Consider the following 72089-nt stretch of genomic DNA (forward strand, 5'->3'; position numbering starts at 1 on the left):
AGAGATGTATCCTTAATTTCTTCTCCATTGCCCATTTTATGTATTGTATAGTCAGTTGCATAGAGATGCTTTTTACTTATGCACAGATGGTCTAACTTCATCCAGGAGCTTAGCAAGTAACCATAGTTCATCCGGGTCTTCTCAGTGTACTTTATCCTGGACGTTGTATTTCCAGTATACCATTGCTGGCCATCCAGTATGGGTAGACGTATGTTGTTTTTAAAATGATTTAAAAAGTGTTTTAGCTTTAGCCCATGCAAAATCTTTCTGGCAGGTTTATTACTGCTTTAATTTTTTAAAGTCCCCTCTTGAAATCTCAGACTTGACATGAGCTTGAGTAACTGAAATTCCTGTAACATTTTGTGCCACAAAAAAGACTCTATGACTGGAATGCCCTATTATACTTTTTACTCATTCCACAAGGAAAGAAGCCTGTTTGCTAGTGAAAAACTGGTGAAATTATCCAGTCTTTGTTTTAATTCTAATATCCACATGTTATTGCTTTACAGCAGGTCTCCACATTTTCTTCTAATGAGGTCTTTAATGAGGTGAAATACAGTAGCTGAACGTGAAGAACTGCCACTTAAATATAAAACTGAAGGAGCAATGCTTTCTTCTTTAAGGTGCATAATATTGAGGAAAACAGTCAGTTCAAAAGCAAAGTTTGCCATCTATCTTTAAATAACACTGTGAATAAAAGATGCTATCCGAACTTGCTCTTATTGGATTTATTTTTTAGCAAATAAAAACATTTAAGGAAGGAAAGCAGAATATTCTATACAGCTTTTTGTTCCTAAGTGAAAGACTCTTAAAGAACAAACTTTGAATATTTGCATGTGAATGGTAATGAAATGTGTCAGAGGCCTTCACTCTCTTTCTTGCTTGTTGTTGCTTGTCTCCAAGTATCTTCTCTACTCAGAGACTGAACCTGCGTCTCTTGCATTGGTGAGCTTCCCTAGTAGTTCAGATGGTAAAGCATCTGCTCACAATGCAGGAGACCTGGGTTCAATCCCTGGGTCAGGAAGATCCTTTGGAGAAGGGAACGGCAACCCACTCCAGTATTCTTGCCTTGAGAAGTCCATGGACAGAGGAGCCTGGCAGGCTACAGTCCATGGGGTTGCAAAGATTCAGACTCGACTGAGTGACTAACAAACCTGACTCCTGCATTGGCAGGCAGATGGATTCTTTACCACTGAGCCACATGGGATGTTACTAGAAAAGAAAAGAGGAAGCGGGGAGGAGGAGAAGGAGAAGAATCTAATCTGTCAAACCCAAAATTCCACCCTTAGATTCAGTGATAAGTTATAGGGTATAAACTGAAGTGGCAAAGAGAGCTCATTTGGTCAGATAGACAAAATTTTCTTCACACTCTAATGAAGACATGTCTGAACTGATTCAGTTCTAAAGACAAATGGAAAACATTTAAGAGAGAGGTCTTCAAGATGGCAGAGGAATTAAGATGAGGTGATTACCTGCCTCCCCACAAATACATCAAAAGTTCATCAGAATATAGAACAAATCCTACAGAGAAAACCCTAAACCTCCAAAAAGGCCATCCAATTCTCCTTAGAACAAGGTAGGACAAAAGATAGAGACAAAAAGAATGGAAAACATTTGAGAGAGTAATATTCCTTTATGGCTTTCACCTATTCTTTGTCATGATGGTTTTTAATCTGGTTAGTGTCTTTTCCTTTGTCTTCTCCAGCTTTGATAACCTCCCGTCTTACATCTTCAGATAGGGGCAGACAGTTGGACGGTGACTAACCACAATACTGTCATCAGTTAAGTCAAAGAATCAAGTCACCCATCCAGAACTGGGATACGGTGGTCCAGTCCACCCCAGAGCTCCTTTCTGACTTGTCAGATAAAACCTGGTACTGCCTGGGTGTGAGTGCCTATACATTTTTCCCTCCTGAAACCTCTTTTTGTTTCTTATTCCCCTCTATACCATGTTCTGCAAAGCTACCTTATATTCTGCTCCTAATTTTGCACTGGTGTCTTATTTCTCCTATATCTCCTTTATCTCCTTTATCACCAGGCCAGGTCTGAAGGACCACTCTTACTTCTTCCCATAATAACAAGAACCCAGAATATCAAGAATTATAGCCACCACAGAAGACCGAAATGGACATTTCTCAAAATAAGGCATACTGATATGTAACAGACACATGAAAGGATGCTCAATATTGCTGATTAGAGACATGCAGATCAAAACTACAGTAAGGTACCACCTCACACCTGTCAGCATGGCTATCATTAAAAAGTCTAAAAATTACAAAGGATGGAGAGGGTGTGGAGAAAAGGGAACCCTCTTACATTGTTGTTGGGAATATAGATTGGTGCAACCACTATGGAAAACAGTATGGAGGTTCCTCATAAAACAGGTGCCATATAATCCTGTAATCCCTCTTCTGGGACTTAAGTCCAGATAAAACTATAATTCAAAGATACATTCACCCCTAAGTTCATAGCACACAATTCACAATAGCCAACATAGGGAAACAATATACATGTCTGTTGACCGATGAGGATTAAGAAGATGTGGTCCATGTATACAATGGAACACCACTCAACCATAAAAAAGAATGGAATACTGTCACTTGCAGCAACATGAATGGACTTAGAGATTGTCACAGTAAGTCAGAAAAAGAAAAACAAATACCAAATGATATCACTTACATGTGGAATCTAAAATATAGCACAAATGTACTTATCTAAGAAACAGGCTCACAGACGCAGAGAACAGACTTTTGGTGGCTAAGAGGGAAGGTGTGGGGGTGGAGGTATAGATTTTACGGATTTTAAATTGGATTTAAAATCCAATATGGATTTTAAGATTGGTTTAAAGTCAATATTCCTGGATACAACATAGAGAGATTTTCACTGGGAGTGAGTTAGGCATTAGAAAATGCAAACTATTACATAGAAAATGGATAAACAACAAAGTCTTATAGTATAGCACAGGAAACTATACTTAATATCCTGCAATAAATCATAATGGAAAAGAATATGAAAAAGAATATATGTGTATAGCTGAATCACTTTGCTGCACAACAGAAATCAATATTACCTTGTAAATCAACTATACTTCAATAAAATAAATTAAAATAAAAAAGAATAATAGCTACTGGAACTCTGTACAATCACATTGTACCTGAATAATTAAACACCTTGAGATCACTATGCTGTTGACTGTTGCAGAAATTCTGTTCTTTGGTGAGCTGATGCTAGTTTATCACTGTGGGCAGTGAGACCACATAAGATTTATTTTCTTCCTACTGTTCAATGGTTACTTTCGAAAACATTATAAAAATACTACTGACCCATCTTTTTTCAGTTTTTATTCATATTCTATTCTATTTCTTTTTATCTGTGTTTTTTTAAAGCCTTTTGGCTTTTCTCTGGTTCTTAACAGGGATAGAGAACAGCTAATTAAATTCAGTGATACCTTCTTTCCTTAAATACTATAAAATGAGTCTGTAGTAGGAGGTTAGAGCAAAAAGATAAATGCCTTTTGCACACGGGCTCATGCATGCTTCTGATATGAAACATTTGGAAATTTACTCTGGATTTCAGCAAATCTTTCTATCAGAAACCAGGTATGGTCTTGTTACCCACATCTGAATGATACCATGGTTCTCTACCAGGGTCTAGTATTTCACCCTACTTACAAGCTTGTTATTGCTGCTTGAATGCTGGCAGATGATCTGAAACTCAGAGATCAGAGACAATGATTTATTATTTACAGCACAGCAAGCATGCAGTCAAGCCCCACAGGGTGAGGAGGCAGGCCCAGCTGGATGTCATGCTTGCAGCAAGCTTGCAGTCCCAAAACTGTAAATTTGGAGACTCACAGCCTCCATAGTGAGCCTCTTTGTCTTGGAAGAGACACAACCCTAAGAAACATACTGAGTAGAGAATAAACAGGGACTTACATTCTTGTCATAGCCAACAGAAATGGGCATGGATACTCAATACACATGCCAGATTACCTCTTCCAATATTAACTTCAATTCCCATAAGGATTTCTTAGAAAATTGGTTTAAAATCCATATTCCTGGATACCACATAGAAAGATTTTAATTCAACTGTTCTGGAATATTGCCCAAGAAACTGCAGTTTTAGTATAATCAACAGATGATTTTGATGAGATCATTTTTCCTAGAAGGGTTTCATTGACTTAAAATTGCTTTCCTTTACTTGGTATTATTAACAATTGAGGTAGATGTACTAGATGTAAGGTGTGTTAATTGTAGAAAGAAACAAACCCCTACCCCTTCCCCAGCATCAACCTAAACATACTATGTATTCACTCCATAGTCAAGGAGTAACATGTGGATGGCTATATCTTATCCTGGCATATATAAAATAACTAACCACAACAGAGAAATTTAGAAATTTCTAGAGAAATTTAGAAATACTAGATCACCATATTCAGCAATGTGTTCACAATTTTAGTAGCTCTCTGTAAAGTATTTTAGATGAGGCAAGAGCCAGGAAGAGGTGTGAGAGGAATTAGTTGGAGTTGAGTCAGTTGGAGTTGTAATATTCCTTTTTAAAAATCAGGTAGTTATTAGAATAATTGTTTTTAGAAAGAAAAAAAGACCAAGAGCTTACATTTTTGAGATCTATCTTTGAAATGATTCTCTTACAATCAGTAAAGTGTTGGGAAAGTCACAGAATCTCTGTTAATTCATCTGTAAAATAGAAATTATATCTTTCTTGCCTGGGAGGTGGAGTGACTCAAATGAGAAAATGTGTCTAAAGCAACTTGTCAATTGGATAGTGATATGCAGATGAAAGCAAGGGAGATCATTTTATTTATGGTATTTACCACCCTTTGGGAAAATATAGCCCGCTTTTGCTTGACAAATACAGGACTTAAGAATATATCATTTTTAGTGAGTTGACCAAAGTAATAAATATTATCTGATTAACCTGAATATCTTTCAAACTCAAACAGAATTTCAATTACGCTCATACCTTGGAGAGGGCTTCCCTTTTGGCTCAGCTGGTAAAGATTCCTTGTGGCTCAGCTGGTAAAGAATCTGCCTGCAATGTGGGAGACCTGGGTTTGATCGCTGGGTTGAGAAGATCCCCTGGAGAAGGAAAAGGCTACCCACTCCAGTATTCTGGCCTAGAGTATGCCATGGACTGTATAGTCCATGGGGTCACAAAGAGTCAGACACGACTGAGCGACTTTCTCTTTCCCTTTCATCCCTTGGAGATGTTGCTGCTCAGGTCCAGACTACTCTAATAAAGCCAGTATTACAATAAAATTAACTTTCTGTTTTTTCAGTACATATAACAGTTATGTTTACACTACACTATAGTCTTAAGCACGCAATAGTGTTGCAGCCACATGTTCCGGGAAACAAACTCACTCAGAAGGACAATGCAGATAGTGGAATGCAGTTTATTACACCGGTGGGCCCAAGGGAGAGTCTCCTCTTAGCCAAGGACCTCGACCAGTTTTTGTGAAAACCTTATATACCCTAAGTGTATGTGCCCAGACCCATCTCCCCAAATTCTCTGAAACTAGTCTTGTAAAGGAAAAGAAAGATACAATCAAAGTTAACCTGTGATTCATCTGCCTTAGGTCTAGGTAGTTAACAGTGGACAATTATCAATAAGCCTGTGGTCATACCCCAATAAGCACAATAGACTGTATGATTCTATTCGGTTACACAGATAGTTAGGGTATTTTTTAGGCGATGGAGAGTCTAGGTACAAGCCCTGCGGCTCTTCCTTCTGGGGGCCTGGTTTTCCAGTTGGTATGTTGTTTCCATAGATACTGGGCATATAACTCAAAGTCCACAGTCCAGCCCAAGATAGAGTCCTCCTTTCAATATGGAGCCTGTTCTGTCTGTTTCCTCCTTCATTCCCCCCTCTTGTTGCTCTTAACTCATAGTATGAGCATCATTCATAGGGATATATTGCACGCTGGCTCTCCGAGTGCAAATCTGGGAGAACACCACCAACCTTTGGGTTACAAAGTTCATAATACATTGTAAAATGCAAGGTCCACAAAGCAGAACATCAAAGCAACTATAACTATGGTAAATATAGTTTTCTACCAATCACTCTTCATCCAAGGTAGGACCAAAATCCAGAAAGAAATGTTTTCATTTGACATTGCTTATACCTGGTTTTTCATGTCATCTAAAGCAACTGATACATTGCCAGATAAATCAGAAATATATACACAACATTCAACTTTAATTATAGTACAGGCCCCTCCTTGAGCAGCTGTGAACATGTCCAAAGCTGTTCTATTTCAAATTACCACTTTTGTTACTTCTATGAAACTGGTGTTTACATAATATGTAACCCCATGACCTGAGTCTATTGACTGTAGGTCTGGCTTACACCAAGAAAGCAGGGAGAGATTATGATTAACAAGAGAAAGGAAAGTCTCTTTTTGTCATCCCAGAAAAGAGCAGAGTGGTTTAAAATCTCCTTGGTGGAGTGGTGACACCCACCAGGGAAGTCCATCCATTACAAACAGAGGCATAGCCCCACATACCCAACAGTTGGAGGTGCTGTGGAAGTCCGCATGGGAATGTGCGTGTTGATGAGGCCAGGCAGCAGGAGTTGATTATGCAGCTTCATCCTGAAGGGGCTCATCTGGGATCTTCTTTCCTTCTTTTTCTTAAGGATGATCTTAGTTTCTTGAGGGTCAGTGGGGTCCCTCTGTGCAGTCCACTCAGCGTTTTCTGGGTCTTCATGGTATGCTCTCTTCACCTTCACATGATAGATCCAAGGGACAATACCTGCAACGTTAACTGCAGTGGGGGTAGTCAGAATAACAGTATAAGGGCCGTTTCACCAAGGGGCTAGTAAATCATTTTTCCAGTCTTTGACCCATACTTGGTCACCAGGCATAAACTCATGAATCTCTTCCCCAAGGGGGAATGGCACCTTTTCTTGTACAAACTTAGTTACCTGATTTATTACCTTACCCAGTTCCATCTGCTGTGAAATCCCACCTCCGCTTACCTGAGGCAAATTTGTTGACATCTGTTTTATTATGGGAGGGGGCTTCCCATACACAATTTCATATGGAGAATAGCCTTGGGACCATGGAGTCATTCTGAGTTTGAGCAGAGGTGTCGGAAGCAAGTCCACTGAGGAGCAGTCAGTCTCTATGATCCACTTGGAGAGTGTCTCTTTTAAGTGTCCAGTTGGTTCGTTCCACCATCCCAGAACTCTGGGGCCTGTATGCCATATGTAATTTCCACTTGATATTTAGAGCTTTACATACCTGTTGAATTAAGTCGGAAGCATCCTAGTCACTCAGTGGCAACACTGTCCAGCCATTTCAAGAGATAAGCCACGAGCCTGTCCCATGTCCCCACAGTCTGGGACAGCACTCCTATAGCCACTTTGTCCTTTTCAGTCATGTAAAGAGTCAAGGTCTGGCAGGATCAAGGCAAATGCTGATGTAATTGTCCCAGCTTTGAGTTCTATTACCACTGGGACTTGTTGGTTTGCAAGCCCAGGGGTGTTGTCCTCCACCCAGATCCCAGGGAATTGTTGACCCTCTCTCTTTCTCTCTATTTCTCTCTCTCTCTCTCTCTCTCTCAACTGTTTAGCCTTTCAGGTTTCCCTTCCGGGAGATCGTGCAACCTCCATTCATTCTGAGAGGTTATCTAGAGGGAGGGTAAATAGGTGGTTGAGCCCACTCGAAGAGTGGGTCTTCGTGGGGGGGAAAAGGTTACTTGTGCCCCCAATTTAGACAGCAAGTCTCTTCCTAACAAAGGTACTGGGCATTCATGGATGTATAAAAATTCATGAGTCAAAGTCTATAGGCCTCTCACAGTCTTTTGTAGAACTCAGAAGTTGATTCAGTTTCTCTTTGAATCACTTTGGAGAGTTTTGCCCTATTCATAGGTTTTCGGGCCCCCGTCTTGAGGCCTTGTAAAATAGCTGTCCGATATCTCTCCAAGGGGCCCCTCCCTTCCTCTGTGTTACAGTCCCAACTGGGCCTCTTATCGGGGATGGCTAGTTCTGCCCACCATTACGGGGTTTGCAGTACCCTCAGGTGCCATTTCTCTTAACCATTTTCTGGCCTCAGGATCCTGTGTCTTTCCTCAGTACTGAAAAGGGAGACTACTAGTTGGATTATGTCATCCCATGTAGGGCAGTGGGTTCGAAAATAGTCTCCATTATCGTAATCATGGCTTGTGGCTCCCTCGAGTACAGTGGAGGGTGTCTCTCCCACTTTAATATATTCCTAGAGGAAAATGGCTGGTAATAATAGGCTACAGGGGGCAGATGGTAGTGCCCACATGCATCCTGTGTTTTCTTCCCTCTTCCCATCAGTACTCACTGGGAGAGGTGGATACAATCTAGGAGACCTGGCTGAGGTGTAATCCTGGGGGCATTGACCAGAGGTCTCCATCGCTGGGATTGGAGCTTGCCGAAATGGCAGCTCTACAATCTCCAGGAGAGCTGGCAGAGGAGCAGCGACTGCTTCAGGAACTTTACCTGGCCCTGGATCAGGCATTAAGGTGGCCTCCAGTCCTGGTGGAACACTGGGCAACAGGCATGTCACTATCCAGTATGGGAGAGGGGCAGGTCATCCTCGTCCAAATCCTGCCAGATCCTAGAGGGAGAAGGGGGATCCATGTGTCTTCACCTGCCGGTCAGCATGGCAAAACCAGAACACCACGTGGTCCAAGACTGTTTCTCCCTTAAAGTCCATTCTGCATTGGTGGACTTGATCTGGTGCCGATGAAAACACAGATGGGTTAAATATTCCACATCCCAGACGGTCTCTGGAAAAGTCAATTTACACTCCCTTATGTATCCCTCTCCTTCTAGCCTGACAGTTCCTAGGGGGTCAAGAATTTCACAGCAGATGGGACAGCTCCTTGGGGAGGGCAGAATACGAGCACACAAAAACCAACTTTCTTCTCCTAAAAATCCCCTGGCAACTGCTTGGTAATAATTTTCCCCAAGACGGCATGGACACCACCTCCTAAATGACTTTCACAAATTTCCTTCCTAAGCCCTAACATGCTTGTCACCTGTGTACAAAGCGATTGCTGCCATCTGCCTATTCCAGGCTCCTGTGGGTCCATGCCCCTTCTAGTTGCTCCCAGGGGGGTGATCAGGCCCCCTCTTCCACCCTGCAGGGTGGGTTCCTCCGCATCTGGGCGCTCAGTTCCCCTGCTGCTGTCTACTACCTGCTAACATGAAAGGTCCAAGCTTTGAGAAGCAGAATCCTTCCAGGAGGACGAGGCGCCTTTCCCTCTCTAGAAGATTCAAGCTGCAAGGCCTTGGAGTAGTCCCAAATGGGACTTGTCTCCTCACAGTGAGGAGTTTCCCAGCCAATGCACCAAATGTTGTAGCCACACATTCTGGGAAACTCACTCAGAAGGACAATGCAGATAGTAGAATGCAATTTATTACACTGGTGGGCCCAAGGGAGAGTCTCCTCTTAGCCAAGGACCCCGACCAGTTTTTTGTGAAAACCTTACATACTCTAAGTGTCTGTGCCCAAACCCACCTCCCCAAATTCTCTGAAACTAGTCTGAACAAAGGAAAAGAAAGATACAATCAAAGTTAACCTGTGATTCATATGCCTTAGGCCTAGATAGTTAACATTGGACGATTATCAATAGGCCTGTGGTCATACCCCAATAAGCATAATAGACTATGTGATTCTATTCGGTTGCACAGATAATTAGGGTGATGGAGAGTCTAGGTACGAGCCCTGGGGCTCTTCCTTCAGGAGTCCTGGTTTTCCAGTTGGTATGTCATTTCCATAGGTACTGGGCATATAGTTCAAAGACCACAGTCCAGCCCAAGATGGAGTCCTGCTTTCAAGATGGAGCCTGTTCTGTCTGTTTCCTCCTTCAATAGCATTGTTCTGAAAGAACACTGTACATACCTTAATTTAAAACTGTTGCTAAAAAGTGTCAAAAGAGTTTCAGTAGTAACACGGTAAGATCACTAATCACAGATCAGCATTACAAATATAATGAAAAGGTTTGAAGTGTTGCATGAATTACCAGAGAGTGACACAGAGATGCAAAGTGAGCAAATGCTGTTGGCAAAATGATGCCCTTAGACTTGTTCAAAGTAAGATAGCCACAAGCCTTCAAATTGTAAAAAAAATATATATAGTAAATATGCTTTTAAAGGCAAATTGCAATAAATTAAAGTGTAATAAAACAAGATGTACCTGAATGCTATTCCAGTGCTACCAAGGGATCTCAGCTATTAGAAAAGTCTCCATTCATAATAATTTTGCATTGACAATTGCTATTAATCAACAATTCCTTCATCATTTTGTTTTTCCACTTAAAATTGCATGAATTTCATTTTATTCACTTGAAAATAACTTTAATATGTGTAAACAGCTACTCATCTGGGATGCCTAGATGTTTTAATGTGACTCTTTTCTCTCAACTCTTGGTTTTTGAGCCTTTGTGTGTTAATTTGCCAATTTAGAATAAAATGGTGGCACTACTGGCAAATTAATTACTCTTTGTTTAATAATTTCAGGCACACATTAGGAGCTTGGGAAGATTTTGTTGTTATGGTTTCTTTCCAAGTACACCTGGCCATAATACAACAACCTGCTGTGGTCATGTCTATTAAACAAGAGGCATCATGTTTGAGCACTATTTACTATAAGAGAATTCATTTCAACAAAATTATTCATGAAAAGCATGTGCCTTTAGTGCCAGTTCTGGATAGCTAAATAGCCTCCACCATAATATCCTCTGCAAGGGATTCCTAATTAGTCAATAGGAAAGTTTACCTACTTGGAGCTGTTTAAAATTTTGTTGTCCAAACTGAGTTTTTTCAGTGGTATAATCAAGTATAGAAAAAATACTGTAAAAATGTATGACCTCAAATCTTATTATCTTTTGTCTTTTATAATCTAATAAAAGTTTATGGCACTTATGCTCTGATTTAAAATTAGGCCACCTGGAAACTCAGTAGGCCTTTGGTGTCATGTTTATAATGATGCATGCTTTTTTTAAGAGTCCACAGTTTTAAATGAGGACTGCAATTTAGTAGCTCACCAATTTAAAAACATTTTCTGTGAAAGACCAAATAGTAAATATTTTATGCTTTATGTATTTGCCAAGAAGTGAACTCAAGAATATTTTTTTCTTTCTTTTTTTTGAATTTTATTTTATTTTTAAACTTTACATAATTGTATTAGTTTTGCCAAATATCAAAATGAATCTGCCACAGGTATACATGTGTTCCCCATCCTGAACCCTCCTCCCTCCTCCCTCCCCATTCCATCCCTCTGGGTCGTCCCAGTGCACCAGCCCCAAGCATCCAGTATCGTGCATCGAACCTGGACTGGCAACTTGTTTCGTACATGATATTTTACATGTTTCAATGCCATTCTCCCAAATCTTCCCACCCTCTCCGTCTCTCACAGAGTCCATAAGACTGTTCTATACATCAGTGTCTCTTTTGCTGTCTCGTACACAGGGTTATTGTTACCATCTTTCTAAATTCCATATATATGCGTTAGTTTTAAGTTCTTATATAATAAGTCCTCTGGTGGTTGGGCCCTGGTTCCAGGGCATATGCATTTTCGGGGTGGGGCGGGGGAGTCTTACTGCAACCAGCCACCTGATGGTTGGGCTGTATTCTTGCCTAACCAGATATTTGGCGTAAAGTATCCTAGCACTGGTGCCTATAAACTAGTGGATGAGACCAGGTCTCAGCACTGATAAGCTAGAGGGAGGATTCTAAACTGACCCTTGCCTTTAGCCCTGTCTTTATGATAGAACGGGCTTCCCCGTATGGCTCTTATCAGTGTCTTTGTCACCTAGGTGAGCTCCAGTTGCTGCCTGCCCTCAAGGAAGCTCTCCAAGATTAGCAGGTAAGTCGGACTTAGGTTTCTTTTAAATGACTGCTTCTGCCCTGCATCTCAGAGTACGTGAGATTTTGTGTGTGCCCTTTAAGAGTGGAGTCTCTGTTTCCCACAGCTCTCTAGCTCTCCCAAAGGTAAGTTCCACTTGTTTTCAAAGCTAAATGCCTGGGGGTTCATCTTCCAGGTTTAAGGTCATGAGTTGGAGAGTCTGATGTGGTACTTGGCTCTATTTTTCTTTGAGGAGAACCTCTGTAATTGTAATTATTCCATTTGTAGGTTGCCCACCTGGCGATATGGGTCTTGACTCTACCACATTTCACACTCCTAGCCATGTTGCTGCAGTTTCTTTTATATCTATTTAGCTCTAGAAGATCTTTATTGCTAATCTTCATGTCTTTCTTATTAATAGTTGCTCTATGAAAGTGAAACTGTTAGTCACTCCCCAGCTCTTTGTGACCCCATGGACTGTAGCCCACCAGGCTCCTCTGTCTTTGGGATTCTTCAGGCAAGAATACTGGAGTGGGTTGTCATTTCCTTCTCCAGAGGATCTTCCTAACCCAGGGATCAAACATGCATCTCTTACTTCTCCTGTATTGGCAGGTGGGTTCTTTACCACTAGGGCCACCTGGGAAGCCCTATATTGTAGCTCTAAAAGTAGTTGTAGTTTTGGTGTGTCCTTATAGGAAGAGGTAAGGTCAGGTTCTTTCTACACTGCCATCTTGGCCACTCCCTCTAATATTTATTTTTGTAGTATCACTTTAAGGAAAAATGAGTATAAAGTTTGTAAGAAAATTTTACACACAGTAGACAACACACACACTTTTCCCCATTTTTTTCTTTGAAATATATTCCAATATTTTACAGTAAACTACAACACTCCTGTATAGTGAGAGAAAAAATTAATACTTGCTGTAAATGTAGAAAAATATCAAGATTTAAATTTAAAATAGAGATAGAGTGAGTGGCATGCTTTTTTCTTTACATTGTTTAATCTCTATTTTTTCAACCATAAGATAGTAAAATAATATTTGCTAAGCAGAGTTGTTATGAAGTTGAGAATGTAAAATGCTTCATATATTGAAAAATATCTTATGACAATGTAATTATTATCTGGAAATTACATGGGTATATGGTAGTTACTTTTGATTTACAGTTTGACTTTCAAATTAGATTGTAATAGTTTTTTTTCCCCCTGAACACCTAGTTGATTCCTCACACACAAAAAATGAACTCCTAAATATTAAAGATAAAGGCTATTTATTTAAAGCAATGGAAATGAATCACTAAAACTCAAATTAAATTTCAGCATTTAACTTTACAAAAATGCAAGTCACAGGAAGCAGTTCGGTGCACATAGATGGAAGTGAGCAACATTATGACTCTGTGTGACTTCACTATAAATTCTGCTGCTGCTGCTGCTAAGTCGCATCAGTCGTGTCCGACTCTGTGCGACCCCATAGACAGCAGCCCAACAGGCTTCTCCGTCCATGGGATTCTCCAGGCAAGAATACTGGAGTGGGTTGCCATTGCCTTCTCCAGTATAAATTCTAGAATTCTATAATTCCTCTTTCTTTCTTTCTATTCCAGTTGCTGATGACTTTTCATATATTAGTTTATGTATGATAAATCAACCCATAGAATATATTTTGAAGTTTAACTGAAGTCAAACACAGTGATAATATCTTTATGGGTTATACTCAAAGACCACCACAAGCAAAGTGTCAGACTCTTAAATAAACACAGACTTCTGAGTGTCAAAGATGTTTGAGAGAAGGCACAACCCTTCTAGTGGCCTCCGATGCCCCATGTATTCCCTTTCTACATACCTACCACCCTCATCACCCCCTCTACACTAGCTTCATCTCCTACCACTCTCTCTGTTAGTCATCCAAGTCCAGCCACTCTGACCTCTTTCACCAAATTATGTGTCATGCCCTATCCTTTGCTCTGAGTGTGCTCTCTGCCTGGGCAGCCTTTCTTAAATATGCACGCGGCTACTTCACTCACTGTCTTTGAGACTTTGTCCAAATAACTGCCTTCTCAATGAAGCTCATGTTCGTTCTCTATTTAAAGCGGTTGCTGTTGTTGTTGATTCACTAAGTCGTGTCTGCCTCTTTGTGACCCCATGGACTGTAGCACACCAGGCTCCTCTGTCCTCCACCACCTCTTGAAGGTTGCTCAAATTCATATCCAATGAGTTGGTGGTGCTTTTCAAGTTTATCTTGTATCTCTTCAAGTATCAATGTCTGTGATCCTTCTCCTGCTCTGTTTTCTCTTCTTCCCACTACACTTGTCATCTGTTAGTAAGTGCATTTTTATTATTTATCGTTACTCTCTTCCTATGAGAATGTACTCTCTGTATGGAATCTTTTCTCTGCTGTGTTTACTGCTGTCTCCCAAGCACCAAGAAGAATGATTGGCATGACTTTATTGAACAGATTAATAAATAAAACATGGGAAATTCTTTGATTTATAAGAGGCATTTTGAGTTTCTTTGTTTCTTGTCATTGATTTCTTTTCTGTCCTTTAGTTTTCTTTGTTTTGTTTCGTCTTTAATTTGTTGGCTTTGTTTTAGGGGGTAGATTTTCATAGTACTAAATTTAGGATGAAAATACTAATACATTGTTCTCTTTTTTAGGTGTCCTACTACCTATTACTGCAGTCCTTTACAATGAAAAAAATCACTCAAATGTCTTAGAAGTTGAAATCTATAAGGGTGCAGAATACTTGTTAAGTTTATATAGACTCTTTGGGTATCTTCTTATTTAACTTATATGCAGAGTACATCATGAGAAACGCTGGACTGGAAGAAACACAAGCTGGAGTCAAGATTGCTGGGAGAAATATCAATAACCTCAGATATGCAGATGACACCACCCTTATGGCAGAAAGTGAAGAGGAACAAAAAAGCCTCTTGATGAAAATGAAAGAGGAGAATGAAAAAGTTGGCTTAAAGCTCAACATTCAGAAAACGAAGAACATGGCATCTGTTCCCATCACTTCATGGGACTTTATTTCTTGGGGCTCCAAAATCACTGCAGATGGTGATTGCAGCCATAAAATTAAAAGATGCTTACTCCTTGGAAGGAAAGTTATGACCAACCTAGATAGCATATTCAAAAGCAGAGACATTACTTTGCCAACAAAGGTCTCTCTAGTCAAGGCTTTGGTTTTTCCAGTAGTCGTGTATGGATGTGAGAGTTGGACTGTGAAGAAAGCTGAGCACCGAAGAATTGATGCCTTTGAACTGTGGTGTTGGAGAAGACTTGAGAGTCCCTTGGACTGCAAGGAGATCCAACCAGTCCATCCTAAAGGAGATCAGTCCTGAGTGTTCTTTGGAAGGAATGATGCTAAAGCTGAAACTCCAGTACTTCAGCCACCTCATGCAAAGAGTTGACTCATTGGAAAAGGCTCTGCTGCTGGGAGGAATTGGGGGCAGGAGGAAAAGTGGACAACAGAGGATGAGATGGCTGGATGGCATCACTGACTCAATGCATGTGAGTTTGAGTGAACTCTGGGAGTTGGTGATGGACAGGGAGGCCTGGCGTGCTGCGATTCATGGGGTTGCAAAGAGTTGTACCCCACTGAGCGGCTGAACTGAACTGAACTGATACAAAAAGTTCTAGGCATGCAATTATAAATTTTATGTGTCAACTTGTCCAGATAGTTGGTCAAATATTATTCCGGTTGTTTCTGTGAGGGTGGTTTTAGATGAGATTAAGATTTAAAGTGATAGACTCTTAGTGTGGATGGACCTCATCTAATCAGTTGAAGGTTTGAATGGAACAGGGTGATTCTAACCCTTCAGAAAGAATTTCCCTACTTGACTGTCTTTGAATACTGACATTGTTTTGTTTTTCCTCTCTTTCAAACTCAGACTGAAACTGTCTCTTCTTGGGTGTCAAGCTTGCTGGGCTTTCAACTTGAACTACACTATTGGTTTTCCTGGGTTTCCAGCTTACCAACTCACCATACAGCTCCTGGGCTCTGCCTGACTCAATAATCATGTGGTCCAATTTTCTATATATGAATAATATGTATTATATATATATATAATATTTGATAGAAATACATTTGTGTTAATTCTGTTTCTACAGAGAACCTTGACTAATATACCTAATTATATTCAAGAAACTAGACCTTATCATGAAAGAATAAACAATGGGAAAAAATAATTTGTGTTACATCCCATGAGATTTAGATTAGACTTAAGTAAAAACCTAATTTACCTTGGTTAGCAGTCTCTAGATGAATTAGGAGGGATGATTTTGAGACAACCTCAGATTAACAAAATAATAAATAAATCAAAGTATACTACTCTTTGTGTGTTGGTTTAGGGAATAGTTCGATGATAGGAGAATGAATCATGTTACCTTGTTTGTAGTCATGTCCAGAAGAGCCCATCTCTCAACTTCACCATATAAATGAGCGTTGGAGCTCATAGAAAAGAAACAGAAGAAATTGAAATATATCACTTTTCTGCTAGAGAGGAGAATATGGCCCTAACTGAAGCATCACTTTCACTCTATATTGTCGATATGATGTCTCAGAGATTATGCTCCAGAGTCACAGCTATCATTTGATCTAAAATAATAAATCCTATGGAGAAGAATTCTAAGTAATTTGCATAAGCATTGCCCTGAATGAGGTGGAATGTAACTTCCCACTCCTTTAGAGTGTCCTCACATACAGACTTTCTTCAGAAGGAATGGAGTACATAAAAGAAGACAGAGAATAGTGTTACAGTGAAGAAACTTGACAAACACTATCTCAGCAGAATGATCAAGGTCAACGTCAGCAGTCATAAATCATGCTGACAGTATATTTCCTTGGCAGAATGTGCTGGTATCCTTTACCTCTGTGGGTGTTTTCCCTTAAGCCACAATGTAATCAGTAGAAAATATCAGACAAATTTCAAAATACCTGACTAGCTCTACAAAATACCTGATTGATTCTCCTCCAAAGTGTTAAAGTCATCAAAATCAAAGGAGCTTCTAGATGTCACAGCCCAAGAAAACCTAAGGAGACGTGACAACTAAATATAACATGGAATTCTGGATGGGATCCTAAAACAGAAAAGGGACATTTCTCAAACTAAGTAAAGGTGAAGAAAATATGGACTTCAGTTAATAATAATGTATCAGAGGGCTTCCCAGGTGGTGCTAGTGGTAAAAACCTTGCCAGTCAATGCAGAAGACATAGAGATATGAGTTTAAACTTGGGTTGGGAAGATCTGCTAGAGAAGGGCATGGCAACCCACTCTAGTATTCTTGCCTGGAGAATCCCATGAACAGAGAAGCCTGGCAGGCTACAGTCAATAGGGTTGTAAAGAGTTGGACATGACTGAAGTAACTTAGTACATAAGCACATAATATATCAGAATTGATTCATTAATAGTGACAAATGTATCATATTATTAGGGGAAACTGGGTGTGGAGTATAGAAATCTGAATTCTCTTTGGAACTTTTCTGGAAATTGAAAAGTACTGTAAAATTAAAAGTTTGTTGGCATACAGTTTAAGATGAGGGCATAGGAACTCACACCACCTGACCTGCCTCTTCAGAAATCTGTATGCAGGTCAGGAAGCAACAGTCAGAACTGGACATGGAACAACAGACTGGTTCCAAGCAGGAAAAGGAGTATGTCAAGGCTGTATATTGTCACCCTGCTTATTTAATTTATATGCAGAGTACATCATGAGAAACGCTGGGCTGGAGGAAGCACAAGGTAGAATCAAGATTGCCGGGAGAAATATCAATAACCTCAGATATGCAGATGACACCACGCTTATGGAAGAAAATGAAGAAGAACTTACAGCCTCTTGATGAAAGTGAAAGAGGAGAGTGAAAAAGTTGGCTTAAAACTCAACATTCAGAAAACGAAGATCATGGCATCCGGTCCCATCACTTCATGGGAAATAGATGGGGAAACAGTGGAAACAGTGTCAGACTTTATTTTGGGGGGCTCCAAAATCACTGCAGATGGTGACTGCAGCCATGAAATTAAAAGACGCTTACTCCTTGGAAGAAAAGTTATGACCAACCTAGACAGCATATTCAAAAGTAGAGACATTACTTTGCCAACAAAGGTCCATCTAGTCAAGGCTATGCTTTTTCCAGTAGTTATGTATGGATGTGAGAGTTGGACTATAAAGAAAGCTGAGCCCTGAAGAATTGATGCTTTTGAACTGTGGTGTTGGAGAAGACTGTTGAGAGTCGCTTGGACTGCAAGGAGATCCAACCAGTCCATTCTAAAGGAGATCCGTCCTGAGTGTTCATTGGAAGGACTGATGTTGAAGCTGAAACTCCAATACTTTGGCCACCTGATGCATAGAGCTGACTCATTTGAAAAGACCCTGATGCTGAGAAAGATTGTAGGCAGGAGAAGAAGGGGATGACAGAGGATGAGATGGCTGGATGGCATCACTGACTCAATGGACATGAGTTTGAGTAAACTCCAGGAGTTGGTGATGGACAGGGAGGCCTGGCGTGCTGCAGTGCATGGGGTTGCAAAGAGTCAGACACGACTGAGCAACTGAACTGAATTCACCTCAACTGATAGGAGCTGACCTCCTGAGCTCACCTCCTCCCACAGACTTATCAAACAACAACATATAGAACAATTTTATCTGAAAAACCCTGAAGCTTAGCAGAACAGCTTTTACACAACAAGAGAGATAAAAGGAAATAAAAAGCTACACCAAGATGGATAAGAGGGGCAGAGTTGTGGTTTTGCCATGGCCCCTACCTCTGATGCAGAAACCAAAAGTGGAAAAAATATCACAAACACATAACCCCTCGAGGAGCAAGGGCTTTGAGCCACACATTAGGTGTTACAGCCTATGGGATGTGGGCTCGAAAGGCAAGCCCCTGAAATGATTGGCTTTGAAGACCATCTGGGAAACCAAGACTCTGCTCTGCAGGGGTCACACACATACTTATTTGCTCTGAGTCCCAGTGCAGACACACTAGCTTGAGAAGCACCTCGGCCAGGTGTGAGAGAGATTTGTTGATTAGTTTGGTTGGGAAGATCCACTGGAGAAGGGAATGGCTAACCACTCTGGTATTCTCCCCTGGAGAATTCCATGGACAGAAGACATGGGCTACAGTCCATTAGGGTTGCAAAGAGTTGGACATGACTGAACAACTAACACATTCTCTTAGAATGTATACCAAGGGGCAGTGGTTTATTGGGGATCTCTCCAGGGACAGAGACAATGATGGGCACCACTTTTTCTTATTCTCTTCCCCTTCTGCCTTACTAACCTGGTGGAGACAAGCACCTTTTTTGAACCCTCAATCTATTCCCAACCCAGTGTTCCTCTGGGGCCCCACCCCACCAGACCTGGCACACAGGCTCATTCCTCCACCATGGCTCTTGCACCACCAGATCCAGAAAGTGCAGAAGGTGAATGCAAGACCCCCTGGCTACATGCACATAGATATTCATGTACCTGGTGGCCAGAGGGGGCTTGCATTTCTGGGCCCCCAGAGCTGAAAAATTTAGAGAAGTAGGATTTGGCCAGCTACCAACCCCGGGGCAGTACTATACAGCTGATTGGGTTTGTTGGATACCTAGGGTGACTTGCTGGACTTACAAACGTGCTCTTGGAACAGAACTCATTAGTATTTAGGGGACTTACTATACGTAGACTTAATTACTTACTTACTATATGTAGGGCTTCCCTGGTGGCTCAGAGGTTAAAGCGTCTGCCTGCAATGCAGGAGACCTGGGCTCGATCCCTGGGTTGGGAAGATCCCCTGGAGAAGGAAATGGCAACCCACTCCAGTATTCTTGCCTGGAGAATCCCATGGATGGAGGAGCCTGGTGGGCTACAGTCCACAGGGTCACAAAGAGTCGAACACGACTGAGCAACTTCACTTCACTTCACTTCACTTCACTATATGTAGAAACAAATAGAGAAAGTCAGGCAAAATGAGGAGACAGAGGGATATACTCCAAATGAAAGAATAAGACAAAACTTCAGAAACAAATATTAATTAAATGGAGATAAACAGTCTACATCCCTCTTTTCTTACCCCTGCTTTCTTGTTTGTCTTTACAACTTCTTGACATCAGACTTGTCTGAGTTTTAAACAGACACATCCTTTTACCTATAGAGGCCCAAATTCCCAAATCCACTTTCAGTTTAGAGCAGGATTAAGTTTTTGTAGTTCAGCAATCTTTTGATAGGAAGAGAGATATTCATTTTCATCAATTTAGAAACTCAGGATTCTTTTAGAACCCTTTTCAGTTAGCTCAGATGTGGGACCCATTCTGTTCCATTCTGCACATCACTTCATACTAGGCTGAGAGCTCTTTATTCGATGCGGACTCTCTTCAATTCCTTCCCAATGGGCTCTTATTATATTTCTGATTTTCTAGTAAACAACCTTCATCAGAGGATAATAGGAGAAAATGTCTTGCTCCTTATCCTGTTTGAATAAGTCTGAATGAAGTCGCTCAGTTGTGTCTGACTCTTTGAGAGCCCATGGACTGTAGCCTAACCAGGTTCCTCTGTCCATGGGATTTTCCAGGTAAGAATTCTTGAGTGGGTTGCCATTTCCTTCTCCAGGAGATCTTCCTGACCCAGGGATTGAACCCAGGTCTCCTGCATTGTAGGCAGACACTTTACTGTCTGAGGCACCAGGGAAGATCCTGAATATGTCTACTAGGTCATAAATAATTAATGCTCTTTGTAAGAGTCCAGGTGAAAAAATATTTTAGAGCAATAGAGAAAAAAAGAAAAGGAAGGAAGGAAAAAATAAAGAAAATAGGTGGATTCCCTGGATAGAGATTTGCAAATATAAACTTTTGGAATAGAACTAATATTACTCATACAAGTTCAGTTCAGTTCAGTTCAGTCACACAGCTGTGTCCAACTCTTTGTGATCCTATGGACTGCAGCATGTCAGGCCTCCCTGTCCATAACCAACTCCTGGAGTTTACTCGAACTCATGTCCATTGAGTCTGTGATGCCATCCAGCCATCTCATCCTCTGTTGTCCCCTTCTCCTCCCGCCTTCAGTGTTTCCCCAAATCAGGGTCTTTTTAAATGAGTCAGCTTTTTGCATCAGGTGGCCAAAGTACTGGAGTTTCAGCTTCAACATCAGTCCTTCCAATGAACACCCAGGACTGATCTCCTTTAGAATGGACTGGTTGGATCTCCTTGCAGTCCAAGGGAATCTCAACAGTCTTCTCCAACACCACAGTTCAAAAGCATCAATTCTTCAGTGCTCAGCTTTCTTCACAGTCCAACTCTCACATTCATACATGACCACTGAAAAAACCGTAGCCTTGACTAGATGGACCTTTGTTGGCAAAGTAATGTCTCTACTTTTGAATATGCTGTCTAGGTTGATCATAACTTTTCTTCCAAGGAGTAAGTGTCTTTTAATTTCATGGCTGCAGTCACCATCTGCAGTGATTTTGGAGCCCAAAAAATAAAGTCTGACACAGTTTCCACTCTTTCCACATCTATCTGCCATGAAGTGATGGGATTGGATGCCATGATCTTAGCTTTCTGAATGTTGAGCTTTAAGCCAACTTTTTCACTCTCCTCTTTCACTTTCATCAAATGATTTTTAGTTCTTCACTTTCTGCCATAAGCGTGGTGCCATCTGCATATCTGAGGTTACTGATATTTCTCCCGGCAATCTTGATTCTACCTTGTGCTTCCTCCAGCCCAGCGTTTCTCATGATGTACTCTGCATATAAGTTAATAAGCAGGGTGACAATATACAGCCTTGACATACTCCTTTCCTGATTTGGAACCAGTCTGTTGTTCCATGTCCAGTTCTGACTGTTGCTTCCTGACCTGCATACAGGTTTCTCAAGAGGCAGGTCAGGTGGTCTGGTATTCCCATCTCTCTCAGAATTTTCCACAGTTTGTTGTGATCCATACAGTCAAAGGCTTTGTCCTAGTCAATAAAGCAGAAGTAGATATTTTTCTGGAATTCTCTTGCTTTTTTGATGATCCAACGGGTGTTGGCAATTTGATTTTGGTTCCCCTACCTTTTCTAAATCCAGCTTGAACATCTGGAAGTTCACAGTTCACGTACTGTTGAAGCCTGGCTTGGAGAATTTTGAGCATTATTTTACTAGCGTGTGAGATGAGTGCAATTGTGCGGTAGTTTGACCATTCTTTGGCGTTGCCTTTTTGTGAGATTGAAATGAAAACTGACCTTTTCCAGTCCTGTGGCCACTGCTGAGTTTTCCAAATTTGCTGGCATATTGAATGCAGCACTTTCACAGCATCATCTTTTAGGACTTGAAATAGCTCAACTGTAATTCCATCACCTCCACTAGCTTTGTTCATAGTGATGCTTCTTAAGGCCCACTTGACTTCACATTCCAGGATGTGTGTCTCTAGGTAACTGGTCACACCATCATGATTATCTGGGTTGTGAAGATCTTTTCTGTTTAGTTCTTCTGTGTATTTTTGCCACCTCTTCTTAGTCTTCTGTTTCTGTTAGGTCCATACCATTTCTGTCCTTTATTGTGCCCATCTTTGCATGAAACGTTCCCTTGGTATCTCTAATTTTCTTGAAGAGATCTCTAGTCTTTCCCATTCTATTGTTTCCCTCTGTTTCTTTGCACTGACCACCGAGGAAGGCTTTCTTATCTCTCCTTGCTATTCTTTGGAACTCTGCATTCAAATGGTATATCTTTCGTTTTCTCCTTTGTTTTTTGCTTTTCACAGCTATTTGTAAGGCCTCCTCAGACAGCCATTTTCTTTTTTGCATTTGTTTTTCTTTAGGATGGTCTTGATCCCTGTCTCCTGTACAATGTCACGAACCTCATTCCATAGTTCTTCAGGCACTCTGTCTATAAGATCTAGTCCCTTAAATCTATTTCTCACTTCCACTGTATAATCGTAAGGGATTTGATTTAGGTCATACCTGAATGGTCTAGAGGTTTTTCTCTACTTTCTTCAATTTAAGTCTGAATTTGGCAATAAGGAGTTAATGATATGAGCCACAGTCAGCTCCCGGTCTTGTTTTTGCTGACTGTATAGAGCTTCGCCATCTTTTGCTGCAATGAATATAATCAATCTGATATTGACCATCTGATGATGTCCATGTGTATAGTCTTCTCTTGTGTTGTTGGAAGAGGGTGTTTGTTATGGCCAGTGCATTCTCTTGGCAAAACTCTATTAGCCTTTGCCCTGCTTCATTCTGTACTCCAAGGTCAATTTTGTCTGTTACCCCAGATGTTTCTTGACTTCCTACTTTTGCATTCCAGTCCCCTTTAATGAAAAGGACATCTTTTTTGTGTGTTAGTTCTAGAAGGGCTGTAGTCTTCACAGAACCTTTCAACTTCAGCTTCTTCAGCATTACTGGTTGGGGCATAGACTTTGATATTGAATGGTTTGCCTTGGAAATGAATAGAAATCATTCTGTCATTCTTGAGATTGCATCCAAGTACCTCATTTAGGACTCTTTTCTTTGCTATGATGGCTACTCCATTTCTTCCAAGGGATTCTTGCCCACAGTAGTAGTAGATATAGTGGTCATCTGAGTTAAATTTACCCATTCCAGTCCATTTTAGTTCACTGATTCCTAAAATGTTGGTGTTCACTCTTGCTATCTCATTTGACCACTTCCAATTTGCCTTGATTGATGGACCTAACAATCCAGGTTTGTATGCAACATTGCTCTTTACAACATTGGACCTTGCTTCTATCACCAGTCACATCACAACTGAGCATTGCTTTTGCTTTGGATCCCTCTCTTCATTCTTTCTGGAGTTATTTCTCCACTGATCTCCAGTAGCATATTGGGCCCCTACCAACCTGGGGAGTTCCTCTTTCAGTGTCCTATCTTTTTGCCTTTTCATACTGTTCATGGGGTTCTCAAGGCAAGAATACTGAAGTGGTTTGCCATTCCCTTCTCCAGTGGACCACATTTTGTGAGAACTTTTCACCATGGCTCATCTGTCTTGGGTAGGACCCTGGAAAGAATCTGCTCATCATTTGAACTGTAGTCAGGTTTCTCTCCTGCAAAGGCCATTCACCTTCTGGTGTCTGCCTGCCTCAATGCCATGCCTTCCCCGTGGTCTTCCCTCTCTTCTTCTAGGAAGCAAGGAAGGTGAAGAAGCCCCTTACTCTGAAGTTATGGGTTCTTCCATTCTTGGACCATGTTTGGACAGTCTGGGGTTCTCTAAAACAAATGCAAAACTTTAAGATTGAGAAGTATGGGTGAAAATACTTGTTTTTCATTTTATATCACCAATTCAGAGGATTGTTGTTGTTCAGTTGCTAAGTCATGTCCGACCCTTTGTGACCCCAGGGCCTCTCTGTCCCTCACTATCTGCTGGAGTTTGCTCAAACTCATGTCCATTGAATTGATGATACTATCCAATCATCTAATCCTCTGCTGCCCTCTTCTCCTTTGGCCTTCAATCTTTCCCAGCATCAGGGTCTTTTCCAATGATTGTTAGTACGTGTGTGTGTGTGTGTGTACATTTCCTGGAAGATTCTCTTAAGTTCCTTTGTTTCTTGGAAGTGCTTCTAGCTGGGAATAGTGTTTTCTCTTTCAAGGGAAATGGTAGAGGGAAGAAGCAGGGGTACAATATTTCTATACAATAATTTCATTTTATACTGGGGAAACTTCTTAGATTTTCCACAGTTTTTGTCCCTGAAAAAAATTTATAGGGTCATGATGGAGGTACATTATGTACTCTCAGAATGGCTGAAGTATGAGTGTTTGAGTTGTGATACTTTGAAGATGAGAATCTGGAATAGTCTGCACTGATATTTATGTTGATTCTGTTTCAGAATTGTGAAGGCATGTTAAGAATGTTTTAAAATGACAATTATAATAGCTTGGTCTTAGGGTAAAATGAACTACATGTTAATGAGAATGAGCTTTTAATTTCTTGCCCTTTGGAAAGACATCACATGAAATTTAATGATCAACTTATCTGGATTATTCCTTTTACATTTCACCTTAGAAAAATCCTCTTAACTATAATAACTTTCAGGGTACTTATAAATCACTTTATACTCAAGAGGAAAAAGATCTGGTAATAAAATACCAGTATTTCTTTTCAGTTTTTTAGGTCCTTGAATTCGCCTTTGGGAAAAAATCCCCTTTCAATGCTGACCAGCTTTGTCTTTGCTCAGCTCCTATCTTTTAAAGCATCATATTGAAAGATAATGAAATTGATTAGATAAGAACGTACCTTCTTGGTGCCTTGCTGTATCTGATTTTCTGTTGTGTCTGTTTGCATAGTAATTGCACTGAAGCTATACAGTACAGATGTTTAAAATCATTGCTAGTTCCAAAGGAACAGACATTGGAACTTTTCCTTCTTTTTTAAGCAGGGACATTAATATAAAGAAACATTAGTCACCTTATCATCCTGTCTACTTACATGTCACCAATCTTCCTTCATTTTAATAAGTTAAAAGCTTATTTAACAAAGAAGACAGATTGCTCATGAGACAGCTTATGGAACTGTGATGACATGTTAAGTCATTCAGGTCTTTGCTTAGAGTGAGGTGCTTTTAGGTACTCAAATACTAACAATTCTGCAGAATGCTTCCATCACTAAAGCATCACTTATTAATTACCAACTGCACATTGACAGCTCTATGACATGCTGTAGACAGACACTAAAGAAAAAGATACTGACTCTGCTTTTAAGAATTTTCCTGCCCACTTAAGGAAATAAGTTAGGGATATGTGGATATGACTTAAGAATTTTCGCAAAATGTCCTTGACTAAGTGGGAAATGCTCTACCACAAATCAGCTGAATGATCTTGAGGCCCTTTGATTATGCTGAACATTAGTCTTCTTTGTTTATGGAATGGAGATTAAATGAATATATGTTTGTAAAGATCTTTGCAGGAAATTATTTTACAAACAGAATCACATTGTACAAAAGTTGATTGTCAAGGTGTGCACTTAGGAGTATGAGGTAGAGGAAATCATAACTGTGTGTAAACCATGATAGGCAGTCTCCTGCTCTTAGAATTACCTGGGGTTAGGACATTAGAGGGACTTCCTTGGTAATTCAGCCAGTAAACAATCCGCCTGCAATGCAGGAGACCCCATTTCGATTCCAGGATTGGGAAGTTCCCTTGGAGAAGGGATAGGCTACCCACTCCAGTATTCTTGGGCTTCCCTGGTGGCTCAGATGGTAAAGAATCTGCCTGCAATTTGGGAGACCTGGGTTAAGTCTCTGGGTTGGGAAGATCCCCTGGAGGAGGACATGGCAACCCACTCAAGTATTCTTGCCTGGAGAATCCCCATGGACAGAGGAGACTCGTGGGCTACAGTCCATGTGGTCACAAAGAGTCATACATAACTAAGCACTAAGCACAGCACAGGACATTGAGATCATGCAGTTCCAGTCCTGCTGGAAATCAGGCTGCTCAAACAATTGTGCATCAGGCCGTGGATCATTTGGTTATTTGAGTTGATTTAAAAGTGAATTTGGCACAACTGAAATAATTAGATGTATAATAATATGGGTGGATCTAGAAGGTATTATGCTAAGTGAAATAAGTCAGAGAAAGACAAATACTGTATGATCTCACTTATATGTAGAATCTAAAAAAAAACAAAATGAACAAGCAAAACAAAATGAAAACAGACTCATAGATGCAGATAACAAACTGGTGCCTGCCAGAGGGGAGGAGGTGAAGTAAGTAAGTGAAATAGGTAAAGGGGATTAAGAGGTACAAAATTTCAGATATATAATGTCACAGAGATGAATCATAGAGCATAAGGAATATGGTCAATTATATTGTAATTACTTTTTATGGGGACAGATGGTTATTAGAGGTGCTGTGGTGATCATTTCATAATGTATGCAAATGTTAAATCATCATGTAATACACCTGAAACTAACCTAATATTTTATGTCAATTATATTTCAGTGAAAAAAGGGGGATCCATTTATGAGCTCTTTTAAAGTATTTTTTTGGATGTGGACAATTTTTTAAAGTCTTTGTTGAATTTGTTGCAATATTGCTTTTGTTTCATATTTCGTTTGTTGGTTTTTAGGCTGCACGACATATGAGATTTTAGCTTCCTGACCAAGGATGGAACCCACACCCCCTACATTGAAAAAGTGAAGTCCTAACCTCTGAACCACCAGGGAAATCTCTGAAATTATTTTTTGTAACATGTCGTTTTACTTAGTGGAAATTTTTATAGAGTACTGGTCTGTAAAAAAGCATTTGGGTTATAGAAATTCTGACTCATCTAACAGGTAGGAACTTTAAGGATTTGAAAAAGGATTGTGTGGACTTGCTTTCCACCCAGTTGAGTCACTTTCAAACTTAGTGTTTTATACCATACAGCCACGAATCACTTCTTAGCCATAAGAGTAATTAGTAATGAAGTTTGTTTACTTACCATAGTTTTGAGACTGGGGAACCTGGAAGTCAGCAACATGTTTTTTCCTTTCATAGGTGCCTTCCTGAGTTCTCAGAACTAATTCTGGATTTAACAATCAATGCTGCCACATTTTCAATTTTTCCCCTTCCTTTAAAGAACTCTGAGCTCTGTGCGGGGGCAGTAAATGAATTCACTGCAATGAGACAACCAAAAAGGATTGTTCATGAGCATTCAAATGTGAATTTAATGTGAATGTAGGCTTCAGCTTATATAGGCTGCAAAACTCTATCAGCAGAACTGTTTTAGTGGATCTCATTACACTTGGTGTGCTGTTAGAGTTGGTGATAGTCCTTTGCCTTTGGCCATGACTTGGAGGGAGACATTTATGTATCTGCTGCTTCTGGTGACACATCCTAGATGATTTTCTGATGGCTCATTTCAGTTACTTTCTACTTTTTATTGATAACAAATAATAATAAGACTCCTCCCAAGTATATTTACATTTTAATAGGAGATGCCATAAGGGGCTTCAGGATTCAAAAACAAGCACCCAAAATAGCAAAGGATGAGTGAAGCAGCTGCTAATTTGCCAGAAGGCCTTTTCTGACTCTTTCTCCATCACCTCCATGAAATTTCTCAATGTCGCATAGAAGTCACTTATTCTGTCAATTTAAGAGCTGACTACTTTGATGGGCTCCCCTTTCAGCTGCACAGTCCTTTAATGCGGATGGCAGAGTTTGTTTTCTTTCTTTTTTCTGCCCTGCTGATATAGCATCACAGAAATCAAAGAAGTGGAATTCAATAGTAGGGATTCAGACCTAGGACAAACCCCATGTGCTTAATTTTTTGAAGATCAGTCAGTAATTCACCAAATTGCCAAAGATTGTCTTCTGTTATCTGCCTTATGTATAACAGGGTGAGAACAAAATAGCCTTTATTTCCAAATCTTTGCACTTGTAGAATTTACTAAACAGTCCTTCAAACATTATAAACAGGATCTTGTGTATGATTAGAATTTATAAAATTCTATATATTTGACTCTTTTCTTCTTCCTTAGCCTGGGCATACAAGTTAAATAACAGTAGATAAGATATCAACATGAAGAAATAGCAACATCATTGATTAAGATGTCTCTGTTGGTAAAAAAGACACAAAAATATTTCTGGCCAAAACTATTATTGAATCTATTGCTAAACATGAGGTGTCTTCTCACCTTGGCTTTAAATATTTGGTTTAGAGAATCAGAGTACTATTCATCTGTTTAAGTCAAGGTCAGCAAACCCCATTAAAACAAATACCATCTTCACTCCCTGGCCAGGACCCCAGGTTGGGATTTATCCCTGTGTAGGAGTAGCTGACTTCTGTTGTTACCTACTGCTGCATAACATATTACTCCAAAATTCAATGGCTTAAACCATACTCAATTATTATCTCACTATCTCTGTTGGTCAGTAATCTGGATATAGCTAATCAGATCCTCTGCTTCAGGACATTCCACAGACTGCAGTCAAGATGCTGCTATGAACTTGGGTGTGCAAATATCTGAGCTATAGAGTAGATGAAAGAGAAAGATTCAGTATTCTCTGATCGAAGGTCTTGACTAGGAGAAACTGGAGGCAGGCTAACGAGAAGCGAGTAGCCCTGTGTGATTCATTAATGGGGTGTATTTGGCTTTCTGTGGTTGATTGTTAATTGGAAGTAGGGGGAAAAATTAGGAGAAAGAAAGTGAAAGTCAGCCAGTCATGTCCGACTCTTTGCAACCCCATGGACTATAAAGACCGTGAAATCCTCCAGGCCAGAATATAGGAGTGGGTAGCCTTTCCCTTCTCCAGGAGATCTTCCCAACCCAGGGATTGAACCCAGGTCTTCTGCATTGCAGGTGGATTCTTAACCAGCTGAGCCACAAGGAAAGCCCAAGAATACTGGAGTGGGTAGCCTATTCTTTCTCCAGTGGATCTTCCCAACCCAGGAATCGAACCAGAGTCTCCTGCATTGCAAGCAGATTCTTTACCAACTGAGCTATCAGGGAAGCCGATAAAAGTTTAGGAGAAGCTCTCAGTTCTTGATCAAGTCCTGGTCACTTGGGATCAAGTGCTACAGAGGTTGTGATTTGACTTCCTGAACTGGTTGCTACAGATTTCAGGTTGGCTTCAGCTACTGGTTGCTGCACATTTTGGGTTAGAGTGTGGGCACTGTCTGGTTATATATCTAGTCTTTCAGCATAAGGAGTGGGGAAGGTTGTAATAAATAAAGACTGATCCTAAGTAGCAGTGGCTGAGTATCTGGTTAGGACATGGATACTAAAGCTGCTACTACAAAATCCACTTGCTAATGCCTAAAATTTTTTTAAAGTTGAGCTCTGTGTTAGAATTCAAGCTAATTAGCTTTGAGACAATTATTTGGTTTGAACCCTAAACTTGATGCTTATTTAATCTTTACAGCTTTTTGCTCAAATTAAAGGCATATATTGGCACCTACTTACATCACAAGCACACATTTACATGTTGCACCCATGCTCACCAACTGTGCCCTTATTTTTATCCACTCATTAATAATCATAAATTTACATGGATAATGTGAACATTGAATAAAAATGTCTACTAAAGCTTTCAAGTGCTACTTTCAATGTTTAACATTTCTGAGTCCTAATTTATTTTAGAAAAAGAAGAGAATGGATAATTCCTGTACTACATCAGTCTGAGCCACAAAATAACAATAAAACATTATTATTATTCTCCTTATTTCAGTCACCACAATTGGGGTGGGGGAGTTCAGCAGTGCTAACAAAACTCCAAATCTGTTCACAAAGTCTCCAGAAACTCACTTTAAGTTGAATACATTCCCTCCAGTTGCTTCTAGAATTCACCACCTTCTTTCTCATACTCTTGATGCTGGCTTTACAGAATACCATCCTCTTATTTTATCAAAGCTTCCCAAAGTAAGTTTGCTTTTTCCTCTGGCTCCTACAGAGGTTTCAGAGAAAAGAGCACTATAAATTTTCACTGCAGGCTCCTCTTCTTAGGACCCAGGCATGAATCCCAGAGGACTTGGAACATGTAGGCAATTCTAATTGGGAGGTTCTAAAAAAAAAATCAAGGAAAGGCTCGAAAAGCAGCTTATTGGAGTCTTGGCAGAACATCTTGTGGTCCTCCCAGAACATGAGAGGATGGGGGCCTAAAAGGAGTCACCCTGATGTCATCGCCCAGTCACCTCTCTATCCCCCTGGGAGAGTCATGAGACAGTTTCCCATCGCCTTGCAACTTTTGATGATGGGTGGGGCTTTCTGCCTGCATCCCTCAGACTAGACTTCTCAGCTACAGTCTGAAATTGGCTCCTGGGCAGTGATACATCCCACAGCCTGCCTTGCAGTCATTGGGCTCCTTTTGTTTCGTGTTGTCCTCGTAGGTGTGTGGGAACAAGGGAGCTGATGCTTTTGGCTATTCTTCCTTTTACTGTCTATGTTAATAATAAACTCTTTTAATCTAAAAGTGACTCATTGTATTTTACTAACCGGATCAGTCAGGCCAGGGCCTTGGCCTTGCCTTTCCTTGTGTGTGTTTGGCAATGGCAGCCCCAGGCCTATACTGAAATACTTGGTAACAGACGTACAGAAACAGTAGCCCAACAGAGGTCACAACTTCCTATAGACCTCTCCACAAGTTTCCTGGTCATGGTCCCACTTTGGAGACTGAAAGTCTTTAGATTCTCAGAATTTCCCTGAAAGTTTTAAATTGTTCACTGCAATTGTTCACTTTCAGTAAGGCTAGTTAGTCTTACCTTTGCTTTGATCTTCCAATTCTGTCAGAATTCTGGGGACTTATATATCACCATCTCATCCTAGACTCGTGTAATATCTACTTACTGTAAGAAATCCCTTAATCCCACAACCCTCCTAGTAGATCTTTCCTGACTGAATCTTGACTGATGAAATCAGATTTTCTTTTAAAGCTTGCACTGAAATAGAAAACTTCAAAAAAGAGGATTTCAAATATGTTAATACACAGGAAATTTTTTGTTTAGAGGGGAAAATTTGCAATCAGGTCAGCTCTGAGCACTTTTCACATATTTTCTTCCCCCAAAGTTTAATAAAATTCAAATCTCTGGATTGTGAGGTTGAATTTGTTCAAGTTCTTGCCTCTCATTCTAATTAAGTTTTCCCTTTAATGTCACTTGGTTATCTTTGTCTTTTCTTTTTTTTTTAAATAGCTCTAAAATATAGAGAGTAGAACAGACTTACTGCTAAAATATAATAAGTTGATGAAAGTTGAAAAAAATTGTGGGAACGATTAGACTATGAGGATTAAATATCTACTTTTGTTAAAGGAAACTTTCTTCTGATATAAGGACAATTACTCATATCTGATCAGAAAACGCATATACCAGTTGAACTTTGAAATCCTTTCTGGCCTTATAATGCAACATCATTGACATATCATGCTTTTCTTAAAACTGTATATTTGTATTAATACATTGTAAAATAACCTTCACATGTATTTTTTTCAGTTAATCTTTGTGATTTATATAAGGGGAATATTATTATTCTTATTTTATAAGTGAAAGTACCCAATGTCAATAGTGACTTTTACTACACTATGGGCATGGTGAGGTTTCAGGGAAAATACAGAGTTTTAAAGATGTATGTACAATACAAAAAGCCTCAGGGCTTCCCTTGTGGCTCAGTGGGTAAAGAATCCAGCTGCAATGCAAGAGATGCAGGAGATTCAAGTTCAATCTTTGGATTAGAAAGATCTCCTGGAGATGGGCATTGCAACCCACTTCAGTATTCTTGCCTAGAGAATCTCATGGACAGAGGAGCCTGGTGGGCTACAGTCCATAGGGTTGCAAAGAGTCAGACTGAGTGACTAAGCATAGCTTAGCATATACATATACACACAGTAAGTTTCATGGTAACCACACACAAAAAAATATGTACAGAATACACACAAAATAAGAAGAGAAAGGAATCAAAATATATCACTACAAAAAAAAAAATCAGTGAAATACAAAGGAAGATAGAAGTGAGGAGAAAGGATCAAAAGGACTACGATAGACAGAAAACATTTAATAAATGGCAATAGTAAATTCTTCCCTATCAATAATTACTTTTATTGGCAGTGGTGGGGTTGGGCAAAATGGGTAAAGGTAGTCAAATCAATGGAGAAGGCAATGGCACCCCACTCCAGTACTTTTGCCTAGAAAATCCCATGGACGGAGGAGCCTGGTAGGCTGCAGTCCATGGGGTCGCTAGAGTCGGACACGACTAAGCGACTTCACTTTCACTTTCACTTTTCACTTTCATGCATTGGAGAAGGAAATGGCAACCCACTCCAGTGTTCTTGCCTGGAGAATCCCAGGGACGGGGAAGCCTGGTGGGCTGCCGTCTATGGGGTTGCACAGAGTTGGACACGACTGAAGCTACTTGGCAGCAGCAGCAGCAGCAGTCAAATCAAATGTCATATAGAAGAGTTACATACATATTTACAATTTTGTGGTATAAAGTTTGAATTTGTTTGAAAAAGGTAAGCTTTTTTAGTATTTGAAAATGAATTAATGTATTCTACCCATATTTATAGAGTGAGGGAGAAAAGCAATATGATGGTTATAGATACAAAAGGTTTTTGATAAAATGTAAAACAGATTTGTACTCAAAATTCTCAACTATCAGTGAATACAACTTTCTTAATTCAGTGCAAGTATCTACAAAATACCTACAGTAAATATCACAATTAATGCAGAAATATGGAAAGCATTTCCCCAAATATTAGAACTGGGGAGAGCATGGCAACCCCCTCCAGTATTCTTGCCTGGAGAATCCCCATGGGCAGAGGAGCTTGGCAGGCTACAGTCCAAGGGATCAAAAAGAGTTGGACATGACTGAGTGACTAGGCACAGCACGAGGATGTCTGCTACCATGATTTCCTTTCTACTTTGTACTCAAATTCTTAGGGCAATTAGAGAAGAAGAAAGAAATAAAAATAATAAGGTTTGGGAGAGAAAAATAAAACTGTTATTATGTATATAATTGATATTTTTGTACTAGTAGAATACCCAAAAGAATCATAAGGTATTAAAAATAATAACTGAATTTCGTAAAAAAAACAAAAAACAAAAAAAACACTGGATATAGGATCAATATGCAAGTCTATTGCATTTTTATGGAAATTATCTAGCAAAAGAAATCACTAGGAAAGCAAATTTTTTAAATGACAGTATTTATAATAGCTCCAACATCATCTAGGAAAAAAATTAATATAAGAAGCATAAAATCTCTACACTGAATGTTATAAAACTGCAATGGATTCAAAGCAATCACAATCAAAATCTTGGTATATGCTTTAGTCTCGAAATTGACAAGATTCTAAAATTTAGAAACAAATGCAAATGGCTACTTATATAGCCAAGGCAAACTTGAAAAAAGAGCAAAGTTGAAGAATTCATGCTACTAGTCATCTTCATCTTGGAGCAAAAGCATTGAACTACAAGAAATTTTTTTTTTTTTCATTTTTGGTAAAAACCTTACTACTGAAAACCTCTTTCTGAGACTTGAGATCCACTAATGAGTTTAAAGAGAGGCATATAAATCAGTGAATGACAATTTCCTAATTCAATTAATATTACACTTTGACCAGTGAAAGGGGAGAATAAAGACCATGTGGAGGAAGGAGAGAATGACTTCAGGGGAAGGAATGACAGAAAGGAACAGATGTAGCACCCAAAGAGTAATAAGAAAATATCTTTATCCTTTTGAGAAAGCCAGGTTGGAGAGTAGAAATAAGTGGGAATTTTTTAGTAATTTGAAATGGATAGTTTTTCTCAATAAAACAACTAGAATTTCTTAGCTTATGGTAAAATTCTGCTGTAAACCTCCTCTTACTGCCTATCTGAATGCTTCTCTATAATGAAGAAAGTGATAAATACTGTATCTTGAGTAGATTTTCTAGCTCTAGATTTAGAAAGGACTGGAGAAAAACAGAGAAGGAAACACTTCAGCCATTATCTTCTGAGGGAGCAGGATAAAGAGCTTGATATAAAAATTTGATCAGAACTGGGCAAAATTGAGTCTTACAATAGGATAAAGCATCTTACAAAGCATGACATATACTAAGCTGCACCATGATCCAAGTTGGAGGTGCAGATAAATTTCTTACTACCTCTCAGCTATAACCAAATGCCTTCCTGCTTGCCAGATACAAACATAAAATCTAGCCCAGTAACAAGTACAACTTCAAAGACAAATAGATTAATGGCAAGTTTCCAGACATCCCTTTATATTTGACCAATGCTAGACCCCAGACATCTTGAAGACATATTTACTAAACCATCATCTGACTGGTCTTTTACTTGGATGAGACTGATAGCAAGTTAGCACAAGGACTAAGATCATAAATCCATTTACCTACAGAACTCCATCTCCATGTCTACTGCTTGTGAGTTGGGAGGCACTAGCAGCAATAGGTAATTATGGCCTTCTCTCCTAGGTGCTGCCTTCTCTTCTAAGTGCTGGGTGCCGCTGTTAGGAAAATGGGCACATCCTATATAGTCCTTCTCTTCTTGAAGCATACATTCCAGTGGTAGATAGCAAGTTACTTACCTTCTTTAGTTTCTGTTTTCTTAATAATATTTGTGTAGGATTTAGTAAATGGCCAATATAAGTACTCAACATGCCCCATGTCTGTATTACTAAAGACATTCAAAAAGGGAACCAGGTGAAAAACTATTATGTGCCATATCAGTTAACAAAGAATGTGTGGCCATCAAGTCATCAGTCGCTGCTGCCACCCCCCGCCCCAACTTTACACCCTGACTGGATTCAGAATGGAGAAAAGCAGGATACTGGCTCTAGATAGTTAGGGTGCATATTAAAGGATTGATTTCAATAACGTGAGGCTCTTGCATCTTCCCATACACAAGAAGTGCTAAATTCATTAACTTGGGATGTTTGTTTTTTCTTTAGCTAGCAGAAATTTTTTGATGGTCAACTATGTGGTTAGCTTTTGCAAAACTCCTATATATCCTGGCTCCTCCATTATCTCTTCGGAACAGCCCTTCAAAGTTATCTGAGAGGCTGTCTCCTGGACTTAAGTCCTCAGCAAGTCCACTTGAATAAAACATTTCTTGACCTTTGGGTTGTGCATATTTTTTCATTCAACTGTGAATAGATTTGGACCAGTTCCCCCAGGTATGCTGACTCAGTGTAACTTTCTCACCTACCACCTACCTCCATTTCTATTTTCAGGTTCTGGGAAGACTCCTCTCCAGGACTTCATTTTGCACTGCAGTTTTGCTGTTGATGCAAGGAAAGGGTCTGACTGGTAGCCCAATGCTGTCACTGATGCTTTGGCCAACACTCACATCCCAGAGCATTCTCTCTCTCCACCGCTTGATCTACTTTGTGATTTCTGATATGCTGTGTCTCCCAAGTACTGTCCTAGGTCACAGGCTTGCCTGTGATGACACATGTCTAGTGACTCTCCAGGACTGCCTGCTTGGTGCCTGCCAAAGTTCTCCTGAGAGAAGAGAGATATTGCTCTTCACTGCTTTGTTATTGTTGTTCACTTGCTCAGTCATGTCCAACTCTTTGCAACCCCATGGACTGCAGCACGCCAGGCTCTCCTGTTCTTCACTATCTTCTGGAGTTTGCTCAGATTCATGTCCATTGAGTCAGTGATGCTATCAAACCATCTTATCCTCTGCCATCCCCTCCTCCTCCTGCCCTCAATCTTTCCCAGCATCAGGGTCTTTTCCAATGAGTCAGCTCTTCACATCAAATGACCAAAGCACTGGACCTTCAGCTTCAGCATCAGTCCTTCCAATGAGTATTCAGGGTTGATTTCCTTTAGGATTGACTGGTTTGATCAAATTGCAGTCCAAGGGATTCTCTAGAGTCTTTTACAGCATCACAGTTCACTGTTAAATATGCCCTAATATTTACATCTGCTCTACAGCCATTGATCAGTCTAGTAGATACCTATTAACTTGTCAACTTTCTGTATTCTCTACTGGTCTGAACACAGAAAGTTCTCATCTTATAAAGCGAACTTAAACTTCATTTCAGCCTTCTCTACATCCTGATTATTTGGTTAACTAAGTTCAATTAATGTGCATAAACATATATGCACATTTCAGGATAAGTTATTCATACAATAGCATTTCTTAGAACGAAAATTGGAACACAAGAACTGTCAAAGGGGAGTAGATTTGGAGGATATGGAATGGAATTTATGGAATAATAAAATGATTTAATTACTACAGGATTATAACAGAAACATCAGAACACAAAATTATCATAAATATATCATCATATAATAAATAGGCAAATCATCATGTATACCTATATTTTAATGCATTCTATAAATCTCTAAGTGTTGAGTTCATTTCTACTATAAATAACACTAACCAATATCCCAACAGATTTCCTTCACAGGATTTTTTTTTTTTTTGCAAAGTGAACATTTTTTACTTAAAATGGAAAAGAGTTTTACTGCATGTAGGCAACAGAAAATTTGACTAGATCTTAAACTATTAATTTACGGTAATGCTTTATGTCACTGTATTTTTATTTGAATTTTCCTTAGTGTTGTAGATGGGGGAAATGACCACAATACTTCAATCAACCCAGTTCCCATGCATTTGTAAAATAGCTCTGCAGTTTCTCATATCAAGAAACAGAGTATAATATCCCTTTCCTTGAGACCGGACTGTTCCTATGACTTGGTTTGACCAATACAATGCAGTGGGAGTGATGGGATGCTAGTTCCCAGCCCAAGACTCAGAACATGCATACTTTTGCTCATGTCAGCAAAATGTAGGGCTTGGTCGGTTATCTTTTGTAGTACAGCCTAAGAAATCAATTAAAATAGGAGATGCTAATGGGAACTTATAGAGACTTCAGTGATAGCTCTTAGGTTTGAGATTATTACACGTGAATTCACGGACCATTCAAAACAGATGTAATAATAGCTAAACCTGAAGCTGTCTTTTCTCAAATCCCCAACTTATTTACCACTTTTCCCAGTTTCTCCGTTTTCTCCCTTGCCTCATGTGTTTTTACCAAGATTTCACTTTGCAAAGATTTTACAAGTTTTGTTATTTGAAAGCACTCATGAAACTTCACTGACATACTCTCATAAAGATTTTACTTAAAAGCAAAAGATAAGATGCAGCAAGAGAGAGTTCAGGCAAGCACTGGAGGTCTAAGAGAGGGTTCTAATTCTCACGCAGACCTGCTCCATTTCTTAATTCAACTATCAAGAGATATATGATGTGCTGTGGCTCTGGGCGAGTTCAAGGTGGAATTCTCAGTGGTGTCTTTAATGCCTCAATGGTCACTTCATCAAGCTAGGTTAGTTATGTAATTACGCCAGGTAAAATAGTTTATCAGTAAGCAAACTGCCCCTAGTGGTCACCAAGGGAGTGTCAGAATTACCAAGGGAGTGTATGTGAGCTCAGTCACTCAGTCATGACTGACTCTTTGTGACCCCATGGACTGTAGCCCACCAGGCTCCACTGTCCATGGAATTTTCCAAGCAAGAATACTGGAGAGGGTTGCCATTTAATCCTACTGCTCTTAGCTTGGCCAACAAAGACAGACACCTAAGCTTTCCCACAGTCGAATCTAGACTTTTTTCCTGACCAACTGCAAGTCAACTCTATCCAATACACCCCTCATTCAAGTACATGAATGAACTCTTTCTGTCTCCTATGTAAGTGTGCTGTTTATACGTAATTGGTTTCTTCTCTCATCTCTGTATTTTTTGCTCTGTTTATATTTTCAGTGCATAAACTAACAATTACTTGCTTCCTTTGTTCACTCTAGGATACTTTCTAATCACCACTAGATGTTTTAGTTCAGTTCAGTTCAGTCGCTCAGTCGTGTCTGACTCTTTGCGACCCCATGAATTGCAGCACACCAGGCTTCCCTGTCCATCATCAACTCCTGGAGATCACTCAAACTCAGGTCCATTTAGTCAGTGATGCCATCCAACCATCTCATCCCCTGTCATCCCCTTTTCCTCCCGCCCCCAATCCCTCCCAGCATCAGAGTCTTTTCCAATGAGTCAACTCTTCATGTGAGGTGGCCAAAGTACTGGAGTTTCAGCTTTAACATCATTCCTTCCAAAGAAATCCCAGGGCTGATCTCCTTCAGAATGGACTGGTTGGATCTCCTTGCAGTCCCAGGAACTCTCAAGAGTCTTCTCCAACACCACAGTTCAAAAGCATCAATTCTTCAGCATTTAGCTTTCTTCACAGTCCAACTCTCACATCCATACATGACCACTGGAAAAACCATAGCCTTGACTAGATGGACCTTTGTTGGCAAAGTAATGTCTCTGCTTTTTAATATGCTGTCTAGGTTGGTCATAACTTTCCTTCCAAGGAGTAAGCATCTTTTAAACTAGATGCTTAGGCTACCCAAATAAATTAAAAAATATTTCTATCCTCAGTCAACCATAGTTTTGTGTCCTTCTGACTCTTAGGTTCTCATTTGTGAAAGACAATATACATTAAGAAATTTGGGGAGAAGAGGGAGCTAGGAAGGTTTAGGGGACAATCAACTTTTCCAGGGGTAAAATGGATATTGCTGTCCCAGTGGTGCTGCTAGTAAGGTGTATTCTTAGAGCTGTTCTACAAAAACACTCTTCATCTTAGGCAGTGGAGCATAGTACTTTTATTCAAAGAAATACTGAAATCTTAGTTTGACCCTGACAATACCTAGTGATGCATTTTGTCCTCTTTTAAGTACCTCCTTATGGGGATGAAGGAGATGGTAAATTAGTGCTTATCTTGCTCTTAACTCTTGCAGATATTTCAGACATTTCTTTAGGATGACCTGAGTTTTTCCTAAAAGCACTTAAGATAGCCACCCTTCAGCAAGGTAATTGATTTATTTCTCTTCTGAACTGGACAAAGAATTCATTTGCCTGATGTAGCCTTGAGCAAAAGCAAATGTTGAGTTGACCTCGTTTTCTGGCTATGTTCAGCTTAACAGTGAATGAGAAGGATAAATAATAAAAATAAGAGGAATATTAATGAAACGCACAACACAGTGCACACATACAAACACACACACAAATTCCTGGTTAAATCTAGCAAAGACAAAAGCCGCCTCTTAGTAATTTGCTAATCATTCCTTTTCTCTTAAGGAGTTTCAGTAAACAGATACAGATTTATTTAACTTCTCTCCATTCTTCCTCCACATTCAAAGTGTCATGCCATTTCCATGCTTCTAAATCTCCAGTTTCTTTCATATGCATTGTCTCCTCTGCACTCTCATTTTAAATCTTCTAGTTTATTCACTCACATTCTGTTATCTGGAATAATATATTAATATGCCAGCTAACTCCTCTTTCAGCAATGTTCAACTTCTTAATCCAGATCATTCCCTGTACCAACAGAAATATAACTTTAAGACCCAGTTGAAATGGTTTAATCCAGTTCTCAAAAACCTTCTGTGGTTAATCAATGTGTAAAGTCAAAATCGCTAAAAATCTCTGTCGTTATTCTAGCTTTCATCCATTCAATTCTCAAATAAATGCAAGCTGTTCCCATGGGGTGAGCATAGCGGTGACCTTCCTAATGTTCGTGTTCACGGTCTCTCCTAGATCTGGCATTTTCACACCATCCTTGCTGTTTAGAGAATGCAGTGTGGTTCCACTCTCTGTGCACCCACACAGGCAGAATCAGTACCTCTTCTCCAAATCCCTCACACTCTGTTTTGGCATTTTTAAACATTTCATTATATAAACATACCTAAAAAAAGAGAGAAGACTATAATAAAGAATTATGTACACTGATTTCACAAATTCTATGCAATTGTCAAGAATAGCCAAATCTGTTTTATTTCTATCTCACTCCTCCACTTCCTCATCTCTACTACTGACTTACTTTAAGGGAAATTGAAGTTCTTTCATTGGAATTATTTTCTAAGAGCAACTGTCCATCAACTATTTGATTATCTTGAAGAGCACTTGATACAGGATAGGCAGGATACATTGAAATTGATGTGCTAGAAAACTTTCAAGTTTACCAATTTAGCTCTTTTTATTTTCAGTGTGAAATCATGGATTTTGTAACATATTTGATGGGTTTCGATCAATTGCAGTCACTGCTTTTTGTGATGCTCAAATTATCCCATTTTTAACCAGAGACACCCTTTCAAATAGACTCATTTCCTTTCAGTACAGCATCAGTAATATTTGATAAATATTTTGTTTTCTGTATCCCAACATATAATATATTCTCTATCCCAGTCAGATCTAGAACCAGTCAGATCTGTGAGAAGCTCTACTTGCTTTCTGCAGAAAATAAAGTTGAGTCCACTTCTGGGTGATGGGTAATCATTGCTAGTGGGTTGGGATACTGGCCCTTTTCAGCAATTAAAGCCAATAAAGATGTTTCTGCAGATAAAGAGTTTGTATCCATACTATCAATTTAAATGTAAAGATATAGGGGTTTTGATTATCTTTTTAAAATATTTTATGTGTGCATTTCTTGTATGTTAAACTTTAGTTCCACATACCATTAACATAACTGCATATTTGCCTCATCCTTCAATGTATATTTAATAGCTTCATAATAACAATCTCAATATTGTTATTGAAAATATTGATGCCATCACTGAATCCTGTTTTACATTTCACTGTAGCTCTTTTTGTCCTTATAGCATAATCAATTGTTGTTGTTGTTCAATAACCCAGTCGTGTCCGACTCTTTGCAACCCCATGGGCTGCAGCACCAGGCCTAGTATAATCAATTAGGGACAGCCAAATTATTTGTTTTGAAGTTTTCAAAAATAATTTTCCTGTATGTGGTTAAGATACTGATACACATAGTTATACTTAAAGTCATAAATACAAAGTCATAATACACATACGCATATGCACACACACGCATGTAATATGGTGATCAGTGGTGGTGGTTTACTCACTAAGTTGTGTCCGACTCTTATGATCCCATGGACTGTAGCCTGCCAGGCTCCTCTGTCCGTGGGATTCTCCAGGCAAGAATACTGTAGTGGGTTGCCATTTCCTTCTTCAGGGGATCTTCCCGGCCCAGGAATCAAATCCAGGTCTCCTGCACTGCAGGCAGATTCTTTACCAAATGAGCTATGATGATCAGTGGACTCACCTAAATACAGCAGCACCGTGACCAGCCAGTTGGTTGACACAAACACCTAATACAGTTTTTGAATATTGACCTAAAATGACTTAGGAACATGGATGTCTTGGTCAAATTTAAGATGAATTATCTCAGTACTTACAAATCAACTATGTGGGAAAGACAGGTGTTGTTAAAGCCTGATGATAAGAATTTTAGTATTGGAAAGGATGAGAGGTGCTCTGAGGCTGACTTATGTTGATATAAATTTGATTTGGGGACACCCTTTGAATCACACTCTGCTGGTGGAAACATTTGGTTGCCAACTGTCTTCTAACGTCAGCATTTTCTACAGTGAAAACAGGCACTTTCACCTATAATTGCAGCTTATTCTCTGATGGTCTTTACTGGCTTCTTTGTATAACCATTTAGCTTAATTTGGTGTAATTTATCCATACCTGCCAGTCCAAATATACAGCCCAGTAACTTTTATCTAATGGGAAGGAAGGGTATGAACGTGGTACTGTTAATTATGATGAAATCCCAAATCCAAAGTAAATGGCTGAATTTCTTCTTATTGCAAGCATCTTATTTAGTAACCTTTAGCTATTCTTTTATAAGCAAGGCAGCTTATAGAGGCAAATACAAAATATTATCAGCTGTTCTAACCATATCTTTTAGACTTCACATACTGGGTTTAGAGACAAGTGCTCCTGAGTGCAGTGCTCAGTCCCTAGGAGGAGAAGCTAATATTAATGAGCCCACAGGCTCTGCTATAAGTCTCATGTGTTCCCCTCCAAGGGGAATAACTCAGGGTGAATGTTGGGATGGGGATACACATATTTTCATAAAATAAAAGGATGATATATGAACAATGCAAATGGCCACAATCCAGGTACAACTGAACTATACATATAAAACCACAAATTAAAAATCTTATTGGCAAAAGCATCTGAGAATGTCAATAAGTTCCAAGGAATTGTAGAGGACGTTCTAACATGACCAAGAACTGTCAAGGGAAGAGTAAAGCGATGGTATTTCCAGTAAAAATAAATAAAAGAGAACAACGGCTTCAAGAAATACCTTGGGACAATCTGATACCAGAATTATTCTGGGCATCTTGATAAATGAAAATGATACTAGAGACAGATTTTAGACTGCAGAAGTAAGCTTTAGTTCTTCACAAATAAGGTCCTATGTAATTCTGGCACACAGCTGTGTAATTAGCTACAGTTTATATATGCAAAATCAGCTCTGCCCTTCCATTTTATTAATGGAAACTAAACTGCCAATTGGACAAGAAATGTTTAGGAGGGAAAAAAGAACAGAAATGGGAAGCTGGGGATGCACATAGAAAGGATTGGTTAAAGAAGACTTTAAAACATGAAGGTAACATAGAGGATATCACTGCACTAACATAGATTTTTTACATCCCTTTGAGATTCCCTCCTGAAAACCAAACCCAAACAGGGTTAGACAGAGGAAGAGAAAACAGGACAGAGAAAAATAACAACATATTGCTAATCTCCTTGGCACAGCTAGATGATAGTGAAGCCCACAAACCCCACAACAAGGGTGTGTGTGCGTGCTCAGTCACCTCAGTTGTGTCCAACTCTTTGTGACCCCATGGACTGTCACCTGCCAGGCTCTTCTGTCTATGGGATTTCCCAGGCAAGAATACTGGAGTGGGTTGCCATTTCCCTTCTCCAGGAATCTTCCCAAACCAGGGATCAAACCTGTGTCTCCTGCATTGCAGGCGGATTCTTTACCTGCCGATCCATTAGGGAAGCCCTACAATATGGGCAAATAGGGCCAAATGACCATCAAGAGCAAAATCAGAATAATCTCAGCCAGCAAATATGAAGGTAAAGACAGAATAGAAAAATCTCTCTTTTGACACCCTAAGAAGAAATTGATTGTGGTAACAGTCACCAGTTATGAACCTATTTAGCAAAAAGTTTGATGAGAATATCTAAATAATCAGGCTCCCAACACCTGGGTTCAACTTTCATATTAGCCTCAGAATTAGGATAACTAGTCATGTTGTGCCCTTTGACATGAAGCGATTTGAAGCACCTGGTACCTTCCATGAAACAATCTTGTCAAAACTGGAACCAGAATCTAACCAACTTCTAGAGATAATATCCATTATTGTGATACAGGATAGGAAAGCAAGTTAAAAGATTCCACAAGAAAGAAAACAGCCACAGAATATGAGACATTTATACAGTATTATCGATACTGTTGATATAATGTGTCAGTGACAAGAAAAAAAAGGGGAGTATCAGTTTAAAGAAACTAGATATATATAAAACTAACACAAACTTTAGACATTGTTTTATCATATATTTGAATAAATAAACTTGTAAAATATATATTTAGGAGGCAATAGAGGAAATCTGACATGGATGGGTATTCGACACTACCAAAAGATTGCTGTTAATTTTATTAGCTGCAATCATGTTATTGTGAATCTGTAAGAAACTGTACATTTTCTTGGAGATACCCAAACAATACAAACTGACACTTGATTACTTATACCACAGTGCAGTTCAGTGCAGTCACTCTGTCGTGCCTGACTGTTTACGACCTCATGAACCGCAGCACGCCAGGCCTCACTGTCCATCACCAACTCCCAGAGTTCACCCAAACTCACGTCCATCGAGTCGGTGATGCCATCCAGCCATCTCATCCTCTGTTGTCCCCTTCTCCTTCTGCCTCCAATCCCTCCCAGCATCAGAGTCTTTTCCAATGAGTCAACTCTTCTCATGAGGTGGCCAAGTATTGGAGTTTCAGCTTTAGCATCAGTCCTTCCAAAGAAATCCCAGGACTGATCTCCTTTACAATGGACTGGTTGGATCTCATTGCAGTCCAAGGGACTCTCAAGAGTCTTCTCCAACACCACAGTTCAAAAGCATCAATTCTTTGGTGCTCAGTCTTCTTCACAGTCCAACTTTCACATCCATACATGACCACTGGAAAAACCATAGCCTTGACTAGATGGACCTTTGTTGGCAAAGTAATGTCTCTGCTTTTCAATATGCCATCTAGGTTGGTCATAACTTTCCTTCCAAGGAGTAAGTGTCTTTTAATTTCATGGCTGCAGTCACCATCTGCAGTGATTTTGGAGCCCAGAAAAATAAAGTCTGACACTGTTTCCACTGTTTCCCCATCTATCTGCTATGAAGTGATGGGACCGGATGCCATGATCTTAGTTTTCTGAATGTTGAGCTTTAAGCCAATTTTCCCAATCTCCTCTTTCACTTTCATCAAGAGGCTTTTTAGTTCCTCTTCCCTTTCTGCCATAAGGGTGGTGTCATCTGCATATCTGAGGTTATTGATATTTCTCTCGTCAATCTTGATTCCAGCTTGTGCTTCTTCCAGCCCAGCGTTTCTCATGATGTACTCTGCATATAAATTAATTAAGCAGGGTGACAATAGACAGCCTTGACGTACTCCTTTTCCTATTTGGAACCAGTCTGTTGTTCCATGTCCAGTTCTAACTGTTGCTTCCTGACCTGCATATAGGTTTCTCAAGAGGCAGGTCAGGTTGTCTGGTATTCCCATCTCTTTCAGAATTTTCCACAGTTTATTGTGATCCGCACAGTCAAAGATTTTGGCATAGTTAATAAAGCAGAAATTTATGGAACTCTCTATTTATACCTAAACAATACAATACTTTGGCCACCTGATGTGTGCTAAGTGCACGTGTGCTAAGTTGTTTCAGTCATGTTCAACTCTTTGTGATCACATGGACTATAGCCAACCAGGCTCCTCTGTCCATGGGATTTTCCAGGCAAGAATACTGGAGTGGTTTGCCATGCCCTCCTCCAGGGGATCTTCCTGACCCAGGAATTGAACCTCTGTCTCTTACATCTCCTCAATCAGCAACCAGGTTCTTTCTTCTCCAGTGCTAGCTCCACCCAGAGAAGGAAATGGCAACCCACTCCAGTATTCTTGCCTAGAGAATCCCGTGGACAGAGAAGCCTGGTGGGCTGCTGTCCACAGAGTCACACTGAGTCGGACAAGACTGAAGCAACTTAGCAGCAGCAGCACCACCTGGGAAGCCTTAATATAAAGCAAAAGTTGGCAAAAATGTAATAGGTTTTAAATCTGGAGGATGTGTATTACACTACTCATTAGTTCCATCACTTCATGGCAAATAGATGGAGAAACAATGGAAACCGTGACAGACTTTATTCTCTTGGGCTCCAGAATCACTGCAGATGGTGACTGCAGCCATGAAATTAAAAGACACTTGCTCCTTGGAAGAATATTTATCACTAACCTAGACAGCAAATCTAGACACAAAGCAGAGACATTACTTTGTCAACGAAGATCCATATAGTCAAAGCTATGGTTTTTCCAGTATTCATGTATGGATGTGAGATTTGGAACAAAAAGGCTGAGCACCAAAGAATTGATGCTTTTGAACTGTGGTGTTGGAAAGGACTCCTGAGCGTCCTTTGGACTGCAGAGAGATCAAACCAGTAAATCCCAAAGAAAATCAATCCTGAATATTCATTAGAAGAGCTGATGCTGAAGCTAAGGTCTAATACTTTGGCCACCTGATGTAAAGAGTCAACTCATTGGAAAAGACTCTGAAAGCAAGGATAAAAGGGGACGACAGAGGATGAGATGGTTGGACGGCATCACTGAGTCAATGGAAATGAGTTTGACAAAGCTCTGGGAGTTGGTGATGGACAGGAAAGCCTGGCGTGCTGCAGTTCATGGGATCTCAGAGTTGGACAGGACTGAGAGACTGAACTGAACTGAGTACATATGTGATAAGAAGCTCTGGATAAGTCTTTTAAAAATACCATTTTCCTTTTTATTAGATTTTAAGATCACCCAACTGCTGCATAAAAAATATTCTGGAAATTACAATGTATTTTCTTATTACTTCAATTGACTACACAATAGATTGGGGTGGGGGGGCATCTCTGTGATGCCATAAGTGCTGGGTTAAGGTTCTGCAAAAACACAAAACTGTATTTACTTTTTTCTTTTCTTGTAATTTCAGAACAGGAAAGAAAAGAGTAGGAGAAAACCAGAACATCATTGAAAATTAATTATTTCACAAACTCAAATGAATATTTAGGTTCTTAAATGATTATTTGAATAGACAATGTCCACAACTTATTTTGGACAATTTCTGCTATATTTGTTCCTTAATAACTATTTACATCTGGGTAGAGCAAGGGGCCTCCAGAATTATAAATGAAATATTTTAGAAAATGGATTATAAAATACAATAAAAACCCTTGGGAGAAAGAAACAAATAACAAAAACAAAAAGCAAAACAAAAAAATTCTGATCCTTTAATTATGCAGAAGTATGGATGATTCCTTTTGTTACAATCAGTGCTAAACGACACTAAGAGTAATAGGTCTACCTGTACCTTTTTCAAATAAAGTTTTTTATCAGCATTGTTTTAGTTCTTCACTTTCTATTTTTAAAGCATTTTGAGACTTACATTCAGAATGTAGCCCAAAGAGCCAGATTTGCCTAGTGAAATAGCTGTTTTAGACAAGTGTGGCTTGTTTCTGACATATGCTGTACAAGCAATTGTGTTAGGATGACATCCATCAGAGATAATAGCAAGCTAAAAATGGCACTATCATATTTCATCCTGATAATCATAAAAGCATACACAGAAAGCTCTAATATTTCAGCCCACAGGAGCAAAACTCTCCAATTGGTTTTCATAGCGTAGATGTATTTAAACCAAGATAGGGAAAAAAAAAAAAAATCATTGCTCAAAGCTAATCTAGTCACATTGTTTATAATTCCATCTTTGTGGGTTGAATTTAATTTTAGTAAATCTCTGCTTCTAGTTTCTGGATCAACTGAAATCTGTTTTCTAAAGACCTAACATTACAGCATGCTTTTCTCTGCCTTGTACATTGTCAATTATTGAGTCAGTTCTGCAAATTCTTATTCTGCATGGAAATGTACCTACTCAAGCTAATAGAAATGACTTTGGCCATAAATTCAATTGAGAAATTTCATCTTATAATATTATTCTATACTTAAGCCTTTTGGTTCCTTTCCTCTGAGAAGGAGCAGAAGCCGTTGCTACTTGGAAAGTGTCCTATGAATCAGGGGACAATTTTTCAATTTATAGAAAAAAGGCAGAAGTTTATTATGTGCCTATTCATCACAAGAACTTTAGATATAATACATTGTCATTAATACTTTTTCCTCATCAGAGAAAAGATCATGTCTAAAAGACATAGCCTCAACTTAAAAATCATGCTAAAAAGAAAAACAAATATTGTGTATTAATGCATATATATGGGATCTAGAAAAATGGTACTGAAATGTATTTACAGGGAGGAATTAGAGACACAGATGTAGAAACAGAAAATGGACTTGCGGACACAGTGGGGGAAAGAGAGGGTGGGATGAATAGAGAGAGTAGCAATGACATGAACACGACTATGTGTAGAGAGTGGGAAACTGCTGTATAACACAGGGAGCCTGGCCCAGGGCTCTGTGAAGACCTAGACGGGTGCCATGTGGGCAGGGTTGGGTAGAAGGGAGGCTTGAGAGAGAGGGGATATGTATATATACACTTATGGCTGATTTTCATTGTTATACAGCAGAAACTGACACAACATTGTAAGGCAATTATCCTCCAGTTTTTTTAAAAAAGGTATTGTGTCAGTACTAGCTTCAGTTCAGTTCAGTTCAGTCGCTCAGTCGTGTCTGACTCTTTGCAACCCCATGAATCGCAGCACTCCAGGCCTCCCTGTCCATCACCAACTCCTGGAGTTCACTCAGACTCACGTCCATCGAGTCAGTGATGCCATCCAGCCATCTCATCCTCTGTCATCCCCTTTCCCTCCTGCCCCCAATCCCTCCCAGCATCAGAGTCTTTTCCAATGAGTCAACTCTTCGCATGAGGTGGCCAAAGTATTAGAGTTTCAGCTTTAGCATCAGTCCTTCCAAAGAACACCCAGGACTGATCTCCTTTAGAATGGACTGGTTGGATCTCTTTGCAGTCCAAGGGACTCTCAAGAGTCTTCTCCACACCACAGTTCAAAAGCATAAATTCTTCGGCACTCAGCCTTCTTCACAGTCCAACTCTCACATCCATACATGACCACAGGAAAAACCATAGCCTTGACTAGACAAACGAACCTTTGTTGGAAAAATGATGTCTCTGCTTTAGAATATGCTATCTAGGTTGGTTATAACTTTCCTTCCAAGGAGTAAGCATCTTTTAATTTCATGGCTGCAGTCACCATCTGCAGTGAAGCAATAGATAGAACTGGACATGGAACAACAGACTGGTTCCAAATTAAAAAAGGAGTACGTCAAGTACTAGCTTAGGAGTTCAAGAACCCACAATAAAACAAGCAGCAACAACAACAAAACCAAAATAACAACAAAAAACAACAAAAAAAACCCCAAATCCCCCCCTTCCACACACAAAAAAACGCTGTAGCTGAAGGAAAGACCGGAGGATGAGCATGTATCTCAAAGCCTGTCCCTACAATTTATTGTTGTTTAGTCACTAAGTCGTGTCCAGCTCTTTTGTGACACCATGAGTAGCCTGCCACTCTCCTGTGTCCCTGGGATTTTTCAGGCAAGAATGCTGGAGTGGGTTGCCATTTCCTTCTCCAGGGGACCTTCCTGATCCAGGAATAAAGCTCATGTCTCCTTCATTGGCTGTCACCTGGGAAGCCCAACCCCCTGTGATACTTATAAGTTTATATGAGTAGGTTTCCTCTCTGGGAGACACACAGGTGCAATCTGGAGAAGATGATTTAAAGATCAAGAGCTTATCTGAAAGATTTCTGAATTAACTGTAATACCGGAAGAAACCAAGATTCTGTCTTTGGTACTTTCTTATATATAATGTGGGTATAATATAAGTAGTTGCATTATATTTGTGAGGATTAAATGTAAATTGTTTCTTATACATGAATGTCCAGTACAAAGCAAATACACAGTAATTACAATTACAGTTAACAACTGTAATTTTAACCCCTCCCTTTAATTAGTTCTATAGATGCTGAAGCTGAGACTCTAAAACTTTGACCACCTGATCGAAGACCTGACTCCTTGGAAAAGACCCTGATGCTGGGAAAGATCGAAGGTGGGAGAAGGGAACGACAGAGGGTGAGGTGATTGGATGGCATCACCGACTCAACGGACATGAGTGTGAGCAGGCTCTGGGAGTTGGTGATGGACAGGGAAGCCTGACGTGTTGCAGTCCATGGGGTCTCAAAGAGTCAGACATGACTGAGTGAATGAACTGAACTGAGCTGATAGCTGCTCATAATGACAAATTTGATATCTACATTTTTACTTTCTTGTTTAACGTAAAAGAACTGCTCTACGTTGTGTGCACTGCTGATTTAAGATTGCCATTCAAAACAGAATCTTTAGTTTTTCTTGCCAAATGAACTGAAAAAATTATTTACTTGATCTAAAAAAAATCATGCTATGGCAATCTAGCATTCACTTGTACGATCAGTTTTGCTGAAAAGGACCAAATAGCTTTATTGGTGAATACTACATAACATTTAAAGAAGATTTAATACCTATTTTTTCTCATATTCTCCTAAAAAATGAAGACAGGAGAAACCAGTCAAATACATTTTACAAAGCCAGTATTACCCAGATATCAAAGCCAGACAAAGACATCATCAAAAAAACAAAAAGGAAAATAACGGGCTGATATCCTTGAACAAACATGCAAAAATCCTCAACAAAATACTAGAAAATTGAATCCAACAACATATTAAAAGGATCCTATACTACAATAAAATGGGATTCATTCAGAGATGCAAGGATGTCTCATCCACAGATCAATCAACATGACATGTCACATTGATAAAATGAAAAATAAAAATGATCATCTCAATAGATATAGAAAAAGAATCTGGCAAACTTTGCCATCCATTTACGATTAAAACATTCAACAAAGTGGATATAGAGGGGAAGTATTTCAGCATAATAAGCCCGTATATGACAAACCCATAGCTAAAATTATACTCAATGGTGAAAAGCTGAAAGCTTTCTCTCTAGGATCAGGAACAAGACAAGAATGCCGTCTATTGGCACACAATAGTGGGCATTCTTGTCTTGTTTGACTGAGCATGTTAACACTTTAACTTTCATTTTCATAGTTAATATAGCATTGGAAGTCCAAGCCACAGCATTTAGGCAAGAAAAAGAGAATACATCTAAATAGGAAAAGAAAAAGTAAAACTCTCATGATATGCAGATGTCACAATACTATTAATATATATAGAGAGAATCCTAAGAAACTCCAACAAAAAAACTGTTAGGACTAATAAATTAATTTAGTAAATTCAGTTCAGTTCAGTTCAATCACTCAGCGTGTCCGACTCTATGGGACCCCATGAACCGCAGCACGCCAGGCTTCCCTGTCCATCACCAACTCCCAGAGTCCACCCAAACCCATGTCCATCGAGTCAATGATGCCATCCAGCCATCTCATCCTCTGTCGTCCCCTTCTCCTCCTGCCCTCAATCTTTCCCAGCATCAGGGCCTTTTCAAATGAGTCAGCTCTTTGCATCAGGTGGCCAAAGTATTGGTTTCAGCTTCAACATCAGTCCTTCCAATGAACACCCAGGACTGATCTCCTTTAGGATGGACTGGCTGGATCTCCTTGCAGTCCAAGGGACTCTCAAGAGTCTTCTCCAACACCACAGTTCAAAAGCATCAATTCTTCAGTGTTCAGCTTTCTTTATAGTCCAACTCTCACATCCATACATGACCACTGGAAAAACTATAGCCTTGACTAGACGGACCTTTGTTGGCAAAGTAATGTCTCTGCTTTTTAATATGCTGTCTAGGTTGGTCATAACTTTCCTTTCAAGGAGTAAGCGTCTTTTAATTTCATTGCTGCAATCACCATCTGCAGTGATTTTGGAGCCCAGAAAAACAAAGTCACCCACTGTTTCCACTGTTTCCCCATCTATCTGCCATGAAGTGATGGGACCAGATGCCACGATCTTAGTTTTCTGAATGTTGAGCTTTAAGCCAAGTTTGTCACTCTCCTCTTTCACTTACATCAAGAAGCTCTTTAGCTATTCTTCACTTTCTGCCATAAGGGTGGTGTTATCTGCATATCTGAGATTATTGATATTTCTCCTGGCAATCTTGATTGTAGCTTGTGCTTCCTCCAACCCAGCATTTCTCATGATGTACTCTGCATACAAGTTAATAAGCAGGGAGACAATATACAGCCTTGACATTCTCCTTTTCCTATTTGGAAACAGTCTGTTGTTCCATGTCCAGTTCTAACTGTTGCTTCCTGACCTGCACACAGAGTTTCTCAAGAGGCAGGTTAGGTTGTCTGGTATTCCCATCTCTTTCAGAATTTTCCACAGTTTATTGTGATCCACAGAGTCAAAGACTTTGGCATAGTCAATAAAGCAGAAATAGATGTTTTTCTAGAACTCTCTTGCTGTTCCCATGATCCAGCGGATATTGGCAATTTGATCTCTGGTTCCTCTGCCTTTTCTAAAACCAGCTTGAACATCTGCAACTTCATGGTTCATGTATTGCTGAAGCCTGGCTTGGAGAATTTTAAGCATTAGTTTACTAGCATGTGAGATGAGAGCAATTTAGGAAATTAACAGGATATAAAATCAATATACAGAAATCTGTGACATTTCTATACAATAATAACAAACTATTAGAACCCATTTACAATTGCATCAAAATGAATAAAATACCTAGAAATAAATGTAACCAAGAATATAAAAGACCTGTACATTGAAAACTGTAAGACATTGATGAAAAAAAAATTGAAGAAGACACAAATAAATGGAAAAATATGCTATGCCCAGTGACTTAATGAAAGAATAATCTTAAAATATTCTTACTTCCCAAAGTGATCTATAGATACAAAAAAAAAAATAATAAATCCCTATCAGAATGCCGATGGCATTTTTCATGAAACTAGAGCAAATAATCCTAAAATTAGTCTGAAATCACAAAAGACTCCAATAACCAAAGTAATTTTGAGAAAGAAGAGCTAAGTTGGATTTCAAGTTATACTACAAAGTTACAGTAATCAAAACTGCAGTTTGGAGGAGAATGCGTATGTGTACTTGGTCATGTACAACTCTACAACCTCATGGACTATCAGGCTCCTCTGTCCATGGAAATTTTCGAGGCAAGAATATTGGAGTGAATTGCCATTTCCTTCTCCAATGTCTATTATATTGTTTATGTACATATTGTTTGTATTGTATACACATAGGACACACACCCACACACAAGAAACTGTTGTTGTTGTTGTTCAGTCTCTAAATCATGTCTGACTCTTTGAGACTCCATGGACTGAAGCACAAGAGGCTTCCCTGACCTTCACCATCTCCCAGAGCTTGCTCAAACTCATGTGCATTGAGTCGGTGATGCCATCCAATCATCTCGTCCTCTGTCATCCCCTTCTCCTGCCTTCAATCTTTCCCATCATCAGAGTCTTTTCCAGCGAGCTGGCTCTTCACATCAGGTGGCCAAAGTGTTGGAGCTTCAACTTCAGCATCAGTCCTTCCAATGAACATTCAGGACAGATTTCCTCTAGGATTAACTGGTTTGACCTCCTTGCAGTCCAAGAGACTCTCTTCTCCAACATCACAGTTCAAAAGCATCAATTCTTTGGTGTTCAGTTTTATTTTTGGTCCAGCTCTCACATCCATACACGACTACTGGAAAAATCATAGCTTTGACTATATGGACTTTGTCAGCAAAGTGACGTCTTTGCTTTTTAATACACTGTCTAGGTTTGTCATAGTTTTTCTTGCAAGGAGTAAGCATCTTTTAATTTCATGGCTGCAGTCAGCAACTGCAGTGATTTTGGAGCCCAAGAGAATAAAGCCTGTCACTGTTTCCATTGTGTCCCCATCTACTTGACATGAAGTGATGGAACCAGATGCCAATATCTTAGTTTTTTGAATGCTGAGTTTTAAGCCAGCTTTTTCATTCTCCTCTTTACCTTCATCAAGAGGCTCTTTAGTTCCTCTTTTCTTTCTGCCATAAGGTTGGTGTCATCTGCATATCTGAGGTTACTGAGATTTCTCCCAGCAACCTTGATTCTGACTTGCGTGTATATATGCTATACACACAAGACACACACACACGTACACACACACAGGAAATTACTCAGCTGAAAAAAAGGAAAGAAATTCTGCCATTTGTGACAACATTGATGGACCTTGAAGGTAATAAGTCAGAAGGAGAAAGATAGTCACTATGATTTTACTCATATACAGAATCTAAAGAAACAAATGAATAAACAAAATAAAACAAAAGCAAACTCATAAATATGCAAAACCTATTACTGGTTAACAAGGAAAAAGGGGTTCACGGGAAGGCAAAATAGGTAATGAGGGTCAACTGTATGGTGATGGATGCCAGTTAGACTTGTGGTAGTAATCACTTTGTAATGTATACAGATGTCCAATTATGATGTTATACACTTGAAGCTTATATGATAAAAAAGAGGTTAAAAATAATCACTTTAGTAAATAAACCTAGATGTTATATTTAAATTTAAACCTCTTTAAGTTAAATTATGGCACTTTCTTAAGAAAGTTGAATGTAAATTTAGACTGCATTAATATATAAAAATTATAACTATATTAAATAAAAGAGATGAAACTACATTGTCCCAAACAAAGGAAAGCATAATCCCACCATGTTTAAGGCACTTACTATGAACCAGAAGTTAACTTGAATGATTTACATAAATCAGTCAATTTAATCCTAACAGCTCTCTTAAGATGTAGTTACTATTATCTTCACTCTAACTTTATAGATTAGGAAATTATTACCCAGGAAGGCTAAATAACTCTGATATTACCAAACAACTAGGAAGTGACTGAGCTGGGATTTATTTCCAAAGGGTCTGGCTCAAAACTCAGTCTTAATTAGGATGCTCTAATGTGTTTTTGGATAGCCTTATTTGATCATGACATCATCAGCAAAGTCATTGTATAAGCATCTATTTTTATTTGTTATTTTAAGTAAGCCAGTGTAATAGAAAATTCAGAGGCTTCATCACATTTGAGAAATTATGTTCCTTTGTTTATGTTAAAGTTTAAAAGGGTTATTGACTATTTCTGATGATAGACTACAGGTATCCCAGAATCTTCAACATTTATGCTCTCCAATTTGATACCATAAAGACAAATACAGGGAAACCAAAGGAGGCTGGCTATAAATTACAATGGAGACCTTATAAAGGGTTTGAACCATTCAATAACTGAACCTCAAGAAGAGAATTCTTTATTGCTAGAGGTAATTATGGAAATATGCATTAACTTATCTTACATGTGTGGACTGAGACTAGAAGGATGATAGGATTGGATCTAGGCAGAATTTCTGAAGTTGTGTCCTCTGGTGGACAAGAAGAGAAGACTATGGTAAAGGAAAAGGCATTGCAGCAGCTCAAATTAATGCATATAGGACTAAGGGAATCTCAGCTTCTGTTTGAATGTTGTTCACATCCAGTCAAGCGCATCTCCTCCAGGAAGAAGGGCACAGCAGGGACACTATCCCAGCAGGCACAATACATGGAAAGAGAAGGCTGGCAATCAAGATCTGAGTCTTGTAGTCCTCTTAGGGCTTATGAAAACCTACTATGTACTCCACAAACAGATGAGGCTCAGGTGAATGATGGTTATTTCCACGCCAGTACAGACACAGGATATCGTTAACCAAGAAACAATGTCAGAATCACAAGTATCAGGATGTGAAGTCAGGATGAAAGGGCCAAGTAAAAGTGTAAGTGAAAGCAGAGAGCTACATCAGAGAGTAAAGAGAGTAAAGTCATGGGAGTAAAGGAAGATAATTAAATTTCTATCTTCAGACTCTCAGCATTCAACCACAGTGGGCACTTTTGGAAGAGAGGCCGTCTTGATTATCTGGATGAAGATGGGCACAGGATATTTGAGAGTTGGGCTTATAAGCGTGAAAGCACAATGATTTATAATCAGGGTTTTTACCCACAGGAATCTTAGACTAGATGTAAAAATACATATATACATGCTAAAAGACTTGTATCCATCAAGAGATTCAAGACTAATGGCAAAACTTATTTCTACCAGATCCTGAAGAAAATATATGTTGTTGTTGGTGGTGGTTTAGTCAGTATGTTGTGTCTGACTCTTGAGACCCCATGGACTGTACTGTGGCCTGCCAGGCTCCTCTGTCCATGGGATTCTCCAGGCAAGAATACTGGAGTGGGTTGCCATTTCCTTCTCCAAAATATATGTCAAATAAGTATAAATTGATACTTAGACATTATTGAGCAAAATATTTAGTTTTGTCCAATTATTTCATTTATTTTATAATTTTATCTCTTAATTACCTTAAAATAATTATAATAGTAAAAATATGTGTGTTTTAATACAACCATATGTGCATTTTCAAATATGGGAATGGAAAAAAAAAAAGTAAATTGTCTGCAAATTCCCACAGTTTTAGGAAATCTCCTTTCTGGGTTATAAGTCATGGTGACAGCAGGTAGCTGCAGTATACTATTAGTGAGCTAAAGAACACACTAAAAAGTAAAACGAGTCCCCAGTTTTGATCTGGAATCGCAAAACTCAAAGTGAATGATAAGAGGCAAATATACAAAATTTTACTTGCTGGGTAACAATTTCTTTATATATATATATGTCTCTAGTCATTATTAGGTTCTTGACTAGATTTAATCCTGCATTTATGAACTTATTACAACTAAGTGCTTAGATTATAATCTGGGTAGTAATAGACATTAGAATGTTTTAGGACTATTACTATAATTTTAATAGAGGCCTATATATATTTGTATTATAACAATATTTTTGCTATAACTAAAATGGTTCACCTTCTAATTTTTAAATACTGGGGTAGTGGAATGGTAAGGTATTAAAGGATTCTATAAATAACAAAATTTATGAATAAGTGCTTGCAACTATAATTATGAATAGAACAGAAATCCTTTTTAAACATTGAAAGGCATTTCATGCCCATATTAAAACATTCAATGTGGTGTCAAAAGGAAACAGACATAAGAAATTAATTACAGGTAATTAAAATCAAACATTTAGTATAAGCATTTGTCATTAAGTCTGTTATATTACAGAGACAGTTCTAACTCAATAAGCATAACCAAAGCCTTGGAATAATGCCTCTATAGCAAGAACAATCATTTTGAAGAAGGTTGCCACTTAGATCATATCTTTGCCCTGGAGTCACATATTGGAGAATGGCAGTGATAGGAATGACTACTTAGTTAGAAAAACCCAATTCTTTCCTGTTGTGTCTTTCTTTCCTGTGTGTCTCTTTTGCTCCTCACATGAAACAGTTCACTTATGATTTTTTTTCTGACACTGGTCGCCAAATGTGTGGGGTTCCCCCCCCCCTACCCCCACATCAAGCAAATCTGTGATACCAGCTGGGTGAACTATAATTTAACTCAGTTCTGATACTATAAGGATACAGTCCCACAAGACTGATCTCACTTCACTTGAGATGTCAACTACAAGTAGAAGGTTCTTGGGTGACCCACAGCTTGTGTTCCATTTGGCTACAATTGGAGGTTTCCATGACCCCCTCCACAGGTTCAGCTAATTTGCTAAGGAGGCTCGCAGAACTTAGGGAGACAGTTACATTTACTATTTTATTAAAGAATATGATAAAAGGTACAGACAGATGAAGAGATATACAGAGCAAGGTCTGGGAGGGGAGGGCCCCAAACACAGGAACTTCCATCCCCATGGAGTTAGGATGCGTCACTCTCCTGGTTCAGGGATGTGTTTACAACCTGGAAGCTCTCTGAATTTCCTGCTGTTGGTATTTTGTGGAGACTTTCACATAGGCATGATCAGCTATTAATCCCATTTCCAGCTCTTCTCCCCTCTCTAGATAAGTAAGGTTTGGGGCTGAACATTTCAAGCTTCTAATCATGGCTTGCCCTTTATGAAAACCATCTCCCATTCAAGAGCTCACCTAGAGTCTCCTCGTTTGATCAAAGGATTCTCCTAGTGCACTTATCTCCTGGGGAGTTACAAGGGTTCTAGGAGCTCTGTTCCAGGAAGGGTAGAGACCAATACAAATGGTCTCCTATTTATGATGGTTCAACACAAGATTTTAAACTTTATGACGTTGTAGGAGGAATACACATTCAGTAGAAGCTGTACTTTGAACTTTGAATTGTGATTTTTTTTCCTCTAGACTGGGGATATGTGGTATGATCTTCTCTTGCGATGTTGGGCAGTGGCAGCTCTGAGTCAGCCACATTATCATGCACATAAAAAACTAATATACTTAGAACCATTCTGTATCCAGACAACCACTTAATTTTTTCACTTCCAGTGGAGTACTCCATAAATTACATGAGATATTCAATGCTGCTGCTGTTAAGTCACTTCAGTCGTGTCCGACTCTGTGTGACCCCATAGACGTCAGCCTACCAGGCTCTCCCACCCCTGGGATTCTCCAGGCAAGAACACTGGAGTGGGTTACCATTTCCTTCTCAAATGCATGAAAGTGAAAAGTGAAAGTGAAGTCGTTCAGTCCTGTCCTACTCTCAGTGACCCCATGGCCTGCAGCCTACCAGGCTCCTCCATCCATGGGATTTTCCAGGCAAGAGTACTGGAGTGGGGTGCCATTGCCTTCTCCGGAAATATTCAATACTTTATTATAAAATAGGCTTTGTGTTTGATGATTCTGCTCAGTTCAGTTCAGTTCAGTCGCTCAGTCATGTCCAACTCTTTGCGACCCCATGAATTGCAGCACGCCAGTCCTCCCTGTCCATCACCAACTCCCACAGTTCACTTAAACTCACGTCCATCAAGCTGGTAATGCCATCCAGACATCTCATCCTCTCTTGTCCCCTTCTCATTCTGCCCCCACTCCCTCCCAGCATCAGAGTCTTTTCCAATGAGTCAACTCTTCACATGAGGTGGCCAAAGTACTGGAGTTTCAGCTTTAGCATCATCCTTTCCAAAGAACACCCAAGGCTGATCTCCTTTAGAATGGATTGATTGGATCTCCTTGCTGTCCAAGGGATTCTCAAGAGTCTTCTCCAACACCACAATTCAAAAGCATCAATTCTTCAGTGCTCGGCTTTCTTCACAGTCCAACTCTCACATCCATACATGACCACAGGAAAAACAATAGCCTTGACTAGACGAACCTTTGTTGGCAAAGTAATGTCTCTGCTTTTGAATAGGCTATCTAGGTTGGTTATAACTTTCTTTCCAAGGAGTAAGAGCCTTTTAATTTCATGGCTGCAGTCACCATCTGCAGTGATTTTGGAGCCCCCAAAAATAAAGTCTGACACTGTTTCCACTGTTTCCCCATCTATTTCCCATGAAGTGATGGGACCAGATGCCATGATCTTAGTTTTCTGAATGTTGAGCTTTAGCTGTAGGCTAAATTAACTGTTCTGAGAATGTTTAAGATAAGCTAGACTAAGGTATGATGGTCATACCTTCAACTTGTGATGGGTTTACTAGGATGTAACCCAACATAAATTGAGGAAAACATGTGTGTATATTTATGTGCCATCACAACAACTCTCATGTTTAAGACCTCAGGAGCTAAGGAGGAGATTGAGAAGAAAAAAATGAATATGGCTTGCATTTCTCCTCTGCTTCTCATGTTATAAATAGGTCCATGATTAATCCTCCATTTACCCAAAGAAGCAAACTTTTAATACCTAAAAGCTATTAATGGATATTTACTAAAATATTTCCCTGCCAAACACTAACAACATAGCGACAAAAACCCTGTTTCTTGATAGGTTATCTCAGGCACAAATATTTCATCATTATTTATATATTTTTGGATAAAAGTATGGAAGATAACAGGTTACTTTTTCTGGAGGGGTTGAATTTAAAACTATTTTTATTAATTGAGATTAGTAGGCAAATTTTCAATTAGAAAAATTCAAAGCACAGGACTAGTAAATTTAATAGAGATTCCATAGCAGGGAAAAATATCTGAGTTTCAACTGAGCCAGGGTACTTGTCATGACTGTCAAGGTGGTAAACTATTGGCAGACAGTGGTGGGGAAGAAGAGTTATAAAGCAGCACTGTAAGAACAAGCTTATCTAGATCCTTGACTCTCAAAGTGTGGTCCAGGGCTAGCGTCATCTGGGGACTTGCTAGGAATGCAGAAACACAGGCCTTCTACAAGATGTACTGAATTCTAATCAATCCTTGTCAAGATCCCAAAATCATAGGGACATTAATGTCGAGAAGTGCTGATCTGCATGTCAGGTTGGTCTAGGACTAGCTTTGTGGTACAGGATTTGAGTAACGAGGTTAGCCTTTTCATGGTGTGAAAAGACCAATACAGCGGGGTGATTTTGATAGGTTGTTTGGCCACAGCCCCTAAGCAGTGCCATGAGCAACACACACAGGAATTTACAGATTTGCTGCTGCTTGCAATTTGTGCTGATTAACATCAATTAGACAATTTTTTCCAATCATTCTGACTGAAAAGAGATGCAGATTGGAATAATGACAACATGGACACTTGCATTATATAGCTCTGAGTTAAACCCTGTATGGCTTGAGTAAGGTATATAAACACTTTGAGTTTCACTTCTGCTTCTATAATTTGGAGAGTATAATGCCAATTTTGTAGGATTGTGTGAAGATTAAATGAGATAAATTGTATCCATTTCTTGATATAAATCCAGAAACATATTTAGATTTCCTGTGTGTGTGTATCCTATATAGTTATATATACATGTACCATATATCTCTAATGTAAATATATACAACTATATTTTAAACCAACCTAGATAGCATATTGAAAAGCAGAGACATTACTTTGCCAACAAAGGTCCATCTAGTCAAGGCTATGGTTTTTCCAGTGGTCATGTATGGATGTGAGAGTTGGACTGTGAAGAAGGCTGAGCGCCGAAGAGTTGATGCTTTTGGACTGTGGTGTTGGAGAAGACTCTTGAGAGTCCCTTGGACTGCAAGGAGATCCAACCAGTCCATTCTGAAGGAGATCAGCCCTGGGATTTCTTTGGAAGAAATGATGCTAAAGCTGAAACTCCAGTACTTTGGCCACCTCATGGGAAGAGTTGACTCATTGGAAAAGACTCTGATGCTGGGAAGGATTGGGGGCAGGAGGAGAAGGGGACGACAGAGGATGAGATGGCTAGATGGCATCACTGACTCGATGGCCGTGAGTCTGAGTGAACTCCGGGAGTTGGTGATGGACAGGGAGGCCTGGTGTGCTGCGATTCATGGGGTCACAAAGAGTCAGACATGACTGAGCGACTGAACTGAACAACATTTATATGGATTTCAGACATATAGCATGTATATATAAAATCTATATACATATCTACAGAGTTTGCATGTATATAAACATATGATGTTTATATATATATATACATTGTAGTTGGTTTTATATGCATATTTTATATGCATGTCCTATATAGTTATAGATATATATGTATATGCACATATATAATTGAGAATATGCACACTCTCTTGCACATGGTCTCTTTCCAACTAATTTGTCATTCGCAGAGACTGTTCCCACACCCTGTCTCCATTAGGATAGTTTTGATAGATTTTTATACAGTATGTTGCCTGGTACTACAAGCTAAGGTTCTAAAATAAAAAAGCAAGAAATATTGCGCCTTCTTAATGTCCAAGGTTGGAACTGAGTGACATTATTTCTTGTACATTTTATTGGTAAAAGCATCTCAGGAGGCCAGTAGAAATTCAAGATGGGAAAACTACTAAATGGCATAAACACTGGGAAGTGTAGTTCATGTGGATTATAAATGTGACACAGTACACAAGTGTCTCAGTGGCATATTTAGTCACTAAAACTAAAAAGTATTTAGTCAATACTTTTAGACCTAAAGAACATTTAGGCAGAAGGAAACTAAAATAGGAAGAGAGAAATAACAGAAAATCTGGATCATTTAGCTGAAGTTATTCCAAGGCACCTAGATGAGTTATTCTGAGGCTAATATTAATTGGTATGTACGGAGTTTCAGAATATTACAGAAGAAATAATATAGTTAGTTTACATAAACTTAGAAATCTTTTTCTCATCTCAAATTGTCCAGGACCCATTACTAGAATAGGTCATGTTTCTCCTAAATGTAACCTGCATTATTATAGTCCTGAAAGTGTGTGTGTATGCTAGGTTGCTTTAATCGTGTCCAGCTCTTTACAACCGTATGGCCTATAGTCCACTAGGATTCTCTCTCCATGGGATTCTGCAGGCAAGAATACTGGAGTGGGTTGCCATGCCCTTCTCCAGAGGATCTTCCAGACCCAGGGATCAAACCCTTGTCTCTTACTTCCCCTGCGTTGGCAGGCAGTTTCTTTGTCATTAGTGCCACCTGGGAAGATCATAGTTCTGTAAACTTCCCTTTTCAAAAGTGTGTTGGAGAAAATAAGTGCTCAAGTAAGTGTAAAACCCTGTGTACTAAATTTATTCCACATCAGCATATTTTAAAAAGGCATATACAACAATAAAGCGAGACCATTAGCATTTGTTTAACTCAATCTTTAACTCAGCATTCCCAAGGCTTTTTCCCTCCATAAAACAAAATAGCATCCTAAAGAGCATACTTTGGGAAATGCTAGAATCGTTTCTATACTAAAATCAACTTGGGAAGTAAATTTTCACCAAGAACTGTATAAACCAAGGTTTATATAAATGCCAAGATTTTAGGAATTATCTTTTTTCCATTGTTACTAGCTGGAGAATTTTTCTGATATGTATCTATGTAATTCTTCTCATTTTGTGCTCTTATTCTTATGGAAATTCTCATTAAATTTTTTTTTTACTTGTCCTTTGGAAACACCAGAGTAGATAAAGAATTTTCCGCCAACTAGCCTTCTTGGAGGGGTCAACCAAATGGCCCCGTTTCTTGCTCTGCTCACCTGTGCTTCTATATCCCACAGTGTTTCCTCAACAGGGAATTTCCTCTTGGCTCCTTTCCTTGGCTGTGTTCAGCAGCCAGGATGAATGCGGAGCACTAATGGGAATGTTTTGCACTACCCTGTGCCAGAAAGATACTGTCAGACTGCGGGCCAGATCTCAGGATATCCTCTCCTGCCGCCAGTGTTTGCTTCCCAGTGATGACTTCATGAGGAAAGAAGCAGCCAGGGAGGCAGGCAAGAGGAGGGATCTTGGATCTGGTGCGGGCTAGCTTGCCTCCCTCACTGTTGGTACCTGCTGATGCAAAATGCTTCTCTTTGCCCCTCATCCTCCCAGTCTCTCTCCTGAGCATGTGTGGGAACTGCAGCCAAAAGAATCTTCCCATCTTAATAAGGGAGAAGTTAGGGAGAAATAGAAAGCCGACGGCATGCATGTCCCTATTCCCAGCACTAAAGAAGACAAAAATGGGTATCGACATTATCATTGTAATATGTTACTGGAAACCTCTTTGTGAGAGTCTTGTGTTTTCCAGATCAGTATTATTTCCAGCTACTGGGCAATGCCTCTGAGGTAATATTGTGTTGTTTTAAATGCATAGGCCTTTAAAAACTTTTCTATTACACTTTGAAGAAAATACCGTTAGGTATATTTTTATAAATGAAGCTTCAAAAGATTAAGTAGTTTGCTTGGGGTGAAAGTTCATAACTAAAATACAGTTTCAGCTGAAGGTTTGCCTGCCTTCCTTAACCACACCATGTTGATATTAAAGCCCCACACCTAGACTGGGGCTTTAATAATTCACTTTCCCTGGTGACACAGATGGTAAAGAATCTACTTGCAATCCAGGAGACCTGTGTTTGATCCCTGGGTCAGAAAGTTCTCCTGGAGAAGGGAAAGACTACCCACTCCAGTATTCTTTCCTGGAGAATTCCATGGACAGAGGAGCTTGGCAGGCTGTTGTCCATGGGGTCCCAAAGAATTGGTCACAACTGAGTGACTAACACTTCTACTGTCACTTTGGAAAACTGATCCTTTGGATAAAAACCAACTGGCGATGGAATGGAGGATATGTTATCAATCACTGAGAACTAAACGGATTTTCACATTCATCTTTTTCTAAAAGAAATGCAGTGACGTATTCTAATGGCCTATCATTTGTCTCTAGAAGCTTATTCAATTTTGTGGGTGCTCATTAAGTAAAAGAATATAAAATTACACTATGAAATTAAGTACAGAATTTATACTTACAATGAGATCACAAATAGCTATAAATTACAAATTTATGAAAGTGGACAAATATCAGAAATATAATGAAAATTCAGGTATGTTCTTTGCACCAAGATAACACTTTAACTTAATATACTTAGCTGCACTCATGCCTGTCCTTGTATTTTCATGTGATAATGCCAGATAGGTTAGTACATTGGGCAAGATAAGTATTCCGAGAAGCTACTCCCACGCCTGGAAAATATTTTAACTAGTCATAGAAATGAATATAAACTGTATACCCCACTAAACTCAAACTAAATGTACCCCAAACTCTTCTTCCCTTTCAGTCAGCCAGTCGGTTCAATTGCTCAGTCGTGTCCAACTCTTTGCAACCCCATGAATTGCAGCACACCAGGCCTCCCTGTCCATCACTAACTCCCAGAGTTCACTTTAGTTAGATACAAATTGCTTATAACCACTTCAAACTTAATGTGAGGGAAGTACAATGAAGGAGGAGTTCAAATAAAAAGAGATAGATGATTATTGCCATCTGTTCATTCCTCCCTTTAATAGAATTGAACATATATCCCTATATGTTGACACAGGGCTTGCCTGTACAGCCAGTTAGAGAAATATCAGGCCCACTTCATTGACTTTGACTGCAGTCATGTGACTGGCTTTGGTCAGTGGAAAGTTGATAGAGGTGACACCACAGCCAGGTTGAAGCTTTCCATGCAGTTATACGTACTAATTCAGGATCTGCTGCTCCTGTTTCACACTATGAGGAAAACATGTCCTAAACAGTGATATCCCCTTCACTTTGGGATAAAAATAAGAAGACACATGGAAGCAGTCCTAGATAGACCCAGCAGAGCCACAGCCAACCTGCAGTCAAACCATTGCAGACACAGCTTTAATCTAACAAGAAATAAATTCTCCTAGTTTTTCAAACTACTAAGACACTTTGGCATAGTACTCTTGCCTGGAAAATCCCATGGATGGAGGAGCCTGGTAGGCTGCAGTCCATGGGGTTGCTAAGAGTCAGACATGACCGAGCGACATCACTTTCACTTTTCACTTTCATGCAGTGGAGAAGGAAATGGCAACCCACTCCAGTGTTCTTGCCTGGAGAATCCCAGGGACGGGGGAACTGGACACGACTGAAGCGACTTAGCAGCAGCAGCAGCAGCTAGTTCAAGAAACATAAAGTAGTTTCCATTCAGTTGGACTTTTTAAAAAGTATTAAAGCTCACACACATATTAAAACAGCATAAAAATCATTTATATAGGTCTAAGGATATGAGTTTAAGGATGCAAAGAGCAGTGAGATGCAAAGAAGAGCTACCTAGCAGCTGGAGGATTACTCTCAAAGCCACATGGCTGGATAGGGAACTGATCTCATGGCAAAATTTAGTTATTTGTTCACATCTTCCTTTTTTATCTGCTCACTTCTGATTCAATTCACATCTTTCCAATCCAAATCCAAAGTGTTGAATCACTCATTTGAATTAGGTCTGTTTTCCTTTGCCTCAACTTAAGCTATGTTTACATTCATATATATAAAATGACACTAAGTGGTGGTCAGTCCTGACCAGTGAAGATTTAGTGTGAATAAAGTTGTTGGTAATGGTGCTGATATGATTCAATTCATCCCATATATGTTGTGATCGCAGCTATTTCATGTGACCAAATAAATTAAAAGCAAGTGTGTTGAATTAGCTGAGAAAATCAATCTCTATTTTAAACCACAGTAGTAAGGAGATAACAAACCAATTTCAAAGAATACAAATGTGTGACAATTAGTGAAAAGTATTAGTACAACTGTTGTGAAATACTAAATTCCTATCTGGTGGTCATTTGTTAAGCCCTGCTAAATTGTTGAATAGCAAACTAGCTATGTATTTCCCCTTGAAACTTACAGATAGCATTATCTACAACTCTACAGGCTGAATGTTGCTCACATTGTCTCAAAGCAAAGGTAGGGTTTTCATTGAGGACCAATGTACTGTCAACATATAAAGTGTTAATAAACCCTGTAGTAAGGGACTAGCATTTCTAGATAGTCAATGTCTAGTCCTCAATAGTCTAGTCCATCAGCATATAGAAAGGATGCCCTCAATCTCAAGGAAGGGACATAGGATTTAATGCACAGTAAGTGATCCTGACAGTCTCCCTGAAAGCTTAATCATTTTCAAATGCTCAGAAATGCAGACATGTGTCTTGCTCTAAATACTGCATCTCAGTAAAATTAACAGAATCAAAATGTTGTCTTAGAACCAATACCACAGTTCAAACGATGAAGAATATGTTGGTTTAGATACTTGTAAGTTATAGCATCAAAACGAAGTCTGAATGTGGGCAAATTCTTAGATGGCTACTGCGGTTATGAGAAGCCCTGATAACTTAACAGCAGATACTATAAATCATAGCCATTATGTCAATGTGGAGTATTAATCATATATCTGTTTTAACAGTATAGGTACCATAAATAATTAAGATGAATTTCCCCAATGACAGTTCTTTTCAGTCCATTCATTATCACCACCATCATCTTTATTATTATCACCATGACAAGCAATTAAGTGTCTTTCATATTAAGCAACATAGGTATCTACACATATAAAATTCTCAAAATGCATTTATATTAGAATATTGATTTTATACAGAAATCTTTCAAATAAAAAGATGGTTTTCAGTCAAGGTCAATTTTTAATATTTGAACTTATTTTTCTAATCAATAGTTTTGATTTTAATATGATACCCACCTGCTCAATCAAATTCATATTCATGTATAAACTTGGCAAGTATTGAATCATAAACCATAACCCATGTACTTAAAAGAAAAATAATAAGGTGTCAGAAAATATAAAGCAATGAGTGAAAGACTAATACATAAATTTGGAGACAGGAGTCATATGAGCTACAATGATTGATGAAGTCTCATGGGGGTCTTAAGTCAGACACTGGAGTCCAAAAGGATATACATAGGTAAAGATATAGAAGCAAATGTTCCAGGCCATGGTAGCAATTTGATCAAGGGTATAGAAATGGAACAAACAAGATCAGGTTAGAAAATAATGAGAAAACATCAATCCAACTAAACCAGAGAAATCAGAAAACAGAACAATGGAAAATGTAAACCATGACAAACATAACAATTGAATTCAAAGGTGCAGAATACAGTGAGGGATTCAGTTTTCCAAAGATAAATGAAGATTTAGGATAAAGGAGACATTGAAGACAGGGCTGTATTGCCCTGGGATATACAAGAATACACAAGTATCAAAACTGACATATTTGCTACTTTCTGGGCACAAAGACAAGCACAAAGAGCAGCGGCTGCACAGTACTGGAGCAGAGGTTGCATGGTGCTGGAGTGGCTGTGAGGAGATACCCCACATCCAAGGGCAGAGAAACCACAGCAAGATGGTAGGAGGGGCAAAATCACATTTAGAATCAAACCCTATACTCGCCAGAGCTGCTCAGAGGGCTCAAACAAACCTAGTGCACACCAGGACCCAGAGATTCCATGGAGACTGAGGCAGAACTGTGTTTGAGTGTCTCCTGTGGAGGTATGGGTTAGCGGTGGACTGCTGCAGGGACAGGAGCTCTGGGTGCAGCAGACCTGGGTATGGTATAAGCCCTTTTGGAAAGAGGTCACCATTAACCACACCACAGAGCTGCCAGAACTTACACTGGACTGGGGAAACAGATTCTTGGAGGGATCAAACCTAACCTTGTTCACAGGACTCAGAAGAAAGGAGCTCTGACCCAAATTTGCCAGTGAGTGTCCATGAGTCTTTGATGGAGTCATGGGTCAGTGGTGGCCAGCTGCAGGGTTGGGGGCACTGAGTGCAGCAGTGCATGCATGGGACCTTTAGAAGGAGGTCGCCATTATCTTCATTACCTCCACCATAGTTTGGCCCCAGGTCAAACAACAGGGAGGGAACACAGCCCCACCCATCAACAGAAAATTCGATTAAAGATTTACTAAGCATGGCCCCAAGCCAATCAGATCAAGACTCAGTTTCCCCCTCAGTCAGTCTCTCCCACAGGAAGCTTCCATAAGCCTCTTATTCTTCTCCATCAGAGGGCAGACAGAATGAAAACCACAATCACAGAAAACTAATCAAACTGATCACAGGGACCACAGTTCAGTTCAGTTGCTCAGTCGTGTCTGACTCTTTGCGACCCCATGAATCGCAGCACACCAGGCCTCCCTGTCCATCACCAACTCCCGGAGTTCACTCAGACTCATGTCCATTGAGTCAGTGATGCCATCCAGACCACAGCCTTGTCTAATTCAATGAAACCATGAGCCACGCCATGTAGAGCCACCCAAGACAGACAGGTCATGGTGGAGCGTTCTGACAAAATGTGGTCCACTGGAGAAAGGAAACCATTTCAGTATTCTTGCCTTGAGAACCCCATGAACAGTATGAAAAGGCAAAAAGATGGGACACTGAAAGATGAACTTCCCAGATCAATAGGTGCCCAATATGCTACTGGAGAATAGTGGATAAACAACTCGTCAGAGAAAATGAAGAGACAGAGCCAAAGCAGCAACAACACCTGTTTATGTGTTTATGTGTAAATGTGACTGGTGATGGAAGTAAAGTCTGATGCTGTAAAGAGCAATGTTGCATAGGAACCTGGAATGTTAGGTCCATGAATCAAGACAAATTGGAAGTGGTCAAACAGGAGATGGGAAGAGTGAACATCAACATTTTAGTAATCAGTGAACTAAAACGGACTGGAATGGGTGAATTTAACTCAGATGGCCATTATATCTACTACTGTGGGCAAAAATTCCTTAGAAGAAATGGAGTAGCCCTCATAGTCAATAAGAGTCCAAAATGCAGTACTTGGATGCAATCTCAAAAATGACGGAATGATCTTTATTCATTTCCAAGGCAAACCATTCAAAATCACAGTAATCCACGTCTACGCCCAAACCTGTAATGCTGAAGAAGCTGAAGTTGAACGGTTGTATGAAGACCTACAAGACCTTCTAGAACTAACATCCCCAAAAAATGTCATTTTCAGTATAGGTGACTGGAATGCAAAAGTAGGAAGTCAAGAAATACCTGAAATAACAGGAAATTTTTTCCTTGGAGTACAGAATGAAGCAGGGCAAATATAATAGAGTTTTGCCAAGAGAATACACTGGTCATAGCAAGCACCCTCTTCCAACAACACAAGAAAAGACTCTACACATGGACATCACCGGATGGTCAATACCAAAATCAGATTGATTATATTCTTTACAGACAAAGATGGAGACACTCTATACAGTCAGCAAAAACAAGACCGGGAGTTAACTGTGGCTTTGATCATGAACTCCTTATTGCCAAATTCAGACTTAAATTGAAGAAAGTAGGGAAAACCACTAAACCATTCAGGTATGACGAAAATCAAATCCCTTACGATTATACAGTGGAAGTGAGAAATAGATTCAAGGGATTAGATCTGATAGCAGAGTGCCTGAAGAACTATGGATGAAGGTTCATGACATTGTACAGGAGGCAGGGATCAAGATCATCCCCAAGGAAAAGAAATACAAAAAGGCAAAACGGTTGTCAGATGAAGCCTTATAAATAGCTATGAAAAGAAGGGAAGCAAAAGGCAAAGGAGAAAAAGAAAGATATATCCAACTGGATTCAGAATTTCAAAGAAGAGCCAGGAGAGATAGGAAAGCCTTCCTCAGTGATCAATGCAAGGAAATAAGAGGAGAACAATAGAATGGGAAAAACTAGAGATCTCTTCAAGGGAACATTTCATGCAAAGATGGGCACAATAAAGGACAGAAATGGTATGAACCTACTGAAGCAGAAAATATTAAGAAGTGGCAAGAATACCCTGAAGAACTACCCAGCAAAGGTCTATCTTCACAACCCAGATAATCACGATGGTGTGATCATTTACCTAGAGCCAGACATCCTGGAATGTGGAGTCAAATGGACCTTAGGAAGCTAGTGGAGGTGATGGAATTTCAGTTGAGTTATTTCAAATCCTAAAAGATGATGCTGTGAAAATGCTGCACTCAATATACCAGCAAATTTGGAACACTCATCAGTGGCCACAGGTCTGGAAAAGGTCAGTTTTCATTCCAATCCCAAAGAAAGCCAATGCCAAAGAATGCTCAAACTACCACACAATTGTACTCATCTCACGTGCTAGCAAAGTAGTGCTCAAAATTCTCCAAGCCAGGCTTCAACAGTACATGAACCATGAACTTCCAGATGTTCAAGCTGGTTTTAGAAAAGGCAGAGGAACCAGAGATCAAATTTCCAACCTCCACTGGATCATTGAAAAAGCAAGAGAATTCCAGAAAAACATCTCCTTCTGCTTTATTGACTGTGCCAAAGTCTTTGACTGTGTGAATCACAACAAACTGTGGAAAATTCTTCAAGAGATGGGAATACCAGACCACCTGACCTGCCTCGTAGGAAACCTGTATGCAGGTCAGGAAGCAACAGTTAGAACTGGACATGTAACAACAGACTGATTCCAAATTGGGGAAAGAGTTATGTCAAGGCTGTATACTGTCACCCTGCTTATTTAATGTATATGCAGAGTACATCATGGGAAACGCTGGGCTGGAAGAAGCACAAGCTGGAATCAAGATTGCTGGGAGAAATATCAATAACCTCAGATATGCAGATGACAGCACCCTTATGGCAGAAAGCAAAAAAAAAAGTAAAGAGCCTCTTGATGAAAGTGAAAGAGGAGAGTACAAAGACTTAAAACTCAACATTCAGAAAACATAGATCATGGCCTCTGGTCCCATCACTTCATGGCAAATAGATGGGGAAGCAATGGAAATGAAAGAATTTGGTGGGGGGAGGGGTTCCAAAATACTGCAGATAGTGACTGCAGCCATGAAATTAAAAGACACTTGCTTCTTGGAAGAAAAGTTATGACGAACATGACAGCATATTAAAAAGCAGAGACATTACTTTGCCAACAAAGTTCTGTCTAGTCAAGGCTATGGTTTTTCCAGTAGTCATGTATGGATGTGAGACTATAAATGGACTATAAAGAAGGCTGAGTGGCAAAGAACTGATGCTTTTGAACTGTGGTGTTGAAGAAGACTCTTGAGAGTCCCTTGGACTCCAAGGAGATCCAACCAGTCAATCCTAAAGGAAATCAGTTGTGAATATTCATTGGAAGGACTGATACTGAAGCTGAAGCGCCAATACTTTGGTCACCTGATGCAAAGAACTGACTCATTTGAAAAGACCTTGATGCTGGGAAAGATTGAAGGCAGAGGACAAGGGGATGACAGAGGATGAGATGGTTGAATGGCATCATTGACTAAATGGATATGAGCTTGAGCAAACTCCAGGAGTTGTTGATGGACGGAAAGGCTTGGTGTGCTGCAGTCCATGGGGTTGCAGTCAGACATGACTGAGCAACTGAATTGGGCACAAAGACTCCAGGGACTGGTCAGCCACAGGGGTAGCAGGAAAAGGAGGCAGACTAGACAAGTGAAAATGGGAAAACAGATTCATGCAAAGAGTATGACCATTGCAAAGTCAATCAGGGATTTAAGAGATGGCATTTGTCCCGTGCTTTGCTCAAGATATGGGAGGTTCAAATGAACTTCCTGATCCAATCACCTTCAGAAACATAAGTGGACCTGATTCTGCATAATCTGCCTGTGTTTTCACTCAAAGATGAACCTGTAGGGGGCCAGGGAAGACAAAGGCAGATCAAAAGAGGTCATGCATGATTGGCCCATGTGTTATGAATTAATGTCAACATGATACAGGTGACAGCTAAGTGAAAGAAGATTAATTAGGCACTAGATGCTTATATATAACCATGAAGCAGAAGCTTCTTGTGTGGACAGTATAAAAAATAGCACCTGAAAGTCACTGAGGTCTTGCTTTTGCCAGACACTGAACTAAGCATTGGAGAAGGCAATGGCACCCCACTCCAGTACTCTTGCCTGGAAAATCCCATGGATGGAGGAGCCTGGAAGGCTGCAGTCCATGGGGTCACTGAGGGTCAGACACGACTGAGCAACTTCACTTTCACTTTCCACTTTCATGCATTGGAGAAGGAAATGGTAACCCACTCCAGTGTTCTCGCCTGGAGAATCCCAGGGACAGGGGAGCCTGGTAGGCTGCCTTCTCTGGGGTCGCACAGAGTCGGACACAACTGAAGCGACTTAGCAGCAGCAGCAGCAGAACTAAGTGTCTTAAGTTAATTCTTATAGAAATTTCCTTTTACCAGCAAAGTTACTAGGGCTTGGGGCAGCTCACTCACTGAAGATCACAAAGCTACCAGAGATGAAGCCAGAGCAAGTCATAGTGTGTCTAACTGCAAGCTCTTCTGTTGAATAGGATACTATATTGTGCCTCACAATTTTGAATCTATAGAATTCAGAATATTAAGATACAAATAAATATGTATGTGGAATATAAAAATACAACAAACTAATAAAAGTAACAACAAAAAAAGAAGCAGACTCACAGATAAAGAGCACAAACTTGTGATCACCAGTGAAGTAGGGGCAATATTAGTGTGGGGAGGGTGGGCGGTACAAACTATTTTGTTTGTTGTTGTTTTTTACTGTTTCACAATACATGGGGAAGACTGACAATATTTTGTAACAATTGTAAATGGAAAATAACCTTTACAATTGTATTAAATGCTGTA

This window comes from Bubalus bubalis, chromosome 2 (assembly GCF_019923935.1).
Source record: "Bubalus bubalis isolate 160015118507 breed Murrah chromosome 2, NDDB_SH_1, whole genome shotgun sequence".
NCBI lineage: Eukaryota > Metazoa > Chordata > Mammalia > Artiodactyla > Bovidae > Bubalus > Bubalus bubalis.